Consider the following 72089-nt stretch of genomic DNA (forward strand, 5'->3'; position numbering starts at 1 on the left):
GAATGAAGTTACTGATCAAAATATTGAATATTAACGAGAACAAATTTGGAATATTAACAAGAATACGCAAATACGGATCAAAATAATGAATATTAGCGAGAACATGAAGTTACTGATCAAAATATTGAATATTAACGGGAACATGAAGTTACTGAATAAAATATTGAATATTAACGAAAACATGAATTACTGATCAAAATATTAAATAACAACTGAAACATGAAGTTACAAATCAAAATATTGAATATTAATGAAAACATGAAGTTACTGATCAAAATATTGTATATTAACCGGAACATTAAGATATTGATCAAACTGTTGAATATTAACGGGAACATGGAGTTAATAATTAAAATATTCAATATTAACGGGAACCAATGTTAGTAAGTTGAAAGTATATGTGAATAAGTTTATTGCATTGGACAATCAACATTGTGTTGTCTGTTCTTTATGCAGGTCGCATTTTGTTCTACTATTGGTAAAACATTAATAATTCAAGTCAAATAATTGATCTTTCCAATTTTTATTGCATACTAACAAAACAACATATAAACTTTATTTCTTAATTACTTTTTATTTTCAATATTCAATTTTTCTAATATTAGTATTTTTATAACCTTTTCAATTTTAACCCAAATTTAATCTTCTACTAATACCTTTTACTGATAATTTTTTTGCATATTAACGGGAACAAATTTGAAATATTAACGTGAACACGAACTTACTGATTAAAATAATGAATATTAACAGGAACATGAAGTTATTGATCAAAATATTAAATATTAACAGGAACAAATTCGGAATATTAACGGGAATAGAGAGTTACTGATCAAAATAATAAATATTATCGGAACATGAAGTTACTGATCAAAATATTGACTATTAACGGGAACATGAAGTTACTGGTCAAAATATTGACTATTAACGGGAACATGAAGTTACTGAATAAAATATTCAATATTAACGAGAACATGAGTTACTGATCGAAATATTAAATATTAACGGGAACATGAAGTTAGTGATCGAAATATTGAATATTAAAGGGAAAATAATGTTTATTAATCAATATATCTCAAACTTTGGCCCAACCTATTGAAAGAAATTTCTTTATTTTACACATTTGTTTTTAGGACATTTACTTCTACAATAATATCTATATGGAACAAAATAACATTTTCTCTATTATCTTTTATTTTCCTCAATCACAATGCGCGAAAACGACAGGTACCCGTGCGAACGCACGGGTAAGACACTAGTTGATTTTAAAAATGTATTATTTATTAAAATAAATTAAATTTGAATTGAGACATATTTAAATAGATTGGATTAAAATTAAAACCAGTTTAAAACCGGTTTGGAACCAATTGTATTTCTCAAAGTGGTTCTTGTAACAAATGGTTTGATTTATAAACCATAACCATAAAAGTGGATTGGTTCAATAATAAGTGGTAACCCTAGATATATAGTTGATTTGTTATCATAATATGCAAAAACAGACTAAGGAAAATTGATAAGGAAATCACGAAACAAATATTGAAACCATTGCAAATCATGTGAGAGAAACTAAAGCCCTTATACTCCTCTTTAATTGATGATCTAGATATAGTATGTTATTTCTTAGATTTCCTACATAGCAGATAAAAGCCTAGAATAACTTCGTAACTAGTAACAAATTTCCTTCTATCAGGATTTTTTGCCCAATCTGAATCAGCAAAGTCAAATAGTTTCAATTCACTAGAAGTTAAGAATAACATGTCTTTAGCGGGGATATATTTCAAATACTTGAGAATGTGCAGTAGTTTGATAATGAGGCAAAAATGGTTGAAATACATATTGACACAAGTGCTGAGATACATATTTTCCCTCAACTTTTGACAATTCTCTCCTCATCCCATTTATTATATAAAAAAAAAAAATTCAAAGTCTCAATTTCTCCTTATCCTCTATAATTTAAGTAAATAAAATCATAAATAGTTTTAAAAATAGTTCTAATAAAATAAAATCTTATTTTTTCTCCCAAAGTCTCAATTTCTCCTTATTCTTTATTAATTTACTTAAATAAAATCATAAATAATTCTAATAAAACTCAATAATCTCAAAAATTCTAATTAAATTAAATTAAGCACACTAAATTCAATTAAAAAGTCATGGTGTTACAATACACCCACTTCTGCATTCACCCAATCGTACTTGACTGCATCAGCTGGCTCCACTAACGTCACGCCTCTCCGGGACAGTTCATCAACTTTAAAACTTTTGTCGGGTTTGATCCAAGAAATTGCATATGGCCTACCATGACTTAATCTCTGTGTCGTTAGGTTCATAAGTATTGGTTCTCTGGTAAATCTATAAAAAATTTGCATATTCTCTCCTCGACTTGGCCGCCTATAAATAAGAATCAGGGGATACCCCATTCCTGCAGTAGGAGAAACATCACTCTCAGAATCACTCACTAGGTGTAGAGATGTCAATGTGGTGGGCAGGGGATACATTCTCATCATAATCTCCGTCCTCGAATATATTCTCCATCCCCGCTACGGGGGGATTTTGTCCCCCCATCCCCGTCCTCACAGGTTTCCACGGATCCCCAAGGTTCATGCAGAAATCCATAAACATGATTTTTATTTATTTATTATTTTAAACCAAATTAATAGTAAAAGCTTCAAAAACCTAACCACAAGAAATTTAAAAATTATTTCTTTATGGTAAATATATTATTTTAACAATGTTTAATCTATAATATTGAGTATCATGAACACCAAAATTTTAAACTAAAAAATTGAAATAATCATTTAGTTCTCAGTCTTTTACTAACAATACATATATATTTTAAATTTGTGTATAAGATTAATTATATGAACTGACAAATAAACTTACATAATAATTTAAAATTATATATAAATTAAAGACATTAAGCTATTTTAGGTGGGGCGAGGACTCCACGAGGCAGAGGATATTTACGACACCCTCGTCCTCGAAGTGCTTTCGGAGAGACTTTGTTTCCCATCCCTGTCCCCGCGGGGAGAAAATTTCCCGTCTTTGGGGTCCCAAACGGGGAATCTCTACGGGAATCTTTGCTAACGGAGGCAAGTTGACATCCCTAACTAGGTGAACAGTATTATCACTATTTATACCCAAAAATGGATAAGCCAGCCAGATCAAATGGAAAAGAGGAGTTACAAAATCAATAAATGGATCTCTCCTTGAAAATACAAGCAAACTCGAGTGCACTTAAGTACACTATAAGCAGTGTCATGCCCTAGCTAGTCACGCCAAGCTACATGTTAGAAGGAAGCAGTGAAATGTTTCAATAATGGAAATGCATTTAATGCGCTTGTTCACCACTACTTTTCTAACAAACTCTGAGCCTTTAAGTTCTAGTTCAAATCGGATGACGTCCTCGAAGGCCGACCACAATTGATGAAAGTTTCCTCGACTCCCTCAGTGTCAAGCAAAGCCTTGGGAGCAACTGTTCTGAGTCGGCCAAAGACCCAAAATGGCTAAGGCCCAAAGTCACTCTACTTGACCCAAGGTATAGAAGTCATCTCACACGAAATACAAGGTACATTCTCTGATCTCCACTTTTCACTACGCTCATCTTGAATCTTGAACTAACTTGAGTGTTGGAGAGGTAACCATGCAGATCCACCCCGGTGTCGGCTTATCATAGATCAACACTACATGTTCGAGACTCCACATCAACCAATTACATCTAATTCTAGTTCCAAAACAGAGCAATGGCACCGTTTGTAGGAATGACTTATCGTTCTCACGTTTTCCACGATTTAACGTTCGCTCTTTAGTTTACCAACTCAAAAAATTCAAGTCACTGAATCAAGAGAATTCATAGTCAAACACGAAGATTCTTCATGTTCGATCCGATCGAATATCAATTCAACTTCGATTTCCGCTAAAATTCCTGATCATTTTTAATCACTATTAAATTTAACCTATTTTAACTTCTTAATAATCTTAATAAACTCGTGTGCAAAACCCTCAATTTAATATCTTTAGTACAACAGAGTTGTTTAGTCAAAATTGTTTAATTTTTATAGATACAAACTTTAAATTTATTACTCAACAAAATTTAATATACTTACTACGATTTAATATACTTGCTAAATTAATCATCTGTAGGCAAACTGCGCTTCAGTTTTATCACTTACCCTTGAATATTTGCTTGCATTGCATTCATAAGCAAGTTGTTTAAACTTCTAACAGTTGTAATGTTGTATGTTTTTTTATAGTTGAACTTCTTTTTACTATTTTTGTAATTTCCTCTATTCTTGCTTGTTCTTTCACCATGATTCTTTGATCATTTATTGCCATTTTATGATTGATCTTGCATCTTCCATATTTCTCTACCTTTGTTCTTAGTTTTATCATTACTCATTTCCTTGCATTTGCACACACCAACTATCATAAATTTCTCCTTTAGATATTGAAATGTTTACATGGATTTGACCATTTGAGGTTGGCTTTTAGTTTGCCATGTTTCTTGATTGCATATTAGTAATTCAAACCATATTCTGCTATATCGGCTTGTTGGGAATGAAGGAGTGATGCTGGGAATTGAGATAATGAATAGAAAGCTCTGAGATAATGATATGATGAGAATCAAAATATTGTTGAATAATGAGTAGTATGCAATAATTGGATTAATTGATGACTTGTTGATCAAGCTTCTCAAGTAGTAACTACTAACAATCATGACCAATTTAATAAACTTTGAAACTAACATAACAACTTACTTGCACTGCAAGTAACAGACTAGACAACATTGAATTACACACAACTCTAACAACTTCTCATTTTAGGTGATAACCCTTTTGGAACAGAGAAAACACTACAGAAGTTAACCAACAGTTCTTGCAATTATGTTTTAGATTTCTATTAATTGTGTCAGTTATGTTGGTTGGGGGAGAGAACCGAGCTCTTGAAAACTTGGTGAAACCGTGCCTATATTTCCTGTGGAACTACTATTTTTTGTTCAAGTGTGTAATTGTTCGAATTATCTCTTATTTAAGAACTTTTCTTCAGAGATTATCTATAATATGCAGTGGTTACTCATCTATCTATTCAACTAGTACCAGTTTCTATCGTGACATCAACGAAGCTACCCCCAAAGAGACTTTCTTATACAAAGTGCTTTAATAGAAGGAACTGCAAACTATGACATCAACCCTAAACAAAATTTTGTGTCAATAAGAGTTAAAAGAGTTACCTCACAACCTTGTGTCAACTTCAAATCTTCTTCCAACCCTAAACCTTATTCGGTTGTCATCAAAAGTCCAATGGGTTCATAAAAGAGCACTTTGCAACACAGCTCAGGAAAATGACTCCCAAGAAAATACCTAAAACTTATCATTCTTGCATTGATTTCATGGTTGTAAGATTCTTAAAGACACAAGGTTGTGACTAAAGATGCACCCAAATTCTTGATATAACTACATAGAAGACTCAAACCCTTCCACCCTAGGTTCCATTGTTTCTCGTCACACTAGTACTCTCTGATCCATCGGTTAAACAGTTTTTAATCAAGTTTCTGAATGCTTATTCTCAGTTCTACACCCTATATATCTACTAACAAGATACATAGAAATGCTTAAAAAGCTAATTGTTTGTAGATAAATAAATCATATCACAAATCTATAATCTAATCTGACAAAGCAAAATGTCACTCATACATGCAAAGCAGTAGATAGATAGTATATACAAAAGGGTACAAACCATGCATTATATTGCAAAACCATATCAAAACTGTCGACGCAAGCTGCGAAATATATTAAAGTAATAATGACAATAATATAAACATAATTAATAAATATGAAACCAAACAGCCTAACGAACGGACAAAAAAAACGAAGCAAATTCACCAAACTCTAGCAGACCATTATACTGTACTATGTGCTACCATTTTTAAACCTGAATGTAAACACACTGCACATAAAACTGACCCTATGGTGCCAGTGCCCCGAACGCAGTTTTAGGGCATTTGATAACGGCATCACCTCTGACAATGGTAAATGCTGTTGTAGAAAATTAACACAAGCTCCAAATCCTCTCACTCACCCTTTAGAGAAATTTACCCTCTGGTCTTGGCCCTTTTCATGCCAAGGCTGTTGTTGAAAGGCGAAACAGAACCAGACATGGGAGAATCCTCCTCGCGAAGAGTGCCATTGATCATCGCAAGTTCACGAAGCTGCTGCTTCTTGTAGAAATCATGAGATTCTTCCTGAAAGATATCACAATACTTCCAACAATTAGATCAAAGTCAAACAATTTCAAAATCAAGTTGTCCAATCTCATATTGAATTCAGTACAACGTACCACAGGCCTAAGCAAATCTTCAAGTATTTCACGTGCCTGCATCAGACGAGCATCGATTATTTCAGCCGGTAATTCTGCCTCGACTAGAATATGGAGAGGTTCATTCAGATGCTCATATCCAGGCTTACCTCTCATCATTTCCTCCTATAAACACGATAAAAATTAGTTTACTATATTCTTCATGGTAATCTATACATTTAAAATAATCAAAAGTCATAGATCTCTTGGTGAAATAAATTAAAAATATTTACCAGATGATAGAGAGAACACATTAATTTAACATTATACGAGAAACACAAAATCAATATCTTCTCAACTTCATTAAAATTATCTTGGTACAAATGTTAAAATTCTTACCCTAGCCGTATCTTTAATGCTACCTCGGCCCCTGATCAAGACACGGCACTCAGTGTTTGCTTCCATGCGCTTCAGAGAGTTTCCTCTCGGGCCTAGGAGGCGACCAACAAAGTTAAACTGCAATTAACAAATATCTATTAGATTCTTTGATAAATAGAATAGTGTCTATCAGAGTAAAGAGATGTGATGCTTCATACATTAGGAAATGTCTCCACGGGTATATCCACTCTGATTGTCTTTTTAACAAGAAGACCAGACGAGCTACTTTGTGGACTCAGCCAGCTTGGTGTCGGTGAGGACTGTATCAGACTCGGCATCTGCATGTTTTCATTCTAATGTCAATTACAAAACCCGATAATATGGTCTATTTACCAGCATGCAGACGAACATAAATTTATTTTTGTATCAGAATTAAGAAAATTTGAAAACACGCAATTATAAATAGGCAAATGTGAAGAATAACTATCAACAGCTATGACAGGTAAAATGCACAGACATGTCCTAACTATGTCAATGAAAGGATCAGGATGTCAGCGAATGATGGGTTGATATCTGAATTACAGATGATTGATTTCAAACCATGACGTATAGGATGGTTAACAACCCATTTCGGAAATTTAGCATTTGCATTACCTGTCACAAAAATATAGAACTAGAACCACTCGAATAAGTTCACGAGTTGGCATAAGATGTATAATTATGTCAGAATAATTTCTAAAATAAAAGAATTAGATGGAAATGAAGTTATGTTAATGGTTAGTATCCGTACTTCTGATTGAAATCGTGATACCCATCCGTTCGGATCAGCACTTCCCTTGGAGAACATTCCGCCGGTAGCCAGGGGACTACCATGCTCAAGCCCACTTTGACCTAATACTGATGACGCATTCCCCAAGATTGTTGTTACACGCAGTATTTCTGCTCCAAAAATGTCAGCATTTTCTTAACAAGTTAGCAGTCACTACAAAATTGATAGAAAACTTGGATCTTTGCTGAGTCAGTAAAAAATTAATGCTGCTATATCTCTACAAGTTTAAGCTTGTTATGGTAGTACTCGATCGAGCTAGCAAGGAAAAACAAATGCAGTCAAGTGTCATCTTGTTAATATTTAAATACATTAATATAATATACATTATACATTAAATCAAAATAAAAGAAACTTCAAAAAAATCAGATCAGTGAACCATTGAATCGGCGTATTCTAAGATAACCCAAAAATTAGTTTTAAACTATATCTACAGAAATTAATGGCATTTAAGGACTTGCTTTTACACTAACATCTAAAATAGCTCAAACAATAGCGCGAGGCCATTACAGTAACATAATAAAACACAATCACATAAACCGCGGGAAAATTATCACATAAACCTCTGATTTTAAACTACAATTAAAAGAGTAACACGTGTAATAATCTAAACTACATGCCGCTCAATCTTACTTGGTCAATCAAAGAGTCATGTGCCGATCTTAACTTGATTGACCAGTGTTGTCAAATATCGGCCATGGCGTATTTTGGACAACTGATATGAACAATTTGTGAAGGACGGCGGGATCCTAGCGTTTTATGCCGGCTTCAAATGGAGTACTTTTGGCTTTCCGCCATCCGCAATCGTAACACTAATTGTCCATGATTAAATGAGGTATGGTCAGGAATTAATATATTAGGCCAGCAAATAAGCAGTTTTCGCATCAAATCGAACACGCTTCTTGCTACTGCTGTGCTCGTCCACCCTTCATCTTATTGTTCTGCACTCATCGTGGTAACGTGGTTCAATCTGTCAAGTTCAAGTTAGAGCTCTACTACACCGCCATCTTGCAGTAATTTTCAGCCCGCAAGGTGACATTGGTGCTCGACCACTATTCTAACTCTACTTTCTTTTTTCCAATGAAACCTAAGATCCCAAATGTTTTTCTTTTTTAATCACAGAAGATGGATTGTATCGGGTTCCGACAGAAACCTAATCTCGCTACTACGTCTTCGATTTTTATGATTTTTCCTTTTGTGTTCTAATTTCATAATTACTATTACGTAATAATAATAGAATAATACATTTTTAATATAGTTATTATCAATTATAAAATAGATTCTTTACTTAAAATTTAGTGATATACTTGCATGTATTAATTATTATGGAGAGTAGGCTTCACCATACATTTCGAGAAGGTAATCAGGTCACCGATTTATTGGCAAACAGGGCGCTCTAACTAGCTGGATTTCTCCTCCACCAGTGGTAGGTCATTTACTTCTTGCCGAAAATGTAGTTCATTGCGGGAATAGAATTCGATCTACTTTCCATTTTTTCTTTTCTTTTTGTATTGTCGTTTAGCATACAAATGACGTATATATGTTAATTGATTACATAATCAAGTTTTGAACTAAAATAGACTTTTATATTTAGTAGGGTCGTATGATCTGCGTCGTGACCTCACCATTAACAATCTTTCACTCCTCGCCCGATCCTAGGTATGGTCTCGATTTTATTTACCTTGATCAACAAAATTCAATTCCAATTTTTCGAGCATGAAATATATGCATGTCACCCTCCTCTATAATCTTCACAGTACTAAGTATATTTGACATATATAGATTTCGTAACTAAACTAACACAGGTTACTACTGCAAATCCACAATTGTGTAACAGGTACACGACAAAATAAAACAAAAACCCTTTAGCCGACACATCGTGAAATACTAAGCTCGTGTACAAACAATGCATAAACAAAACATCAAGTAGATTACAGCCGACAACAAGTTAAATCATCTAAAATAAAAAGAGATATATACAATAAAACATACAACATATACATTACATCATGAAAATACCAAAACAGATTTCATGTCACTCCATACGTAATCAATTGAAAACAAAATTCACACATTCTTGACTCGAGTTTTGAATGTTAAGTAGATATACAAAACAGATAAACCAGTGTTCACACTTCATAATTCCCTAGGTCGATATACAATCCTATAACATTTGAAAAACAAAATCTCGAATAGACTAATCAAAAAAAATAGTTTTAAATCAAACATCCTTGGATCAAATCAAACACAAATAATTTAATCAAAACAATTGATAACCGCTTCAAACCCTAGACAACTAGTGAAAAAGATGAAACAATATTTGATTTTATCATACCTTGGTTTAACAATCGATAGCAATGAGGAAGCACAGCCATGAACGGACTAATCTTCTGACGCTCTCCCAATAACTCACTTAAATATCTGAAAATAAAAAGAATAAAACATGCAATGAGTATATTATTACATTTCCGTCATTCGTCACAAAATCAAACATACATGTAGTAAACTCTCAACAATCCTCAATCATGAACGGAAACAATATCAAAGAAAATAAACTAACAATGAATCCAATTCATCGACAAAATCTCATTTCTCAACAAATAAACAAAAAACACTTCACTAACAAGATCAAGTACTTTCCCACCAAGATCAAGCAATTATACACACAAAAACACGATAATTAAGACAAGATAACACAAATCAAGTAAAAACAAATTCATCATCTATTAAATTTCTTAAACCCTGAAATCAGAATCATCAATAGCCAATCCAAGTCACCATTCACCAAAAACTCATCACAACAATTTTTTCCAATCAGATTTGCATCAACAAAACGGATCTGATAAAATCAGTAAACAATCAGATCATACATATCAAAATCAGCAATCAAGCAATCAATCATCAATCCAACTATAGCAAGCATCATAGCAAGCAACAGAAATGAAGATAGTATAGTATGACCAAATTGACCATAGAAAAAATCACAAAAAAATTAACAAAAAATAAATAAAAAATTAACAAAAAAATTCAACACAAATTATAGCAAAACTAGATCCTTCGAAAATGAAGAAAATTAAGGAAAAAAATATAAATATACTTGTCATGTTCAGCGATGGCAGATGAAGCAGGAGAACGGAGAGCGGAGAGATGAGGGAGGGAGTGTGACGGAGACGGCGGGAAAGCCATGTACCTACCGGTGCCGGAGGAAGACATCATCGATCAGTCACTCTCTCTCTCTAGGATGGTTTTTAGTGAGAGAGAGTGTATGTGGTTGGTATGTTGAGAGAGGGAGAGAGAGTTGTGAGTGAGGAGAAGTGAGGTTTTTGATGGTCTATAAATTGGATGCTTGGGTTTATTCCTTGTATGCATATAAATGTAAATATTTTAAGAGTTTAATAATTTTACACTGTCACTAAAAGATTTACGAGTTTAATGATAGTACACTATCAGAAAAAAATGTTATACAAATAAAGTATTACTTTCTGATTGATAAAATATATATTATCATTGATTTGACTGTGTAAAAATAATTTACATTTTAACGTATCATCTTTTTCTCCTATTTTTTTTTTGTTTGATCTTAATTGTAGTTAAATTAATTTAGATTCTGAGTTGGAATCTAACCAGACATATAAAAGTGTTAAATTTTTTAAATTAAGAACTTTGTTATCCTTTGTAGTCATATCTAGCTCGATGGATTAACTTTTACAATTGTGCGTAGATGATACCATATTTTTATCAAAAGAATTGTTGGTTCGTCTATATATTTAAAAACAAAATTTATTTTTATAAATATATTATTTTTGTTTTAAAATCAATTCAAAAATGAACTTAATCACAACTATTTATTTTATTTAAAATATTTGATTTTCATCTAAAATAATACATTTGAATGGTTATTATATATTGATGGTGAAAAATAATTTATGCTTGTCAATGTATAACAATTAAATTCTTAGAAAAGTTAGTCAGACAATAATTTTTAAAGAAAAAATTGCCAATAAATTTAGTGTTGGTTTGGTTTATAAATAAATTGACAAGACATTGTATGAATAGACTAAAAATAAAAGATGTGTATTTATTATGACAAAATAAATTTTTAATACTTATAAATATATTATTTTTAAATTTTTTTGATTTATGAGTATTGACAATTTTTTTACATTAAATATAAATGTAATAATTAAAGAATATCATAAGAGATTTAACCATAAATTAATTAGTAATTTATATATTTAATATTCATATTTAATTCAACTAACATATATCAGGTGTTGTCTTATGGTACTAACCCATCCCATATCATTTTTTGTTGTTTTTAATTTTTTAGACAAATATTATGTTTAATTTATATTAAAAGTGAAAAATAAAAATACTGACAAAAGATTATTTAAGGATCCTTGTTAAAAAAATTATTAGATGGATTAAAATAAAAAAATTACATATTCATAAGTCAAATCTTATAACTATATTTTCCTTTCATTTTTATATTATTTTTTAATTAATATCTAAATTATGGTTATTAATTTATATGTTACTTTTATTTTAGGTCACTATAAGGTGGTATTGGTGGATAATTGGTTCCTAAATGATGTGGTCATAGTTTTGATTTTTGAAATGTTAGTCTTTTAAATATATAATTGTATTCAAATTATTACTAGGGTCTAATTTGCGCCTTATAAACAAACACTTTTTTTCTTAATATTATTTTTAATATCTTCACATTAATATTTAATATTTCTCACCAAATCAATATTGACTATTTCTTTTTAGGTTGTCAAAAACACATTTCACCTTATACACAAATGCATTGCATTTAGTTCAAATACTAATAGATCAGTATAGTTTTAAATTAACAATGTTTTGAGGTAACATGATATAACAAAAATAAAATTTCTATTAAATTTTATTGTGGTTAATATATTTTTTATTAGATCGGACATTTAGTTGGGATATCTTAGATTGGACCTCATTGCATACACAAACAATTGTCTATGAGTTGAAATATCTTTGATTGAACCGCATTACATAAATATACACATATTTAGTGTGTTTGATTGTATTAATTTTGTGAAGAAGAAAGCGTGAACAAGTGATATAAAGGAGAAATAAATAATTTAACGTATTGGAGTTATTAATAAAAAGTGAAAAGCGAAATTAATGGTCCCATGCCTTTTTCATTTTTGGTATTTGCAAAGAAAAACGATGGAGAAATATGTCTTTTTCTTATTTGTCTATCATCTTATTTAGTTATGTATTAATTCAGATGCTATAACGCATTCTACCTTTTGAATAAGAATAGATAGAATTAGTATTTGATGCAATGATATTCGTTCTCGTATCTATAATTTTGAAAAATTACTTATATTCAGAATCATGTATAAGTAACTTTTGGATAGATAATTCCTCTTATTTGTATGTATTATTACTCACACTTTATATGATAAATAACTAATAATGATATATTTAACACTATCAACTTTTAGAAAAGCGTGTAAATACTTTTTTTAATGAAACACATATTTTTCGTGCTTTATTTTAGAGACTAATTTTTAAGTTAGAGAATACCATAATAAACCACAATAAAAAAGCAAAAATAAATTAATAAATAGAAAAAGTATTATATCAATATATTTAAGAAATAAATATGATAAATATATAAACATAATCAATATAAAAGGTAAAGAATTAGTTTCGTTAATTCAACTCAGTTGTTAGCAATAGAATTTGGTGTTTTAAAATCTGACCAAACTCGCTCGATCGAACTAGTATGATCATCAATCGGAGGGTAAGGCGGGCTAAAAATGTTAAAAGATGAAAAATTACAATTGACCTAATGTAAATCAGTGTGATTGGGTCGGTTCATCAGTCTGACCAATGAACCGATTTGTTTGATTGAACTGGTAGGTTGTAATATTTTCTAACACATTTTGTGGCTTGTGAAAAAAATACTTGAAATCCAAACATTATCTCCTCTCTCATGTTTCAACTCAAAATAAGACACTTTAAAAACCTTAAGAATCTCTCTCATCCCTCAGGGTTATTGTTATATTATTGTGGTCGTCTGTAAGGGTGTGTAAGACAAATTATTACAAAAGACCCAAAATTTATCACTTCCTCGAAGGGTCTTGACCGACTGTTCTCACGACACTTTATTGCCTCACGAAAGCACCCTAAATCTGAAGCCTCCTTAGAGACCATCATCCAAGGGAAAGATGAATCAGTCAAGGCCTATATTGAAAGGTTCAATAAAGAGGTCATGCAGGTGTCAACCACCACTAATATGAAGAAGTATTTGCTGGAGAGAGGACTCTGGCCTCGTTCCAATTTTGCTAAAGTTGTGGGCATAGAGACGCCTGCCACGCTTGACGCTTTCTTCCTCAAAGCTCAAGCTTATATTCAGTACGAAGAGATGGAAGTTGCTCACACTTCTCGAGACTCTAGGCATGAGGAGAGTGCCAATAACGCGAAGCAATAAGAGGGGTCCCGTCGAGGATCTGAGAAGAATGGGGAGGACAAAACCCGCGATGCTTGGGATTGCAAAGGTCCTCCAAGAAAGTTCATAGACTACACCCCGCTGAACGCCTCCTGCGAGCGTATTATGATAGTGTGTCAATTCACAATTTAAGACAGTTGGGATACGCTTCCCTAAACATCTGCCTGTTCGACCCAATGTGGACAAATCCAAGTTTTGTCGGTACCTATGATGGAAGCCTTCATTTCTTCTTGATTTCTCGAATTCTTCTTGGTCCAACGATCTTTATATTTCCCATCCTTGACTAACTCCTAACTTTTCTACAACTTACCTCTACCGTTGTGCCACTCTGATCTTCTTGATCACAAAGTTTCCCTTATACACATATTTTTCTTATATTAATGCTTAATATCTTCACATTAATATTTAATATTTTTTACTTAATCAATATTAACTTTTATTTTTAGGTTGGTGTAAAACTTATTTCACCTTATATACAAACACATGTTTAGTTCAAATAGTAGTAGATATGTGTTGGTTTAAATTAACAATTTTGCATATTTTGAGGTAACATGACATAAATAAAAATAAAAATGTCTATTAAATTTTACTATAGTTAATACATTTTTTAGCAATAAGAAATATGTATATTCATGGTATGATATATGTCATTTTATAAAATGAAACTAATTTAATTATTGTGTTTAATATAATCACTTAAATGGTGTTAGATTTGATGGTTGAGTTGAGATATCTTACATTTGACCTCATTGTATAAACAGACACATGTTTGTTGAGTTGAGGTGTCTTTAATTGGACCGCATTACATAAATATACATATGTTTAGTGTGTTTGGTTGCAATAATTTTATGAAGAAGAAAGTGTGAATAAGTGATATAAAGGAGAAATAAATAATTTGATACATTGAAGTTATTAATACAAAAGCAAAATAGAGAAATCAATGGACTTCATGTCTTTTTCACTTTTGGTATTTGCAAAGAAAAGCGGTGGGAAAATATGTCTTTTCTTATTTGTCAATAATTTAATTTAGTTAGGTCTTTACTTAGATAACTGATTCCAACTTTTGAATAGTGATTGATAGAATTTGTATTTGATACGATGATATTCACTGATATATATATATATATATATATATATATATATATATATATATATATATATATATATATATATATATATATATATATATATATATATATATATATATATATATATATATATATATATATATAAAAACCAAATTACTCGTATTCAAAATCATGTATAAGTAGAGGTTGGATATACAATTACATATATTTGTATGTATTATACTCACAATTTATGTATAATAAATAACTATTAACAATATATTTATCACTATCAAATTTTAGAAAACATGTGAATATTTTTTAATGAGTCACATCTTTTTTGTGAGCTATTCTAAAGAGTAGTTCTTTTAATCAGAGAAGAACATAATAAACCACAATAAAAAAGTAAAAACATAATTCATCAAGTTCTTCTTTCGTGGCATTCAACTAAACTTTCTTCTTGAGTGCTTCTTCTATACTCACAGATTCAGAGTCTACTAACATGGCACACTAAATGAGTTCGCCTTCAGAGTCTATTTCAGTATCGCGTAACATGTCGAGCTCTGCAAACCTTTTAGGTATTTGTCTTATTCTTTGTGGTCTCTGGACTTGTTTTGGATCTTCTACAAAACCAGGAACACCGTTAGCTTCTAGACCTCCTTCAGAATCACTTTCTTCAGAATTACCACATTTAGAATAATGACTACTTCCATAAACATGATTACCGCCAGAAATTTGACCCTCAGAGCCTTGGCCATCAGATTCTGAACCACCTTCAGAGTCTGGATCACTTCCAAAATCTCTATCAGAGTCACCTTCAGAATCGCCTTCAAACTCTAATTCACCTTCAGAATCAGACTCATCTTTTGATTCTGACTCATCTTCATAAACAACTTCCAAACTTCCTTTAGAAGCACCTCCAACATTAGAGGCAGGATTAGATGTGTTCCAATCCCAAATTTCTGACTCTTTTACTATGACATCTCTCCTAAATTCCGCCTTCTCGGAGATTAGGCAAAAAAGCTTATAAGCACATGTATTGTGGTACCCCACCAATAACATCACTTTACTTCTATCGTTCAACTTCTTTCTCTTAACATGTTTATAACATATAGAACCAAATACCCTAAGATGACTCACAATTTTCTTATCTCTAGTCCATTTCTCAAAAGGAACAACTTCCTTCAGCTTCATAGTTGGACATCGGTTGAGCACATATCTTACGACAACTTCTCCCTACAACAAGTGAGGTAGCTTCTTCTCCTTCAGCATGCTCCTTGTCACATCAAGCAAATTACGATTTCTTATTTCAACAAGACCATTGTGTTATGGAGTATATGGAGTAGTCACTTCATGCTTAACTCCATATTATTCACAGAACTGTCTGAACTCTGTAGAGTTATATTCACCTCCACCATCAATTCTGAAAATCTCTAGCTTCTGACCACTCAGTCTTTCTGCCTTCATCTTGAAATTCTTAAACTCAATAAACACCTTATGCTTAAACTTGATGAGTGCTACCATGTCATTCTTGTGAACACATCCACAAACGACATAAAATAATCGTTTCCTCCAAGTGAAGGTTTTGGAATGGCCCACACACATTAGAATACACAACTCCCAAGGCATGCTTTGCTCTTGGAATCAATTCTGATGCAAATGGAAATCTAGGTTGCTTACCTTTCATGAATACCTCACATGACTTCTTAGGCTTCACAATCTTGGGAATGTCATGTACCAGCCTCTTAGAACTCAGATGCCCCATGCTTCTGAAGTTCAGATGCCCAATCTCTTATGCCATAACTCACTGTCACCTTCAGCGCCTTCTGCACTAAGGCATCTAGTTTCAGCTGTCCTCATATTCATCTTGAATGTTTTGTTGCTTCCCTGCTCAGATTGCATAATCAGCTTATAATCATAATCATACAACTTAAAGAGATTGACATTCATAGTAACTAAGAAATTCTTGTCAATTAGCTGACCTTCACTTATTAGATTGCTCTTCATTCCAATAACATATCAAACTTCTTTGATTAGAACAATTTTACCATTCTTCACCTTGATTCTAGAATTTCCCATTCCTTTGGAATTAAGGTAAGGAACTTATCATCAGCACATCTAATATGTATCCTCTTTTTGGAGTCAAAGTCTATCAGTCATTGTTTGTTTCAAGTTATGTGATTTGAGCAGCCAATATCCATATACCACCATTCTGACAATTCACTATTATCAGAGTCATAAGCTATCAATATCAGAGGTTCATCATCAAACTCGCTATCTATATTTGCTTCTTCTAACTTATTTCTTTTATTTGACCAACACTCAGAAGCATGATGGCCAAAATTCTTACAACAGAAGCATTGAATTTTCTTCTTGTGAGGCTTCTCCCTTCCTTTATGATGTTTCTTTTTATCAGAGTTTGACACTTCTGACTTCTAAGAACCACCACGTCTCTTCTTGGCTTTTGACCAAGAAGGCTTCTGACTCTTCCTACCAAAAGACACCTTCAGAACCTGCTCTATCTATCTCTCAGTTAGACATAACTCATGAGCTTTTAGACTGCTTTGCAATTCTTCAATTCTCATGGTGCTCAGATCCTTGGAATGTTCAATAGCTACAACAGTGTAATCAAACTGAGAAGTAAGTGATCTCAGCACCTTCTCAATAATCACTTGAGACCTTGAGAGGAGAACACTCTCAAGACCCAAGCCTCAACCATTAGGCCAACCCATGAAATCAAGAAATGTGATTCTGATACGATTCCAATGTTCAATTCATTATGAATTGAATGAATCCGAAATCAAACCAATCACACACCTCACGTACACTCGTGTTTCCCTTCCTGTGGATCTGAATCAGAGCTCTAGATATCAATTGTTGGTGCATAGCGAAATAAGATGAACAAGATGAAGATGGAAGAAGAGAGAAAGTTGTAACTAACTCAATTAAAAAACAGTTACAGTAATGATTCTACAATGTTCTCACGCTACTAACAATTACAAAGCAAATGCAGTATATATATACAAACCCATATTGGACTAAACTAATTAAAACTCAACTCAAGGCCCAAAACAAACTGATCAGCTAACACACTCTGAATGTGCACTTACATTCAATAATATAGACCACTTTTTGCTGATTTTTTTAAAATTTTAGATTGTAATTTTAAATTCTTTCTTATTATTTTCAATATGTCTTGTGCTGGAATATATTGTCTTTTTATAAAAAAATGAAAAAATTCACTAACAATAGTTTCCGAAGTGTTTATAGTTATACAACCACACCTTTCAACACATTTCTACCCTTTTACATAATTCAATATGTCTTGTGCTGGAATATATTATCTCTTGTGTTTCTAGTTAAATCAAATCAACACATTTCTACCCTTTTACATAATTCAATAGTTACCCTTTTGTGTAAAATATAATAGTTACCCTTTTACATCTTCACAAGACATTTAAAAAAAAAAAAAATTATTATAATTGTGCTATTTGAGTTAAATCACTAGTCTAAAATGAAATAGTAATATAAATTTGTGATATCTTTATACATGACTTTTTTGAAATAAGGTTCATTAGGGGTTTCATCACAATTGAACCCAAATTGCACTTGAAAACACAAACTCTAATTATGATTCCTTAATCCATTTGCAAAGTTCTAAATTTTAATTATGTATTAACACAAACTAATTTATCTATATGTTACACTGTTTAAATTACATTTATGCTATAAGCTATATATTAAGAACTGGTTGTGAAACCAAGTCAGTTTCAACTTAATTCTCAAGAAAAGTTTTACTAAAACAGCTCAAACTCTTCACAATCATCTATATCCTCTAAATCATTTGCATTTTCCTTATGACCATCCATAGGCGAAGCACCGAAATCGTGAAAGTTCGGGAGCTCAGGTGGCGCGGCGCACCGTATTAGTGCCCAGTTGAGGCCGTCGAAGAAAGGATGCTGTTTTATCTCCGCAGCACCTTTTACGGAACCTAATCGATTTTCCGGATCCTTCATCAACAATCCTCTGATCAAGTCTCTTGCATGAAAACTGACTATAGGAGTACCTGGAAACGTAAGGTTCTGCGACACGATATTGGATAATGTATCGTCGTTTGATGGACCTTTGAAGGGAGTTTTTCCGTATAAAAGCTCGAACAAAAGTATACCGAAAGTCCACCAATCTACAGCATTTCCATGGCCCTCGCTTTTGATGATCTCCGGAGCAAGATACTCGTACGTTCCAACGAAGGAGTTGGACCGTGCACTTGTAGGCTCGACCACAAGTTGCGGCAGTGGACCGACTTGAGCTTGTATGTCAGCCTTCATCTTTCGAGATTTCGCTCCCGGAGACAAAAGATTAGGAGTAAAGCAGGAAACTTGCCAATCCGGTTGGAGACAGAAAGGGTGTATGCAGCTAGTTCCCGAACAAGAACCGGAGAACTTCTTTGCCGCATCTGCGTCGGGTGAAGATGATTTTACTATCATTGCATTGACAGAACATCTGAGCGACAAGTCGAAATCTGTCAGCATTATATGTCCATCTTCGCGTACTAGGATGTTTTCCGGCTTTAGATCTCGATAAACAACTCCCATCATGTGCAAATACTCGAGCGCAAGAAGAACTTCAGCAACATAAAACCTGCAAATGCAATGACATTACTATGTAGCATCGAAACTTCAGATCAAAGGTGTGTCTGGTGTCTGACACGTGCAAGTGTCTGAAACTGCATAACATCGACACATGTGATTTATATTTAGTCTTTAAGTGATGACCGATAAACACTAGAAAAGACGATAAACCTTACCTTGTTGCATGCTCCGAAAAGCTCTTGTACGTTTGCTTCTGTCGCAGCACGTGCAGATCACCGCCCGGACAATACTCCATGACCAAGCAAGAGAGCTTATATGTACTAATATGAGAATAAAGTGTCGGAAGAAACGGATGATCCAACATTTGAAGGATCTCTCTTTCGGTTTGAACCCTAAATGTTTTCTTCCTGCTTGCCAAAAATTCATTGTCCATAACTTTCAGTGCAAAAAGGCAACTAGTACCGATTAGTTCCGCAAGATAAACGGTTCCGATGTCTCCACTACCAAGCTTCCTTATCAGTCTGAAATGCTTTAAATTTAAATTACCATGCTGCTGTTGAACTGCGCGAATAGCCTCCCATCTCGAGTGTTTTGACATGTGCGGTCGTTGGCCGCTGCGACGCGAACTGCTAAGATTACTCTCCTCACTGATGCTTGTGCTACTTGTGCTATGCTCCCCAATGCTACTTTTTGAGCTATGAGAGAACTCGCCCTTTTCCTTCCATCTTGATTTCTCGTCAACTTTTGTAAGAAGAAACTTAGTTTTCTTATTGCAATTCAAACCGAAGCCGCGTTTGCTGTCTGAAAAATCTCTATTAACATTGACCGAGTTAACTTCAATGCTATGATTTGAACTGCATGGAGATAGTTTTTCATCGTTTTCCTTCACTTCACGGTTAAGATCAGAATTTCCATTCTTCTTGTCGAATCTACTAGTCGAGCAGCTTGATCCAGAACATAGATCTTTCTTTACCTTTTTCTTCAAGAAGTTCATGTTATTGAATTTCGACTTTGCCAAACATGTACTAATACTCGAGGGTTTGTCCACAGAACTTTCATTGCTAGAGCCGAGACGAAATTTACTCTCGGTAGCATGATTCGGTCTGACCTCTAGCACTTCCTCGGTTTGTATCGTCGGCTTGTCAGCTTCAACTTCAAGCGGAAGGGGAACAATCTGATCTCGAGACACAAACCTAGTTGTCATTTCTTTCGAGCTTGACACCTCTGGCACGAGGGAGATTTCAACCAACTTTTTCCCGGTGCCAACCTCAGATACTCTCGACGAGCCACATTGCTTCGATAGTCTCTTCAAAGCAGCCATTTCCGATGCTTGCGAGATACACAATCCTCTAAGCGCCTGCTTCAAACTAACACGCTCCGCGATGCCAATTCCCGACGCTTGAGTCGAACAAACTTTAATCGGTCGTTTAAGAGCACTCTTTTGCGACCGTGACATACTATGGCCTCTCGACAAACAACCTTTATTAATCTCAATCGCCTGGAAAAGACGATCGATATCATCCTCAATCGAGTACCGTTTTCCTAATCTATTCGAACAACTACTCTCGGGTTTTTCGTCGATTTCGAACTCGGGTAATATCTCTTCCCTTGATTCCACTATCTCACATGTATAACTAGATGTATTCATATCCAACAACTTAGCTTTATCTCAAAACTCCAAAGAACATTACAAAATGAAGCAATGAAGCATTCAAACCTGAAATTTCAATCCAAATGAAGATCCTAGAGTTATTAATATAACTTAATTCAGCAAAAAATAAAATAAAAACATAATCAAGAACTTTACAATTATCTTACAAATATATCAGAAAATAGAAAAATTAATGCAGAAAAAAACAAAAAAAGGGTTGAAGAAAAAGAAACATTCATTACCTGAAACAAAATCCAAAGGCACTGTGAGAGAGAGTAAGAAACTCAAAATATGGAAATGGAAAATTCAAAAGGGTATTCCTAGGGTTTGAAGTTAGAGAGAGAGAGGAGAGATAAAATCACGAGAAGGAGAGAGGAAGAGGTAAAAAACAGTTGCTATAAGGTTAGATTATAGTACACCTAACCTAGTAGTATTGTCTTTATTTTTCTTTATTGTTAAGTGAAGTGAAGTGTTGCAACAAAAACATTAAGGTAACACATGACACATGATGTTGTGTTGAAGAGGTACACATAAAACGACAGATAAAGACAGAAAGAGAAGCAGCTATGTGTATGTCAACATGTATATTAGTGTACCCACTTTTTTTTTTTTTTTTTTTCATTTTCTTTAAGATGGTTTTTTTCTTATAGATTTTATTAGTTTTGTTAAGACACTTCATTTTGTTTGTTAGGTAGTTATACAAGATATCTCATGATATTGAATTTAAATCTAAGATATCTTAGTTATTTGGTGATGTGTTTAATAATGTGGTCCTTGTGTTTGGTTGTACTTCATTGTGAAATTGAAATATTCAATTAATTTAATATAGTGTTTAAATCTAATAATAATATTAATTTCTTTAATAGTAAAGATGTGTGAGATAGATAATAACGACAATTAAATGAATGACTTCGGGTGTATTTGGATTGACGGTGAACAAAATTGATTTTAGCATAATTGAGTTTGGTAGAATTGATTTTCACATAATTGAGTTTTGCATAGTTAATTTATATTTGGATAGATTTATGTAAAAGTGAGCTGAACAATAAATTTTAATGTAAAAATCACCTAGAATCAATTTTGGAGGTAGAAGCTACAAATTATGGGTCCGTTTGTTTTGGTTTTTTTTAAAAATGATTTTTATAGTGTTACCAAATTTTGTGAAAAAAATTATTACAAAGAAACTTTTTATAAAAGCTTCAAATGAAAATTTTGTTTGAATAGTTATTCTTAAAATGTGATTTTAGGTATTTCATCTATTTATGGCAAAAAAAATTGGATATCAAAATTTCAAAAAATCAATTAATTTTGAAGCTATTTCAAATAGATTTTCATAAAAATCATTTTTGAAATACAACTTTTTGAAAAATTTATGATTTTGACTAAGTTTTGGTTTTCAATTATGTATGTTTATGTTATAAGATGTCAAATTAAGTGTTTCATTTTAGAAAAAACGAATATAAAAAAACTTGTAATATTTTAAAAAACGACTTTCAAAAATCTATTTTCAAAAATACAAAGAAAAAATTCATTTTTTTAAAGCTGAAACAAACTGGCCCAATATCTTCAAGTAGAATCAATTCTAGAGGCATAATCAACTCTACTTTTGATAAAATAAACACCTCAAAATCACCCATAATCAATTATACACCTCTAGAATTGATTTTGGGTCTTTCAAAAGTCAATCCAAACATGTTATAAAATAACTTACAATCTGTGTAAGCAAATCTACAATATACATAAGTAAGATAAAAACGAGAACATAAAGAATTTGTTTTTATAGTTTGATCAAACTGGTCTACTATAAAAGAGAGAACAACTCTTTGATTCACTGTACTTGCAAGAAGTATTATAAAAGATTACAAAAGAGTTACAAGAAAATAATCACCTGAATTCAAAGTATTTAGAAATGTTGGTCAATCCTCTTAGATATTTCCAAAGGTTTTCCAAATTCCAAGATTACAATCATATGGATTTCCTATCATTTGTCTTTCTAACTAGGATTACCACTTTCTCCATATTTCTTCAAAGCTTAGTCATAAAAGTGATTGAGATACATATTTATAATTGTTGAAATTCATTAGATCCGTAATGAGTCTAAAATATGACTCATTAAGGAACAAATTCGCTAACCGAAATGACTAAGCATGATTCTTGTAAACCACCCAAAATCCGACGCCTTACCACCGTGCTTGTCGTATGTACAGTTCCTGCACCGATGTGCATCACCCTAACTCCGCTAACTCCATTCAACCGACTCCCTTCCTCATACCTCTAGCAGAGTCGATCGCTTTGTCAAGCCACTGTAAAGTTGCATTGCCCCTGCCTCTTGAGTTTATGTTTTGGTTGCTAATCTTTTAAATTTTTTTGGTTTCCTTTATATCGTTATTGAGTCTCATATCGATTGTGCACCTTATGATTGAGTTTTAAATTCGTTTTTATACATGCATAAATCAAACTATTTAGTTTTTTTATCAATAACTATATTTGAGAATGGTTTAACTCATGACAATGTTAGAATCTCAAAAACACTTCATATTTTGCAAAAATTGAGATTCTATAAGTGTGATTCGAATCACACACTTCCATGACTCGTATCAAAGTCACAAGGAGTCTAAATTTTTTTTCATATAGCTATGATTCAAATCAAAGTATCCATGATTCGAATCATAAGTGCTTGATTCAAATCACAAATTGTTTGATTTGAATCAAACTCATACTATTTTCCTTGGATTTGGTTCTGTGAGCTTGATTCGAATCACATGTTTTCATGGCTCGAATCACTCAATGAGTTTCTCATATGTTCTTGACTCTTAATTCAAATCACTTGACCTTTTGACTCAAATCATACTCATTTCTTATGACTTGGATCAAAAATTATTTTTCACTCATTTTTGTGCTAGATCTCCAGCACATATAAAAACTTTCTCACTTAAAACCTTTCACAATGTTGAAAAACATACAGTTCTACTATTGATTTGAAATTTCACAACACAATTGTTCTTTCATTTTCAAAAGAGTTTTGATTCTGTTTTGAGTGTTTTGCAAAGGAATTCTTTCATTTTCTACCTCATTATTTTTCCATTTTCATGTGGATCTAAATCTCATCTTTTGATGTGTGTGATTTGTAAGGAGATTATGTTATTATGATTAATGTTTCTTTGAATATTTCTCGAGTTTTTAGAGGTTTGAAAAGTGCATGTGGTTGTGATTGGTTTTTTCAAGTCTAGTGGAAAAGAAGGAGGTTATTCTCTGAGAGAGTAACTTTGGTATTATTGTGAGGAAACCTACGAACAAAGTGGGAGTTCTTCTCAATCTTTAGACAGGCCATGGAAAAATCACTATATAACAAAGACTTTGGAGCAACATTCTTGGTGATGGAGATTCAAGACAATTTCGAGTAAAGATTTCGAAAGGATTCATTTTGGATAATTTGTACAAGCCAACGCGGATTCACATAGGAGATTTTATATTTTCAATATTATTCGGGATATAAATTGTACTAAACATCTTGTAGTTTGTCACAAAATGTAATAGAACGCCAAAACTATTAGGAAACAATTGGATAATGGAGTAGGCTTATGGAGGACGATAACTCAACCACTATCTATCAAGCGTACTCTCTTCTTTCTATTTTAATTTCTTAGAATTGCATGTTTAGGTTGTTTTTATTGCTTTCATAGAATCGTATGTTGTTAGATTTATGGCCTTAGTAGCCATTTACCGTTTAAATGTAGGTTTAATTAGATTGGCATTGCGAGTTCTCTTATTTTTGATTAAGAATAGAAACTGTGGTCTTTGAATTCTAAATTATATTGAATAAAAATATATCAGAGGTCCCTTAAGTTATTTTATTGTAACAAGGTGGTTCTTTAAGTTTCCTACAACTTGGTCCTTTAGAGTGATTCTATCTCCTTTTTGCACTTTTCGAACATTTAAAAATGTTGATTCTTGTATTTCTGATTGCACTTCATCATTTTCAAACCACTCAAAATAATTGCATCCACAATTAACACATTTTCTCTGTTAAAAAAGGGTAACATTGTACACGTTAGTTAACTTAAAGGATCAACGTGTAGAAAAAATACTTAAAGGAGCACTTTATTACAATAAAGTAACTTAAAGGATCCTAATATATTTTTGCCATTATATTGATTTTGTATATTTACACTTCTCATGTAAATTTATCATTATTCAATACACAACATTGATTAATTTGATTAGTTGTTTAATCCATTTTTTTGTATTTGTATACCAATTAAGGTGTTTGTGTTTATAACGTTCAATAAACATAATGAATTTTATACGCACATTGCTTCCATCATGCAAAACTATTTTTAAACTCTGATAATCTTCTCAAACTAAATGAATTTTCAAATCAATCAAATTATTTACGGGAGGTCTATTCACCCCCTAGACCGTTGCATTTTCGTATTCTCACCCAACATACCGCTCTGGCGTCTTTCGTCAACTTCTTGATTTATTTTCTGATGTTTTGCTTTTTAACAATCTTGAAACATATTTTCCTTATCTTAATCACTTGAGATTTTAGGGCATACTTCTATAATTCTCCACCTTGAATTTCAACTGATTATGATGCCCATTTATTCCTCAACCACTCTATGATATAAATCTTCATTCAATAACCTTGATCAAATTCAAGGAACACTTAAACCTTGATCTTTCCACTTGCATCAAATTACATTTTTCTTGCTTAGGTAGTCTAGCAAGCCCACAAGTATGACTACTTTGCTTTCTAATTCCTCCTTGAAGGTCACTGTAAATGTTCTCCCACTACTACTATTATCTATAGTACGGACCTTCACCTTAAACTAATTCTTATCTAATATAATTTATAATATCTTCATCTCCAAATCTTCACTATTCTCCCCCTTACGGTACTCAGTGGATGTAATACATAAGCTTATGATGAACTTTGATTCTCCAAGTTTCACTTTCCACAATCCATAACTCTTTTCATCTCTTGGATAATCATTAAAGACATAACTCGTAACCTTACTGTCAAGTTGGAATATCTTAATTTACGCAAATAGTAAAGTTTTAATGACCTTTAAAATAGAGTAGTCTATAAGTTTTCTACTCGAATCCTTTAAAATAGGAAAGTCGCTTTTGCATCACCCTTAATCCATAAACTTTGGGGAAACTCAACTCCTAGAACCTTTATAGAAGCATTCAAATGCACATTTATCACGTGTTTCATGCAAAATTCATTAAGGTGTCCTAAAACTACATCTAGGCATCTAGCATGTCTTAACCTAAAATCTCATAGTTTCCTTGCCATTAAAGTCTCTAAAAGCTAATGATGAATCACAAATAACATTAGAACCATCTAAAATATATAACTCGTGTATTTTAGACCTTTTAGCTACGATCACTCCACTGTGAGAAATCTTCGACACGTCATGTTCAACTTTCGTGCAATAGGCTAGATCATCAAACATGTTTATGGATAATAAATTTTTCTTAAGATTTGAACATACCTCATATTGTGTTGAAGAAAATCATGATCACCAAACATTTTAAGTCTAACATTATACATACCATGAACTTTGCAAGTCTTATAGTCACCAAGACGAACTACTCCGCCTTCTTCCATCTTCAAAGTCTCGAAGTATTATTTTTTTAAGTACATGTGATAAGAGTATCCTGAATCCATGATCTAACTATCTTAAATATCCAAAGTCAATACCAGTAGTAGACCAACACCATCATAACTATTTGTATCTGAGACAACAACGATCTAAACAAAATCTCTATTGTCCTTCCTCTTGGTACAATCCTTCATGAAGGACCAATATTTTGACAAATAAAATATTTTGACCTTGATTTTCCTAACCTTCTAAAAAAGAGTTACAAGAATTGTTATAAGAGATTACAAAAGATTTACAAGAAAATAGTCACTCAAATTCCCAAAAATAAACTTTTTGTTTTACTCAAGGATTTCACAATCTCTCAAACTCTCTATATATGAACCCCACAAACCCAAGACGTTTAAAACCATTTTCAAATCCCCTTATATAAAAGTGTTTCACAATCTCAACTAAGATTACCACATATTCTCTTTTTCCAAATCTTAACCCAAAAAGTGATATATATATATATATATATATATATATATATATATATATATATATACACGAGGAGGGATATATTTATTTCAAGAGTAAGTGTAGAAGACTTACTCCAAATCTTAACCATTGATTTTCATTAATCTAACGGTTTTAATTGATCATTTAATCAAATTATTTTTTGGAAATATATTTCGATATAAAAAATTTATTAAAGTCGTTAGACTAATGATAATCAATGGTTGAGATTTGGAGTAAGTCTTCAACACTTACTCTTGGAGTAAATATATCCCTCTCTCTCTCTCTATATATATATATATAACAAACTCAAAACGCGACATATTAACGAAGGTATCCATAACAGAAACGATCAAACCTAATATCTGTGAATCATCCAAACCAAACCCTGCTCGACTACTACTGAGTGGACTCGATGCCGCAATGCTCGTAGGAGATTTCCAAATCCAAAATATTTTAAGAAGTTATATATATATATATATATATATATATATATATATATATATATATATATATATATATATATATATATATAGGGGACGACTCAGGTGAGAACACTTGGTTATTATGAGAAATGAGAACAATGAATCACGACCATTCAATTTTGATTTTGTTGATTTTAATGGACTGGATTGATTTCTCTTTCTAGGATCCTTAATATTTATTTTAAATCAACATAGAAAGAGAAATCAATACAGTCCAATAAAATCAATAAAATCAAAATTTAATGGTCGTGATTCATTGTTCTCATTTCTCATAATAACCAAGTGTTCTCACTTGAGTCGTCCCCTATATATATATATATATATATATATATATATATATATATATATATATATATATATATAGGGGACGACTCAGGTGAGAACATTTGGTTATTATGAGAAATGAGAACAATGAATCACGACCATTAAATTTTGATTTTGTTGATTTTAATGGATTGGATTGGTTTCTTTTTCTATGATCCTCAATATTTATTTTAAATCAGAATAGAAATAAAAACCAATCTAATCCATTAAAATCAACAAAATCAAAATTTAATGGTCGTGATTCATTGTTCTCATTTCTCATAATAACCAAGTGTTCTCACTTGAGTCGTCCCCTATATATATATATATATATATATATATATATATATATATATATATATATATATATATATATATATATATATATATATATATATATATATATATATATATATATATATATATATATATGGCATATCATATGAGAATATGAGAATGAATCTGAGCCATTGGATTTTAAAATAAATGGTGGAGATTATGAGTAAATCTTTTTTTCTCTCTCCTACATCATTTATTTCAAAATATAGGAGAGAGAAAAAAAAGATTCACCCATAATCTCCACCATTTATTTTAAAATCCAATGGTTCAGATTCATTCTCACATTCTCATATAAAGATAACATCCTCATGTGATATGCCTTATATATATATATATATATATATATATATATATATATATATATATATATATATATATATATATATATATATATATATATATATATATATATATATATATATATATTGGTGTATTTTTAAATGAGAGATGAGAGGAAGAAATATCAACTATTGGATTCATCAAGAGAGAGAAATTAATAGTCTCATTAATGTGTTAACATTCTCTCTCTTGATGAATCCAATGGTTGATATTTCTTTCTCTCGTCTCTCATTTAAAAATGCCCTCACTTGATATGCTCTATATATATATATATATATATATATATATATATATATATATATATATATATATATATATATATATATATATATATGATGGTGACATTTTTTATGATTTTGGTGAACCAATAAAAGTCTATATAAGTAGATGAATAAATCTTATAAGGAGGTGCTTATTCAACAATTTACAATTAACACCAATAAATGTTGGTACTTATAGTTGATAAGAATATGAATCTTATTTTCTACTAACTTATATCTTTAATCCGGACAAAACTATAATTCAAACTAGTGCTTCTACAATTTGGATCAAAATTTTAATAGATGTCCATCTCAAATATGGTGATTACATTCAATGGAATTAAAATCACAATAATGATCTTGTTTCATGCACTAAATTATTCACATGGTTTGCCATTGACAACACAACTACCAAATTCATGAGTCCCACAAAGAAAGGGAAGCAATTTTAATTAGACTCTTTGAAAGTTTATAAATGAAAAAGGCATAGGACATGTGATATAAAGGTTCAAACTCACGAGAAATAAGTTAAATTTGTAATCCTTGTTTGGCACTTGTTGAAATTTGAAGGCTTGAAATTGATGTCATGATGCTAAATGCTTTTACTTGTGTGTGTAATAATGATGCATTTCAAGTAAATAAGACTAATGAAGCAAACCAAGCCTAAGAATACAAAGAACCTTTGCTTTTCTTCTTTTATATAATATTTTTCAAAAAGGACAAACATACAATGAAAGTGCTAAGAAGAAGTTGCCATCATTTTTGAACATATATTATGTATTATGTTATGATGATCATTACCTCATTTTAATATACAGTGGATTGTTGTATTCTTTTCCTATTTCATCCTCATTTTAATCATTATTTATCTTTTATTTTCAAATATATTTGGGAATATATTTTTTTTAATGGAAAAATTTGGGAATATCTGACTCCCTTTGTTCGATCAATTTTCTATTTTTTTTGTTGTTGCTTATATTGATTTATTTTGTGAATAACATAATAAAGATGATATATTATTTTCATTGATATTTTAATTGATCAAAATCTTTACTAATAAATGAAATTATTTAAATTTTTTCTCTCTTTCAGACAAAAACTTCATTTTTTAAAAACTAAAACACAAAAATCTTTACTAAGAAAATAAAATCACGTTTGAATAACTTATAAAAAAAATACATTAAGAATATAATTAAAATAAAATAAAATGTAAAGTATTTTTAGTGTTATGGTGAGAGTTAACTTCATAGCAAATTCTATTTGGACATGTAGTGGAGAGAGTAGATCTTTCTAACACCTAATACATGTCGATCAACAATTGACAGAATACTATCTGTCACTATTGATACAAAATAAAATTCCTAGGCACTAGAACATGGTGAAGTTCTACATCTGCATAGGAGAAAAATGAATATTTGTTATGAGAAAAATAATATGTATCCAAAGAAACAAATTATATAAAAAGAGTTTGTTACCAACCTACCCCACCAAATCAAAAAAAAAAAAAACTCTCGGGTCTCGGAACCAATCCTCCCTCGAACCATTATAATAAGTCTTAAAAAATACTCTCATCTAATCCCAAGACAATGATTTCAATAATAATAAGCCATCAAAGGAGTCTAACACTAAGCCATTAAAAATAACACCATTCCTACATTTCCAAATAATAAATCAAAGAACCATCTCAACTCTACACCATACTCCTCTTCAAGGTGTTTCTCCAACCAACAAAAGCCGGTTAAAATCGAATCGGCCAAAGAGTCGTCGCGTAAATTTAACTAAAGAAGCAATTTATTCCACCATAAATTTGAGAAAGAACAACCAAAGAAGAGATGATTTAAATCTTCCTCATAATCTTAACAAAGAGGGCATATCAGGCACTTGCATTATTCAAAATCCCTCGTTTTGCTAACTCTACTTTTGTTGGAAGCCTATTCCATATCAATCTCCAACCACAAATTAAAATTCTATTAGGCACTTTTGTCTTCCAAAGACAAGAAAAAGCCTCTCTTAAATTCGAATCCGACAGAAGCAACGGAGGCACATAAAAAAATAGAATCATAACATTAATTATAATTGCTAACTTAATTAGATATAAAAACTTGTATTTATTTATTCAGAGGATTATGCAAAAATTGATATTATTAGAAAGAATGGACTTAAAAAAAAAAAGATTGGACATCAAAACTAAGGTTCAAACTCTGACTTTAGGCAGGGACGGAGCTACACATTGTCATATGTGGATCAGTGCCCCCACTAAAAAAATCCTAATGTTATGGTATATGGTAAAATGCTAACATCTATTTTCAACATGTAATCTTTTTACACATATAATGGTAAAACGGATCCGGCCTGCGGAGAAAGTCCGTTTTATCCGTATTTTTGTTAGGACAGGACAATATTTTAGGTTCTCTCTTTAATGTGTCTGCTCTGTTCCGCCCTATTTTCTTGCGGGCTTTTGTGGGCATGAACTTTTTCATACGATTTTAGTATTTTTAGGTTAAAAAAGTTCAGTGTCTGCGGGTTTTTCCTGCCCCGCCTTCGCTTTTTTGCAAAACGGGACAAAGTTTTAGACCTGCACTCTCAAATATGTCCGTCCTGTCTCATTTTTTTGCAGACTTTTGCAGGGTGGACAAGCCCGTTTGCCATCGCTATATCAAAATATGAGTAGCATTTAATTAACTAACCATCTATGTTAAACTTTTATATTATTCTAAATTATTATAATTTAACATAGTATTTTTTGTTTTTTTTTTTTACATAAACTATATATACCACAAGAACTCATAAACAAAAGTTCTTTTCAGTTTGATAATTCATTTTTTTAAAATCACGAAAACTACTCAAATTCTAAATAACATACTACCAACTAAGTTTAAAAATAATATCCGACTATGTTCCTATTTATAAGACTCTCAAATAAATATAATTTTTCGTAAATAACTATTAACAAGTTATTATTTACTTTGATTTATAGATATATTTATTTTGATTTTTTTATTGATATATTTATAGATATATTTACTTTGATTTTTTAGTTTTCAAAATAAAGTAATAAATTTTAATAAAAAATATACTTTTAAAAATAAGAACTAACATATCTAAAAAATTGTAAAAAAAAATATCATATTAAAACACAAAAATGCAAAAGAGTTATATTTTTTATACTATAAATTTATATAAAAAATTTGCCTCCTTAAATTAAACTTTCTGGCTCTGTCCTTGCTCTTAGGATTGTGTATGGGGTTGGAATATGCCATATCAACTAATAGATGTATAAGGCGTAGTCTATATAAGTCCATGTCAAATTATATATTTTTAATTAACTATATCAAAATATGAGTAGCATTTAATTAACTAACCACCACTATGCTTTCCTGCAAAAAAGAGTTTCGTCTGCAAGCTGCAAGGTGTGAATTTCATTGTTATTAATCTAAAATTAGATGATAATGTTTTAAATGATTACATCTTCGAGTATTCTGAAACTGTTTGAACCAAATAGACCGTTAATGTAACAAAAACTCATATGTTCGTTTTTATTGACACTTCTCATCAGAATTTCCAATAGCACGTAGACATTCTCTTCAAAGGTTTCTTGAGAAACGGCAAGACATGTATTTAATCAGTTTAGAGTTTCAAATTTTTTGTATGATTGTTCTTTCTTGCAAATGCTTGATTTTGTGTCCTTTTTTTGATTCATTTTGTTTTCGCAAAAGAACAAACGTTCTTGATATATCTGGAGACAAGAATGCATCATTTGTTCATGTAGTATGACAATATGTGAGGCAACATTCATCAAGTAGTTGTTTGTTTCCTATTTTTTAAGTTGACTCTGCTAGAATGATAGAATGTAGCATCAACTGTTTTGTCTTCTTTTTCATATTTTGAATTTGAATTCTTTTTCTATGAAGCTCAACAAGATTACAATATTTGAGTGCTAGTCTTGAGTTATTTTGCATCCATTCAAAGAAAACCTTGAAATTGTTGAAACAATATTTGAATACTTTGATGATCGAGAAAATAGGTGATGCACTGACAGTGTAAAAAAGTTTTACACTGTCAACCAATCACAACCATGTATCAGGATAAATTAGACTTTAATTTTTAAAAAATTTATATGACATGGGAAAACGATTTGTTTCTATTGGATGACAGTGTAAAACTTTTTTACACTGTCAGTGCACTACCTTTAACCTCTTGATGATCTCTACATTTTGCTCCATTTTTCTACAAGAAAATAAAACAAATAAAATTGATTAGGCAAAGAATTTTTATAGTAAAATTGACTAATTATTATTTTAATATCTATTTAAAAGATACTTGAATAAGTACTAAAATATTTTTAAAAATATAGTAATTTAAATAAAGCTTCCCGATTTTTTTATACAATCTTATTTTTCTTTTAAATACAACAAAAACATTTTCAAATGTACAATTACATTTAACAAAATATAAATTGTTAAAAAATATAACCATTAAGATTTAATAAAATATTTCACTATCTAATAAATGATTGAACAAACCTCTAATTTTTTTTCAAAAAATTTATGCAATCTATTGTTTCTTCCAAGTTCAACTCTCCAATAACTTTGATAATATCTTATATAAAATATGTGAATATCAAATAAAATTATCATAATATAATATTAGAGCAATATGAATCATTAAGCCTAATTGATACATTATTTTTGAAATTCATAATAGATATAACTACCTTTAAACTTATAAATTATTCAAATCAAACATATAATGGGAAATAAAAAACGCACCTACAATAATGATCTCAACCTTTGCCGAGGGTGAATTTTGAAGCAAAAAGTCTACAGCTCTGTCAAATTCAGATACATCGGAAAGGCGATATGTTTCTATTTTGAGTGACTTTAAGTTTAAAAGGAAAGGTGGCTCAAGCTTGAATAAATGAAAACGGGAAAGAACCTAATCAAAGAAAGTATTAGGGTAACTTGCAATTATATGTTTGATAAAATTAATAAATACACAATAAAAAGTAGATTGACTATATGGTATAAAGTACCTTGAGAGTATATGTATCAAGAGTCAATGATTCAATATTAGAAATTTCATCCAACCAATTGCATATAATTGGTGAGTACCCCACATACATATCAAAACACCTGACATTAATAATTAACTGTTTGATAGAGGAGAAAATACTCTTGCTACCAACAAGTTTTGAAATATGATTACCAATAAAAGAGAAGGTATGAAGATTTGGAGCACATAACTCGATTTTGAATAAAGTTCCAGGATAATTATCGCGATACATAGTTATAGATAAATTTTCAAGTTTGGTATTTGATATGCAAAGGTTTTTTTCATTCAAGACTACACATTGGTTGATGATCAACGTAGTCAACATATTAAAAGTGGAAAATGGTTCAGCACAACCATCATGATTGGAAGTAAAAGTAAAGTAGCTTAAAGATAGGGTGGTTAATGCTGGAAAATGAAGAGAATTTGGAAATTCAGTATTGACACCAAAAACAAAATCACCACATGTAAGTTTGAGGGACTTTAGAGTAGAACTTGAAAAAGAAAAAGAATTAGGCTTAAGGGTTTCAAAGTCAAGTAGTAAGGATCGGACATTGTGTGAAAAAGCATATTTCAGTATCCTAGACACTAATGAGATGCTTCGCTTTTCCATAAAAGCAGGATGAAGTTGAAGAGTGTGAATATCGGTAGAATGATCACGTAGTGACAAAATCTGATATACAAATTGTTCATATTTTGGGTCATCGAAATTGGGAAAATCTAATATGACAATAGTGGGAAGTGTCTTCCAAAGATTGATCCATCTTTTGGACAAAATGCAGGTTCGAACGGCATCTCTTGCATCCAAAAAAGACAGTATGTGAATAAGAAGACAATCAGACAAATCACTGATCAAGTCTACAAAACAAAATAATCCAATCATCATCACAAGTAAATTGAAAAGAGTAACACATATGATTCAGTAACCTAATCCAAAAAAATCCAATCATCATCACAAGTAAATTGAAAAGAAACCTGGTGCGAGTTGTTGTTGCTTTCTGCTAGGCTTCTTTGCTGGTGCAAGTTGTTGTTGGTTTCTGTGAGACTTGGCCTTCCTAGGTTTGGGGGAATAAGCCATCTGAGTGAATTTCTAAGAACAACTATTGAATTGGGTGTGATTGAATTCTACTTATAAATTATTATTAGCTATAAATTATGCAATAAATTTTAACCCTAAATACTCTTAAATTATTTGGATTATTTCCAAAAATAAAAAACAAAAATTTTAGTATGAAATACCGTGAGTTTTTAAGCAATATTTTAAATTTAAAATTGTTAGTTCTAAAGATTCACAAATCATTATTGAGTGCTGCTATTCTTTTTTTTTATAAGGAATGGAATTTTATTAAAACTTTAACAGAGTACAAGGGGTATTCGCCCGATTACAGCATTTTCATCCTAACAACGATTTTAACATTGGAAATGATACATCCTATGCGTACACGGTTACACCATCACAAATACAAAAGTGTGGGTGTGTTTATGTATTTAAAAAAGTGAAAAAAAATTATTAAATATATTTAAAAAGCTAAAACCGTATTAAAGTACGGTGTTTGTAGGTATAGGTGTAATGTGCAATGGTGTGTTTATTTAAACTCAACATGGCAAAATCATGTGCAATGGGTGTTTAGAGTAGTGTTGAGTGTGTGTTGGAGGAGAGAGATGTTGAGAAAACTCAACACAATGTACCCTGACGCAGGGGAGCATGTGGCAGATTGTGATTGGCTGGTCAGATTTTTATCCATTTAATACTTTGAACTCAATTATTTCGTTGCAAATTATTTTTTTTATTTATTTATTTTTTACCAAAATTCATGATTTTTTTTTCTCTATAAGTAGAGACTTGATTCATTTGATTTGGACACAGAAAAAAAACCAAGTTTTTCACTATCTTAATCTTATTATTTATTTTGAAGTTAAGTGTTTTTTTTTAGTGAAATTTTGTTTTTATTATAAAAAATTAAAAAATAAATTTTTAAGTATTTATTATTTTAATTTAATTTTAATCGATAATTGTAATTTTATGTAATTATAAAAATAAAAATAAAATTTAAATAAGAATATGAAAATAAAAAGTAGTGGGGTAAAGTGTTGAGTGAAAAACCATTGGAGAAGGTAAAAGTTGAATGAGTGTTGAGTTATTAGGTGGAAGAGAGAGAAAATGATGTGGAGTGTTGGGAATTGAAAAAGTGGGTGTTGAGTGTTGAAACCATTATAAATGGTCTAATTGTCTCTTTAGATGTATCAATACCAGTTCGGTAATTATAACAAGTTTCACTTTGGAAAATGCAGAGTTAAATCGTAGAGAGGTGTGATTATTGTCATGATAATGTCATTTGAGTGTGAAGTAGGTTCCCTTGGGGAACAATTGTATTATTTTAAAAAATAATGTTATAAATCAACTATCTACCCATTACTAAGATGTTGCCCAAACAGACTAAAATACCCTTTCTCCCAAAAATAATTACACTACCAAAAGGATAGATAAGTAATTAACAAATTAAAAAACCAAGTTTGCCATTTGTGTGATTCTTATTGGACAACCTAGAAATATTTTGTACTACCAGCTTTTTCGTTTCACTTTTGTACTTCCATTCAAGGTAATACGTTTCCCTCCCTACAATATACCCACTCCATTCTCTGCATAACTTACATTCAACTTTGGTAACCACACAACACAGAAGAACTTTAGGCGTTCAAAGCTTAGTCTCTCTTCCTCCTTTCCCTGTTCAACGTTTGTTAACCGGCAGGTATGAATAGCACCCACTAATCTGATTTTTTTTGCCATTTTCCTTTCGATTTTTCATGGACAACCCGTTTTGTTTTTTTTTTCTTTTTGATTTGTTGTTGTTGTTCCACTTAACACGACACGAGTTTTTGTTTCACTGCTGATTCGTAAGGCCGTTTAAGAGTGGAAAGAAAAGCATTGGTATAGAAGCAAGAACAAAACGTGAGCACCATGGGCGTTTTTTATTTTATTTGTTGTCTCTTACAACTTTACCGATTTTTTTCTGTTTAAGATAATTTTTTCACATCTATACTTGTTTTTCTTTTCTATAGATTTCTTTTCATGTGATGAGCAAACGTAACCACCCATAAAAGTTGTGTTGTTTTCTTCAGACTTTGCATTTGTTAATATATTATTTCCATCTTATGTAGATAACATGTCAAGAGCTCCCATTTTCATTAAAGATCTTCTTAAGGGAAACCAGGTATGGAAAATGCACATTCGAGTTGTTGATATGTGGGTTGTTATTGAGAAAAATGGAGCAAAACACCTTGAAGTCGTTATTCAGGATGCAAAGGTTAAGTTTTTCCTATTTTTTTGTCCTTTGGTGAACATTTACTTTGCATTTGGCCATTTCTGTACATTGAGATTGATATGCGCTTATATAGTATGATGTTTTAATCTTCATTTCGCAGGGTGATAGGATTCACGTCGTCACATGGGGAAAAGACTTACAAGATTGGGTTGAGGTTTTGAAGGAGCATGAGACTTACTACCTTTACAATGGAGAGCCAATCGAGAACGATGGGCCTTTCAAGGTGTGTTCTAATCCACTCAAACTCATTTTCGGTGGAGGGACTACAATGACGAAGGTGGCAATACCTGAAATTTCTACTCACGGCTACAGTTTTATGCCTATTGGGAGCTTTCTCAATGGAGACTTCAAACATGACCACTTATATGGTACGATCTCACTTTCACCGCATTAAGTTTCACCATAATTAAGTTTCATACATGGATCTTTCTATACTGTACCCTGCAAATGTTATTGGCGTATTACAAGATGTTTTGAAGACCCAAACTGGAGGTGGTGGTAGGAAATCTTGTGTCAATGTATCCATACGTGATGTCGAAGGCAACGTCATTGAGCTGGTGTTATGGGAAGATTACGGCAAACAGTTCATCAACTACACTACCCCTAACAACTTTGCTGGTCCTACTATAATTGTATTGACACATGCATGGTGCAAGCCAAACACAGGTTTTCCTACTATAATTTCATTTTCTTATTATGCTATATATGTTGTTGAAATTTTGCTGGGTCTGTTATTTGTCATGTTAACCATATGTTCACATATATACATTTCTGATAATTTGAACACCAAATAGCATATTCCAAAAAATATTCAAATCATTGGACAAACTCAAAATTATCAATGTATCATTATGCTATGTCTGTTGGTTCATTATGATGCATCTATTTTTTGGTATGTTAATATTTACTTGATACACTATACATTTCAGTGTCGGGACTACCGTGTCTTTCCAACGCATGGAGCGGGTCTAAACTTTACATCAACATGGAACATCCACAAGTGGAAGAATTCAAAGCTAGGTAACAACATATCAACCTTAAACTAATAAAAAAATCGTACTCTTTGTATTATGAATATATGTTTCACTAATGTGATGTATAAATCTCAATTTTGGTGCCAACTTACCTGCCCCTTCCCAATCATTGACTGCTGATTCATCTGTTCAATCTGCTAACAATTTCTGGACGAAATTGTCCGAGGTGAAGAGTATCCGTGCGATATCTGAATTCGGAAGGGTATGCATATTTTTATATTATTGTATATTCATTCTATTTGGAATATAATCTAATTACAATGCAAACTCTAATTTCCTAAATCAACTGTGCTTTGTATACACTTTCACCCAATAGGACTGTTTTGCAACAACCATAGGGACTACCACTGGATTTAATCCCTCCAGGTTTGTATATAAATGAGTTATCTGAAGGTGCGAGAAACATAAGAAATGGGGGGGGGGGGGTGAATTGGGTTGCACCAAATATAATCTTTTTGAAACTCAAGGCACAAGGTTAACAAGTGAATACAAATAGATGAACACAAATATTTTTATCTTGGTTCACTATTAACGAAGTTACTCCAATTCACCCGCCAATGTGATTTCACCTTCTCAATAAGGACTTAATCCACTATAACCAAACTGATTACAGACAACCACACTGATCACAACCAATGCCTTCTTGAGACTCATGGCTAGCACCTAGTCTTATCAAGGAAACAACCATAATAAATTTATGATCAACCTTGCTGACAACCCCAACAAGTTCAGTTGATCCTTATTGTAAAACCACTATAACTGTAGCCACAATATTCTCGAGGCTTCTGACTAGCACCTAGTCCCCCAAGGAAACAATCAACTAAGTTGAAACAAATGTGTATTACAAGATGCTTCTAATAAGAAGATTACACAATGTTTAAGTACAGCAACACAAAAGTGTTAGTAAGAAAGATACGAACAAAATCTCCTTGCTTAAAATACAAAATTATACAAAGATTTATCTAATAGAGTTTGTGCATCACTTTGGTGTAGTTTTGTAGAACTGATTCTTTGATTTCAAATTCTTCCAATGGCTTCCTTTATAGAGAAGGATATATTCGTTGGAGGGTAGAATAAGAAATGCAAAGTATAGTTGTAAAGTCCCCAACGGTCATGGTGGGAATGGTAGATAACAAGTACATGTTGGACTGTCCTTACGCCACCCTATAAGAGTAGAGGTCACAGTTTATATTAGTACTTTTATTCTCACAATCACATGCAAGCTGCTCTTGATCTTATAAGTCTTTAGAGGTTTCTGATTGTATGTTTATTGAAGCATGTTGTAGATGATTAGAATTTGAATCTTTAGTCCCTAAGTCTTCTTCAGAGCTTGTTCAGCAAATCCTTGTCTCCAGAGTCTTCAGCATTTGGTATTCAGAAGCGATGTCTTCAGATCTTTAGAACTTGTTTAACAGAACCTCGTCTTCAACATCTTCAGAACATGAGGCACAAAAGTAAAGCTTTAGAAGGCCTTCAAAGCTTCCTTACAAAATCATGATCAGAAGCTCTTGTACTAATGTTCCTTGGAACTTTTGCATAAGTAGCATTCCAGAATCTTGACTTCCATTGTAACATAACATTAGTATTCTTCCACAGTGTTGAGTTTAGAACATGATGACGTCACACTTCTTCTTACCAGAGTCAAAACCTGCAAGGCAAAAGCTACACACTAGAAAAAAAACTGTTACTGTATATAATTGTTCCTTGAGATAACAAGTAAAGTTATCAAAACCTTGTTCTTACAATCTCCCCCCTTTTTGATGATGACAAAACTATGTATTTTGATAGAACAATTTATACTGGAGAATCACCATAAAACTCGAATTCAGAAAAGCTAACCAGCTCCCCCTGAATTTGTTAATACTAAAATTCATTTAATCTTATTCACCCTCGAAACCAAGATCACAAAATAAATTTTAAAGTGAATAATAAACTATAGAGAAGGAATAGTTCTCCATTGCCGTCTCATCAGAGTCTAACTAGAGCTTCCTAGTCTTCATCTCAGAATCTTGCGTACTACTATAACACTATGAGTATCATAACCTAGTTTAATTATTGTCTTAATGCCAAGCATCAAACATCAAAACTTATAAGGTTGGTTATCCACAAGCTTATTCCTATACCATAAGGTACACAATATCATATCATTAGAAGGTTCGACACCTGAACCAATTCCTGACATACCATGTCTTCTGACCGTATCTTGGACCATGTCGTAGAACATGTCTTCTGACTATATCTTAGACATTATCTTAGAATATGTCTTTTGACCATGTCTTTTGATCATGTCTTATAACACGTCTTTAGACCACGTGTTTTAAAACATGTATTCTTACCATGTCTTCAGAAGGTTCACAATCTTTGAATTAATACTATAACAAGAGTAGACTTACTATACTTCTAGAAACTTCGCAACTTTTGAAGTATCAGAGTCTGGTTTTTTAGAACATTGGTTACAACAACTTTCAGATAGTCCACGACTTCTAAACAACTTTATAAAATAACCAAATATTTCCAGACCACACGCTTAACATTCTTTTAGATAATTCACAACTTCTAAACAAAATGCTTAATCAGAGATTATCCTTGACTTGTTTTCAGACAGTTTTCCAACTTCTGAAACATCAAAGTCAAAATACTATACTTTTAAAAAGTTCACAACTTATGAACAATAGGTGTTATCAACACATGATCCCCTTACTTTTAAATAGTCCACGGCTTATGATCAGTGAAGGTATCTGAGCTTGATTTAACCATATTTTTAGAAAGTTCGCAACTTCTGAAACATACATTTTCAAATTTGAGTAAGTTTTTGTCAATTATTTTTTCTATTTGCATGTGTATAATAACTTGTTTAGGATCATTTAAAGTTAGTTGGTTGAGTTGTAAATTGTAAAATGGTTGAAGGTTCATAAATGGTTGTCGTAAGGGGTTTTGGAAGTGCAACACCGAAAACACCTCTGAGGGGTTTCGGAGATGGATATCCTAAATTATGCCTGAGTTGTTTTTTTTAACATTTTATTTGTCATTATTATTAGTTTCATTTGAGTCTGATTATTTTTTCTCAAGAGCATGGCTGACAACCGAGCAAAGTTAGACTTGGCAGGCCAACCCAAACCGCTTCCGCTCGGTGTAGAGAGATGAGCATGTTGCGATGGGTCGAGAATACGGCCGAGTACCGCGGGAGGAAGTGGAGGGACCAACCACTTCTGCTCCCAGGATTCGTCTATCCCTTGCGTCATCATCTAGTGATTATGAGGAGGCCCCGGAGGAGGTTCTTGTTCCTGCACCCGAGGAGGTTCTTGTTCCTGCACCCGAGATGGTTCGTGAGGAGATGGCACAAGGAGCCATCATCTTTCCACTTTCCGGTTGGAGAGACTACGGTCACTTTGGATGATGTCGCCTGCCTACTACACATTCCTATCCGAGAGGGCTCCTTAACCACTTCCACATCACTCGTGATGTTGCCATTGTATGGATGATTAACTATTTGGGTGCTCAATCAAAAATGGCAGCTGAGCAGTGTTCCTCGAGTAATGGGGCACATGCAAAGTTCTCGTTCTTGAAGGATCTTTATAACGACCATCTCATTGCGGCAGCTGATTCTAAGAATGAGGGCGATGCCTTCTTTGTTGAGTATCACCATCAATGTGCTTTGAGGTGTTACTTCATACTTGGTTGGCACGTCCCTTTTATGACAAAAGTGTTAACTACGTGAATATAACATACCTCTGGTACTTCATGGATTTGGATGCACTGAGTGAGTGGAAATGCGGGGCGGATGTTGGTATACTTATACCAAAAGCTGAATGAAGCCTCTAACTAGAAGACGAGACAACTTAGAGGCTCTTGGACACCGTTGATGGTACTTTTCATTCTCACTATTAAATTAATTTTACTATTAATAATTTTTGCTTACATGTCAATTATTCGTTTTTAAGGGATGAATCATTACTCACTTCCACCACATTCATGTATATGCTCTTGATCTTCACTATACGGAGGAGATACCGAGGACTGCCATGTATCTCTCCCCACAGAGAGAATCGGTTTGTGTCGTCGTTCCGAGTGTATCTCGATCGAGCTGTTCACGATGACATCCTATGGACGCCATTCGAGGATCACAAAGAGATTATCCCATTTGACTTCATGTGCTTGTACTCCGTGTGGCTAGCATGTGGGACTGACACTATGGTCATGTATCTGCCAAAGCGATGCATGTGAAAGTTTGACTATGTGAAGATCATACCCAAATCTTCATCTCAGGCCGCTCCCGACACCATTGTTCGTCAGGATCTCGATGACATCTTTGATGATTGAGAGCATCATATGGTGTCACAGAACTATCGATTGATATCGATATTATGTAGAGGGATACATGACATGGTTCTACACAATGTCACACCCTATCAAGACACCATATGCTCCTAGACGTCCACCTAAGCCAACTAATGAGGAGATTTTTGAGAACCAACAAGCTAAGGATGACCATGTCACTGATGTCTTGCCAATCTGCAGTGGATACATGGAATTGAGCTGGAGGCTTTGGGCTTAGGGATCATTGAGATTCGCGGACCTTAGACGGTGGCTATAATGGAGAAGGTGGTTAGCGAGGTACGACTGCGGTGGAATACAAGAGGCATAAGAGGGACAGGGGGTGAGGATTAGACATACAAAATATGTTATATATATTTTTTATTCGAGAAGAATTTATGTATTATATTTTACTATTTTCAGAATAATATTTTGTGTTTATTATCGTTTGATATTTCTAATAACTTTTCGTTCGTGATTTAATCACCATTTTCATCTAATTTTGTATTAACATTTTAATGAATTTTTTAATAAAAAAAATCACTGTCAAGAATGATCTCGGAAATTCTTATCCGAAAACACTTATTTTGTGGTGGGTGAAGTAAATTAAGAGGTTTTTAAGGGTTCTTTCCACCCCTACCCTACAAGCTTGGAAAAATGAATTCTCTTAAACGAAAGCAAAAAGGACCATGTTTGTGGTCCGTTCCATCCCTTACATCAGTACCCGGACAAACGGCTGAGAATTATGGTGTTGGACGACGACGATGATGGCTCAGGGGACGGGAAATTGCCGGCGGTAGAGGTCGATGATGGATAGCAGGAAGCTGAAGCTACACACAACTTCATCTCACAGGGGTTGGTGAGTGAGCTTGGATGGAAGGTAGAAGATACTTCGGATTTCACTATAAAATTTGGTGACAGGTATCAAGCCACAACACGAGGAAAGTGCACAGGCCTGGAGTTAGAAGTGGCGGAGGAAAGTGCACAGGCTTGGAGTTAGAAATGGAGGGAGAACTGTTCAGTCTAGAAGCTCAGGCTTGGAGTGTTATAGGGTTTTAAACAAGGTAACGGCTCACGAGAAATTACTGATCCCAGTCATTGATGAATTATTATATGTGTTGGAACTTGGAATGATGATAACTTGGAGGAAGAGTTGGAAAGATTTATTGACATTAAATGAGCAATAAATGAACACAAGTAAGAGCTAATATGGAGATGAATTTGAAAAGGTTCATTTAAGTCCCACATTGGAGGGAACACAAATATTAGTAGTGTATATATATTCCAACTTGAACAATTGTTGTTGGGCCCAAGGGCACCTACAATTTTATAAAGGAGTGAGGACACACCAATATGCCAAGAAGACACACACGCGCGCGCCGCCGTCCGTCCGTCCGGTTCGGTCTACATGAATTAATTTTTTGGAACCCGAATTAATGGAAATTAATTCGGTAATAAGAAATTAATTAATATTTAATATTAATTAATACGAATTGGTGGAATTGGTGACGTGTCCTTAGACCAAGTCTTAACCTAGATTTTGACTAGGTTTACTTGTCCTCCAAGTCTGACCAAGTGAGTAACGGTTACTTTGACTGGGCCGGTTCAACTCTCCCACTATTTTCCCCCACGATTTGGTCCATTCGGGTGGATCCTTTTGCCTATAAATACATTTCCCTCAGTCACTTGTTCTGCACTCCAGAATTCAATTCCGAATTCTTTCCTCTCTCTCTTACTCTGCTTCATCTCAAATTGTTCTTTTCTTTTTTCGACTGGAATTAATCCAGATACTGAGACTGGTTTTTAACCATCAGAAAGGTGTATCATTTAGAACGATTCATCACACGTGCAAGTGTGAATCGTATTGAAACGAGCTGTTTTATCCTGGAGGCGTCGTGGGTATTTACGAGCTGCTTTGCATAAATCTGGCAGTACCGCGAAACGTCTTAAAGAAAGCGTACCGATCCGCGACTCAGCCGATAATTTCCTCTGTGGCATTATTTTATTAAACCGAAAAACAACAATATGTGTTGCATTGATTTTTTTTTTTTCCCCTCTAAAATGGATTTAAAATCGGGGTATCATCAAGTGTGGTTTAAACCAGAGGATGTTCACAAGACCGCCTTTAGGACGCGCGAAGGGCAATATGAGTTCCCGGTAATGCCGCTTGGAGTCATGAATGCGGCTTCCACTTTTCTAGCGTTTATGAATGAGGTGTTTAGGTCAATGTTAAGAAAAATTGTGTTGGTTTTTTGGATGACGGATTGGTTTATAGCAGAGATTGGGCCTCACATTTGAATGTTGTGTTGGAAATATTACGGATAACAGACTGGTGGCAAATCGAAAGAAGTGCAGCTTTGCACAGTCAAGGGCGGAGTACTTGGGGCATATAATTTCTAGAGAAGAAGTGTCTGGATCCCTGTAAGGTTAGTAGTGTATTGCAATGGACTGTCCAGGGGTTCAGGGGATTCTTGGGTCTGACCGGGTACTATCGCAAGTTTATCTAAGATTACAGCAAGTTTGCAAAGCCGCTTACAGTGCTGATGCTGATAAAAAGGGGGGTTCCATTGGGGACCTGAGGCCCAATGCACGTTTGATACGCTCAAGGTCACCACTGCACCTGTTCTTGCGTTACCCAATTTTGAGAAGGATTTCCTCATTGAGTGCGATTCATCCGGTGTAGGTGTGGGGGCAAGCTGAGGGGAGAAGAGTTTGAACTGGCAGTGTCATTTCTGGTATGGGCAGAATATGATCAAGTTAAAGCTGAAGTTCACAATGACAAAGTGCTCAAAAGAATCATTGCAGACGTGCAAGTTGATACAAAGAAGAGGCATTGGTTTGAGTACCGAAATGATGTACTTATTTATGAGGGGTGGTTGGTGATTTCTGCACAAACTGAACCGGTGCCTAAATTACTCAATTAAATCCATAGTACACCTCATGGAGGACAGTGGCAACCAGACACCAACACCTGTATGTAGCATAGTGGGTCTGGGAGGGATTGAGGAATATTTTGAACTTAAAGCATGGGTTTATGTTTCTGAATATTTTGATGCTGTTGGATTCACCAAAGCAATTCTCAAGTCAATTATTCTCCAGCAGATGATGAATCTATTCTCAGTTTACTTCAACAGACAGAGACTTCAACACATACTCATAGGCAAAAAATACTTGCTTGTTTTATATGATATCTGGAACGGGAATGCAGATTTTTGGGATCTCATGGAAGTAAGATTATAGTAACAACTCGTGACAAGGAGGTAGCAAATGTTTTGAAATCCACCAAGTTATTTGATTTAAAAAAATTGAAGAAAAGCTATTGTTGGAGTTTATTTATGACACATGCATTTCATGGCAAAAATGTGTGTGAAAATTCAAACCTTGAATCAATTGGCAGAAGAATTATGGAAAAGTGTGGAGGATTGCCTTTAGCTGTAAAAACAATAGGCCAACTGCTGCGGAAAAAATTCTCTCAACATGAATGGATGAAGATATTGGAGACTGATATGTGGTGTTTATCCAATGGGGACAACAACATTAATCCAGTGCTGAGATTGAGTTACCATAATCTACCTTCCAATCTTAAACGTTGTTTTGCTTATTGTTCTATATTTCCTAAATGTTATTGGTTTAGAAAAGGTGATTTAATCAGGATTTGGATGGCAGAAGGTTTGCTTAAGTGTTGCAGAATAGAAAAAAAGTGCAGAAGAGTTGGGTAATGAAATTTTTGGTGAGAATTTTGTATGCCAATGGACGCATCTAATGCGGAAGGTATCCCTGAAAGATGCCCAAAACGCAGCTTGCTTTGAATGTGTTGTATTCACAAGTGGCTGGTACATTCCATTTTCTATTATCTAGTCTCTAATAAGTTTCTAGCTATGTTATATATTTTCTATTCGTCTGAATGCGATATATGTTTTGCCAACTGTGTTTACTCTGTATGATGCGATATATGTTTTGCCAACTGCATTTACTCTTTATATTGCGATATATGTTCTTCCAATTGTGTTTACTCTTTATATTATCCGATTGACACTATTTTGTCACTGAACCTATCCATTGAACCAACCTATTCATGGAACCAATATCCCATATCTTTTGTGCTTGAGGTAGAATATTACAGTTGAAACTATTTCTATTGTTTAGTATTTCAATTTTTGATATATAACAAAAGACTACAAAAAGTTATAGTCTTGCAACCAAGTAACAGCAGAGTATTTGTTTTAAGCAATGATGGTTATCTTGCAATTATGTTGCTTGGATTAGGATGTTAAATATCGGGTCAAATGTTTGTTGGTACCACCAATTGCAATTTGGAAATTGTTAGGTTATACCGTAAATTCTTATTGTGGTTGTTGGTTCTATCGTAGAAATATAAATTTTGGCAATTGGTAGGTTATTTGCAAGTTCCATTCTGAATTTCTAGATTTCTTTAGTCTAATAGAAATGATTCAATTTATGCTCTGTGACACGATAATAACATGGATTTTAAATTGTAACTTACATTGTTTTGATAATATTCTTCTACTACATGATGATGTTATGTATTAGTACTTGAAACTACTTAAGTTATTCAAAAGTCATTCTTAGCACTAGATATTGATTCTATACGCTACGCATGCAGAAAAAACTTTAAACTGTGAATACATAGAAATTTATCTCTAACACAATTTGTGAATACATAAAAATTCATCTCTAACACTATTTGTGAATACATAAAAATTCATCTCTAACACTATTTGTGTAACAATTTTGCTATCCTAGTGTGGATGATATGGAAAAGACGTAAACTAGAAGATTTGAGAAAGTACTGAGACCAATCAAACTATCAATTTGCATTGCTCAGGGAGATGTGCTACACATAAGGCAACAGTGAAAGGTTCACTTTAATAGATTCAAAATGGTTTAGCTTTTGGGAGGTAGCAGTGAAAGGTTCACTGCAATAGATTCAAAATGCTTTAGATCTTGTAGCCACATATCTTTTGGCGATTGATTCTTCAAAATCTCAATGTCCTTTTCCATATTTTGCAGTTCAGCTTTCATCCTCGGCAAACTATCATCGCAGAAGGTGCTAAAAGGCATGGATATAACAAAATCGTATGCATCGTGATTATGTTCTTCCGGGTAATTATGCTCTCCCAACTCTTTCTTTTCTAATAAAATTTTCTTGAACATAGAAATTAACTCCTTTTTCTTCATACCAGCAGCGGTCAATGTAGACTTTTCTTTGGTAACCAATTCTATAAATAAGATTTTATAGTATAGAGTCTTCATATCAAGCTCAAGTTCATCCACCTTATGTTTCTGCATTTACAAATTTCATTTCAATTATTAGGTAAGCCGAATTTAAGAACCACTTCTATTTAAACTATTTTGTAAACTAACCTTTTTTTTCTCATAACAAGACAGCCGATATTCCATAAATTCTGTAAGAACTGCGTAATGAAATAATTCAAACATGGTTATACACTGCATAAAAAAAAAGTATATGGAAAAGAAAAGACAGTTACATACTTTCTTCAGGACTGTCATATTTAGTTATTTTCATATTTTTATCCAAAAGGATCATGTTTTTTGTTGAAATGGAACCACGAAGATGGAATTCTTTCATCAAATCTTCGATCTCCAGCTGCTTCTCTCTTGGGATCAAGTGGACTTTGAATTTTGTAGTTTTTCCAGTTTTGATTTCTTCAAAAGACTGTTGAGCAAAATATTCTCATGAAACCAAAACAAAAAGTGGTATATATTCTATGCATAAATATTTATTTAGATCATTTACCTCAATGCTGGGTTTTTTTCCACGACGTATCTTAGTTAGAGATGTAAGAAACTCTTTGTAACTTTTTGTAGACCACCGAGTGAAAGGAATCTCTTCTATTTCAATTAATTTGTTACTCTTTATTAGCACTTTGCCATTCACCACGAAAGATCCATTTACTTCGCCTTTTTCAATGGTTCCTCTAAATCCTCTGTACCATGGAGTCATTGGAGTCATTGCTGTTATGGTCTTACTCTCCAGCCAACTTTCAATATTTTTAATAATTTTCCGTGGATTATACTTGGGAATATAAGATCTCCAACCTATAGCAACTACATCGCAACCATTCACCAAAATCATTGGTATTATGGGCATGTAGCTGTACCACAAACACATAATTGGAATAAGATGCAGTGTTCCTACTTTATATTATAACTGCCGTTATACTAATAAAAATAAAGAGACAAGAAAAATACCAGTAAGGTTCAATTGACTCTCCATCCACATTTAAATAATCAAGCAACATATCATCATCTTTACGGAAGATGCACCTAGTAATACTACTAAGTTTAACCTGGGCGTATCTATGAGCGGCATAATCTCTACCACACTGAAAAAAGAAAATTATAGTTAGTACTAAGATTAGAAAACAAAACAAGAGGTTAAGTTGCAACGTAATTAAATAAGGTAGACAAACATGTTCATCTCACCAGGTTAGAACTACCAAAGTGACTCAATGGTAAGAGAAGGTTGATGTTATTACTATTCGCATAATCTCGCCCCATTTTAATAACAGTGTTAGCCATTGAAACTTCATTATGATGGTAACAGGTGCGCTCAGATGCGTAACCAATTAAGTTGGTGATATATTTTGATTTCATTGGTTTCATTTCTTCACTTAGTAACAATGAAAAAACAATCTTTCTCTCAACTGTTTTAAGGCCATCAACTAACGATGGAATTGTCCTCCCAACATTAGCTATGGCATACAATATTAATTCTGAGTGTATGAAGTTTGCGTAAGTGGTAGTTCTCGCTTTTAGGTATGTCTCAGAGTCCTCGTGCTAAAACAAAACAAAAGAGAATAAATTAATATCTTTAAATACATAAATAAGATTTTTAAAAGACATATCACATTAATAAACATCACACCTTAAAACTTTCAATCCACTTTTTTCTATCCACAGTATTTTTATAATCAAATGCTAGATCAATAGCCTCATCATCTCCACTTTCCCAAACAAAATCTTTTTTATGATCTTCTATGTTTTGAAAGTACTCAAAAGCTTCTTCGGGAGTGTTTGAACCCAATCCCTACAAAGAAAAGAAAAAAAAAACATTAAAGAACAATTTGTTAATATAAATCTAATTTTTTTAATTGAAGTAACAAACCTTATAATATCTTGTCTCCCAACTAGATAAATCATCACGCTCTTTTTTCCACTTTTCATATTGCTCATGGGAATAAAATAATTGTTTTTCTTCAAATTTAAAAACCTGCGTAAAAAAGTATAGTATATATTATTTCCATAGGGAAAAATTAAATTCATAAAAGTAAAATACGATAACAAAATAAACTAACCTTGATTAATGGTGTGAAAAAATGAGATAAAAAACCTTGAGTTCTCAAGAGTGAAGGCCATAACATATATATTAAATTTATGAGGAGACCTTTGAAGTGTGAGCCATCGAGATCCTTTATTATTAAAGACATGAACATTTTTAATTGAGTTAGAAATTTAAAAAAAAAAATAGAAATAACAAATAAAGTTGAGAAAAAATATTACTGGATCGCTCATTATCATGACATGACCGTATCTCAAATTCTTCGAGCTTGTTTTAAGTCCTAAAATAGTAATCAATGATTGAATCTCGTCGTTGTTTATTATGTCATTAACTTTGGATTTGGATATGTTTGGAATTTTTCCTTTAAGTGGAAATACGCCATATAAATTTTTACTATTCTCTATTACCGAAAGTCCACTCATCTGCAATAAAAAAAACACTAGAGTAAAAAAAAAATATTATATTTATAACCTGAATTGAAATAATCATAAAAATAAACATTAACTTACGACAAAAGCTTTTGCGGAATCTCCCTCGGTCAATATCAGAGTACACTTTTGAGAATCTCTTTTTCCAGCAGATTTAGCATCGTCAAGTTTGTCTATTGACTTCAGTGATTTTGATACTGGAAATGTAAAAAATTGTTTCTCTAGTGGAATTTTCTCCTCCTCAACCAATTTCTTCTGGATCATCTTAATAGTGTCGTTACTTTGTACCTTCATTTTAATAGTTCTTCTGTTGTTGTTGCTTTTGCTCCAGGTCTTGACAAAAATCTCCATGTTGCCTTTGTTTTGTTGCTATTCTTATTTTCTAGTCAAGTATATGTTTAATGAAGTTTAGCTACTTAATTTATAGGTTGAAGAATAAATCTCGACATCAATATTTAGTTTCTCTAAATTAATATATCTATATACGATATCCAAAATAGAACTTCATTAATATATCTATATAGGATATCCAAAATAGAACTTTATTAATATATCTATATACGATATCATTTAGATATTATTTAGATCCTCTAGAGATTTGAATATTTATTAATCTAGAATATCTTTTATTTATACAAATTTTTACCTTACGCCTAATTGAATCGATATTATTTAGATCCTCTCGATTTGAATATTTGTTAATCTAGGATATCTTTTATTTATACAAATTTTTCCCTTATGCCTAATTGAATCATTGATTTGATTTAGATTCTTACAAAATAAAAAATTAACATTTAAAAAAAATCCAATTTTAAGACAATATTTTATATCAATTTTAAAAAATAATAATCCAATTGGTTATGACAATTTAACAACAAATTATATTAGTACTTAATGTAAAATTATAATAGTAATATTCAATTACAAATACTATTAATTTATAACACTAAAAAAAGTGTACCCTCCATCAACAATATATACACATAATAAAAAATATTTTAAATGCACCATCCTTAAATTTAGAAATGAAAGATTAGATAATGTTAAGGCTTTTGTATGAAATAATTTTAACACAATTTAAGAGTTCTAAGTTTATTCATTCGAATTGTGTCAAAAAAAAAGTTTATTCATTCGAATAATTTGTATTTTACAAGAATTCCAAATTTATGGTCAACGTCTTTGTTGCTTCTATCGATTATACTTATGAAGCACGTAACTAATGACTATATCATTTAATTTTTTTTAATTAAACGTAAGTGTCCGATTCTAATATACGAAACATATTTTTCTAAAATATCGGTGTCACATATACATTAATAAGGAAGAAAAATCACCCCTTTTCTACTAGGAACAAGGAAGGTGTATTCTTTTTGTTTGGTTATTCATTGATATCGCTTAAGGGTGACGACCGAATATAATAAGACAAAATCGATCTTAAAAAATCAATTTAATTCATCCACCACATTAAAAAATAAATTAATGAATTGAATTAAATTTATCCAAAACATTTTTATGATTAAATGGATTATTTTTATTTTATATTTTGAATTTATTAAGTTATTTAAAAAAAAGAAAAAAATTGAGTTTTTCTAAAATACAAGAAATCGAGTTTTCGGAAATATGAAAAATCGAGTTTTTCGAAAATTTGTAAAATAAAAAAATCAAGTTTTTTCGAAAACAAAAAAAATCGAGTTTTCAGAAATACAAAATATCGAGTTTTTTCGAAAATGAAAAATTGAGTTTTCGAAAACACAAAAAAATATGAGTTTTTAAGCTCAAACAGAATGCTGATGGCTCTATTAATAAACACAAAGTCAGGCTTGTTGCCAAAGGCTATCATCAAAAGGATGGTTTTGATTTTACATAAACCTTTTCACCTGTTGTTACGCCAACAACTATCAGAGTCAATTTAACTCTTGCTCTCACTCATCAATGGGATATTCAACAAGTTTATGTTAATAATGCTTTTCTAAATGGCATTTTTCAAAAAGAAATCTACATGACTCAACCTCCTGGCTTTGTTACTAGTGATAAGTCCCTAGTGTGTAAGCTTCATAAAGCTATCTATGGGCTTAAACAAGCCCCTAGGGCCTGATATGAAAAGCTCACACAAGCACTTATGCAGTTTGGATTCAGTGCTTCCAAGTGTGACACTTCTCTGTTTGTATATTCCAAATAAGGCATATCTCTCCATGCTTTAGTTTATGTAGATGATATTCTGATCATTGGCTCTAGCTCTGCTCACATTCATGAGCTCATCATCAAACTTCACCATAAGTTCGCCTTGAAGAAACTAGGTAGACCAAGTTACTTTCTGGGGATTGAAGTTAAGTTTCAGTCTAATGGATCCTTGTTACTTACTCAGACGAAATATATCAAATACCTTCTCTCTAGAGCCAAGATGGATGGTGCAAATGGTGTTCCTACCCCTATGCTGGGCACGTGTAGATTGAGTAAACATGGCACCAATTATTTTGCTGATCCTCAACTGTATAGGTCTATTGTTGGAGCTCTCCAATATGTTACCCTAACAAGACCTGATATTTCCTTCAGTGTTAACAAAGCCTGCCAGTTCATGGCAAGCCCTTTGGACACTCATTGGGCTGCTGTTAGGAGAATTTTAAGATACTTAATTTGCATTGTTGATTGTGGGTTGTTATTATCTCATTCTGTTGCAGGTTCTAAGTTCTTTGTCCGTGCCTACAGTGACTCTAACTGGGCAAGCGATCCTGATTAGGGGTGATCGTATCCGAACCAATCCAAACCGAAAACCGCAAAAACCGTGTTTGGTTTGGATGGTTTTGGATGATTTTTGGGCCGAACCGCACGGTTCGGTTCGGTTTACGGTTTTCATTTCACAAAACCGAACCAAACCGAACCGCATATTTAACTAAACTTTTGAATTTCTATAATTAATTTATTATGTTTCCAATCCAATTGCAATACTGTACACTCACGTCACGTGACTCACTATTCCTTCATTTTTCCTTCCTATTCAACATTTCAACTTCATTCTCTGATTTCTCTCTCACTCATTCTAGAGAAGCATTTGGTGTATATGTAGTACTGATAATATTTAGTCTTGAAGTTGTAATGTTGTATTAATATTTAGAATTAAAGTTATCTAATACTTGTATATGTAGTATGTAGTTTGTGAATACAAGATTACACTCAAAGATGTTTTTGATTTATGGCAAACTCAAATGAGCATCCAAACAACAAGGAGGAATCAGAAAAGCAAAGCACCTGATCACTCATGAAAGCACAAGATGATCCACTATGCATATAAGTCGACTCAACACAAGCTGGACATGAAAAATGCAGAAAATCAGCAGTTAGGTCGACCTACTGTCAACCCAGGTCGACCTAAAATGAAGGAAAATTCATATACTTCTGCTAGGTCGACTCACAGACCATTTAGGTCGACTCAAAATGAAGAAATCTTCATATCAGTCTGTTAGGTCGACCTACATAGCAACTAGGTCGACCTAATCTGAGAAAATGTTCCCAGAACGCACCAGAAGAGGATTCTGGTCGACCTACTCCTTCAACAGGTCGACCTAACTGGGAGCAAAATTCAGCAAGCACTGCTAGGTCGACCTAACCTCTACAAGAGGTCGACCTAATTGATCAAGAAAGTCCAAAATTCAGTTATTCTTGGTTCCAACTGTTATGCAATCATATATATTGTGCAAGGGTTAATTATTCAGCAACACCAACGACTGAAAGATACATAAACGCTTCTCATCTTCGTTCTTCGTCATCTCCAACACAATTACACATAATCATTCTTGCGTTGTGGGTTAGTGATGAGTTCGATAACGTCCATGGAACGGAATTGAAGATTCCTAGTGGGTGAAGGTTTGTGGGGTTTGTTGGTGAATAAAATCTGCGGGTTTTGTCCTCCACGACGGGTGGTTCTTGGGGGTTTTTATCAAGAGGCGTTCATTGAGGATTCGGCTGAGTGTAACGATTGAGGAACGGGGAGTTCAAGGAATCAAGACACTGCAGAAGGGAATCGAAGTGACGCTCTTGGATAACCTTGATCTTGCTCAAGATTAAGGGGGAAGAAGATTCAAAGGATCGACATAATTGGTTTATCGTTTATCGCTTTGTTATCTTCTTTGTATAAACTGCTTTCAACATTAATGAAAGTTTTCCCAATTTCATTTGAAATTGGGGGTAGACGTAGTCGTAGCGAGGACGGTCGACGAACTGCCTAAACAAATATCGTGTTCTTATCGCCTTTATCTTTTCCTTTTTCATTCTGTTCATAATTGGTATAATTGCTAAATTGATCAATGATTCAAGTGTTAAAATTGTGAATTAAAAGTTCTGCATAAATATCACAATTCACCACATCTTGAATAAGCATCAATTTGAATATTGTCACCAAGTGTTTGTCTATTTGTTTAATCCACCTTACTGCATTGCAAATCAAAGTTTGTCAATCTAGAACGTAATCGATATTCAATTGTGACGCGTATTGACTCGAGAGCATATCTCTTTATCTGTGATTTCAAATATTTTGTGGTTTTATAACACATATAACCCTTTGCAATAGCGGTCCGGAATAGACGCAAGTCGATTCAGAACCGCTTTCGCTATAAGCTGTAAAAATCCCGGAAAAACTGTGTAGGATCTATTCACCCCCCCTCTAGATCCTTAGGCCAGCGTCTAACAAGTGGTATCAGAGCTTGGTTAATTCCTTGCTACGTGAAACACTTATTGGAAAGATGGCTTCCGGACCTAAAGGGGCTCATAATAGAGCTCCAGTTTTCAACGGCGAAAACTACAGCTATTGGAAGGATTGTATGTGTGTCCATATCAATGCAATTGATAGGAACATCTGGACAGCTATTGTCAATGGTCCATTTCAGATCACTTTGACAAATGAAGATGGTACAGTTGTTCCAAAACCAGAAAATACTTGGAATGCTGAAGATGAAAAGAAATATGCATACGATTGGAAAGCGAGAAACATTCTAATCTCAGCTCTAGGAGTTGATGAATACTATCGCGTTTCCCATTGTAGATCCGCTAAAGCTATGTGGGACACATTGCAAGTTGCCCACGAGGGAACCGATGACGTCAAACTAGCTAGGGTCAATACTCTAACGCAAGAGTTCGAGCTTTTCCACATGCAAGATGGTGAAACCATCGAAAGCATACAGAAAAGATTCGTTCACCTGAAAAATCGATTAAATTCTCTTGATAGACCTGTTTCCAATGCAGTTGCTACTAACAAAATCTTAAGGTGTTTGAACAGGGAATGGCAACCCAAAGTGACAGCAATTAAGGAAGCAAATGATCTCAACACTCTAGACATTACCACTCTTTTTGGTAAACTAGAGGAACATGAACAGCATCTTAAATGTCTTGACATGCATGAGAAAAGGTCAAAGAAAGAAAAGAACATGGAAAAGGAGGTAGAGAAGAAGTCAATAGCTCTAAAAGCTTCGAGCTCCAAGACCTCAAAACGAGAGCCAAAGGATAGTGAGACTAGTGATGACGAAGACTCCGATGATGAAGAAATGGGAATGTTTGTGCGAAGATACAACAAGTATATAAAGAAAAATGGAGCAAAACATTCTGACAAAGGATTGATCAACTACAGAAAGCAATCAAAAAGGTTCAACCAAGATGACTCTAACAATGGAAAAATCAAAGGGCTTTGCTACAATTGTGGAAAATCAGGTCATTACAAACCAGAATGTCCATACATTAAGAAAGATAAAGACAAGAATCAAAGCAAAGGTCATAACAAATCTAAAAAGGCTTACATAGCATGGGAAAGTGACTCATCCAGTGCAAGCTCATCAAGCGATGAAGGGGAATTGGCAAATCTATGCTTCATGGCTTATAAACAAAAGAAAAAGAAAGCTGTAAGTCATCTTAAACCTGAACTTGTAGATAAGGTATCTCATGATCAATTAAAATTAGCTTTTGAAGAACTACATAGAGATGCAATTGAAGCTTTCAAACTTTTGGCCTCAAATAAGAAAATCTTTTCATACCTTGAATCAAAAGTTGAGAAGACCGAAAAGGATATGGAAGCTTTAAAACAATCTATGTTAGACATTCAAAAGGATAAAGTTGATATCGATCCTACGTCATGGTTTGGTTGTGAGACATGTCATATTTGGCAAAAAGAAGTAAGAGATCTAAAAGTCAAGTTAGATAAAGCTCTACAACCAAAAATAACTTTTGCAGTTGATCCAAATAAGTTCAAAAGATCATATACTCCGTTATATAGCAAATACACTTTTGTACCTAAAGTATCAACTAGCAAGACAGCTCATTCTCATCATATTACCTGTCATTATTGTTGCAAAAAGGGTCATACCATTGAAAAATGCAAATTTAGGAGAATCTTAGTTCCTAAAGGAGTGTTTCAATGGTTGCCTAAGTGCAACACATTATGTACTCACCAATTAGGACCCAATGAAGATTGGGGACCTTCCACTCTAAATTAATTTTGCAGGAAAAGTGTCTTGACATCATTGATAGGTGATGATTCCATTGATAAAGGATGTTCAAGACACATAAAAGAAGGCATATCTCTCTTGATATGTCATCTATGAAGACTGAAAACCAAAAGATCTACACTTAACAAGAGGGTGTCACACAATGAAGACAGAACACCTACATATTGAGAAAGCGGTAACATGCACATTGTTCACTTCCAAAAATTTCATTGATTCTATAATATGCTATCAATTAACATGCTTATAGTGACTTCATGTATGTTTACTCACATATCTCGATTTAATATATGCTTTCATCATTCTCATTCATAACATATCATGACTTGGGCATACAAGCAAAGAACAAAGCAAAAATACATCATATAGAAACATCTCTAAGGCCTTTTTCATCATCTAAGGGAACTTAGGTCGACCTACTCTGTTCTTGAGTCGACCTACAGAAGAATTTTCTTTTCAGAAACTAAAAAGGCCCAGTTGCGTCGACCTACTCATAATTTAGGTCGACCTAAATTGGTCAGTTTTCATGTTACTTCTGTTAGGTCGACCCAGCCACACTTTAGGTCGACCTACTGCGTTAAGTTTTCCAAATTTGGGTCTGTTAGGTCGACCCGACCCACTCTCATTCATTCAAAACATTCCATCTTTGCATTCCCTCTCATTCTCATCACATTTGGTACGGCTAACCCTAATTCCTCAAACTCAAATTGTCCAAAAATCATCCCTCTCACACAAAATCATCAACAATCATGCCTCCAAAGTCAAGAAAGGGAAAGGAAGTTGCGTCTGGATCATCCTCACAACCGGTAAGTGCTGTAGCTCTTGTTCATCCTGATTGTAGAGATAATTTTGAAAAATGGCAAATGAAAAGGAAGGTAGTGAAGCAGTATATCTTCAATCAACATGTTGCTAAAAATATGCATATTCCTGAAGTTGTGAGTCTTATTGAGCATCAAAATGTTCACCCCCTTTTGGAATGTGCCACACCATACTGTGAGAACACTGTTAGGGCATTCTATGCAGGGTTCACAAGAGAGGCAGGCTGTAATTTTAGGTTTAAGATGGGGTCAAGATCTCATATCGTTGACAAACGTGCTTGGATCAGTATCTTTGGTCTCAACATTGTAGGCGATGAATTACGTATAGAAGACGGGGACGTACCGGGAGTCTATGATCATGTGGCCTACATGAAATCTATCCTCAAATATCCTTCCGTCTTTGACAAACCAAATGAAACAATAACAGCCGGTCACCTGAAGAGAGATCCTAGGCTTCTAAATTGGGTCATCTCAAGAGTCATTCGACCACGAGCAGGCGGATTTTCCAGAATTGAAAGGAATGAGATTATGTTGATGTACTTGATTCAAAACAGAACACGTGTGCACTGGCCACACTTTCTAACTGCCAAGTTTGAGGAAGTAAAGCAGAAGACTACTGCTCTTTGTTATGGCTCGATCATACAAACAATTGTGAACCATTTCGGCATGAAGCTCGATGGATTATCATACATTAGCATGAAACAGAACCAGGACTTTTCCCAAACAACCTTAACTCTCATGGGATATCATTGGGATCCAAATAGGGGAACCTATTATCTCATTCAAAAGGGGACCGGAAAAATCATCTACAACTATGATGATCCTACAGAGTTTGGTCACACTGCAGAAAATGAAGAAGAAGGAAATGATCAAGAAATAGCAAATGATGAGGATCATACCATGGAAGATGCAGCTCATGACACGAATGCAAATTGGAGATATGTTCCGCCACAACAAGAGGATATCCCTTGGGGATACACAGCTCCACCTCCTCCTGATCAATCCAACATAATATCTATGCTTGAAGCTATGCAACTTCAACAACAGCAGAACTTTGAAACTCAACAGCTTCAATTTCAAACAATGCAGCAGCTTCAACAAGAGAGATATGAGGAACAACAACGTCAATATCAATCGTTGTATGGCTTGGTTCAGGAACAAAAGAACGATTTTGAGACGTTTGCATCCAACTCTGTATTGAGGCAGAATCAGTTTGAGGAAACGGCATTGCATCGCCATGCTAACATAAGCCAAAGCTTCAACACTCTTAACATGTCTGTGCTGGAGTTGTTGGAACAGGTTGAGGAAGATCGACCTCATACATTTCAAAGAGGAAGAGGAAGAAGGGGCAGGCGTTAGGACGCATTGTTTATCATATCATCATTTCATTGCATTTCATGTCATTAAGTTTTTTTTTGTTGTTAAAACATTATATGATGTAGTACTCTTTGTTGTCTTTTATTAATCTCTTGGACTACTATGTATGTTGTTGGTTCTCTTTAAAACATGTTTAGTTCTTATAATTTCACCATTTACATGTTATCTATCTCTATGACTACCGGTATTCTTTATTTCTCTTGTTACTCTCCTACTCTGTTTTCTTGTTTCTCTTTTTGATGTTGTCAAAGGGGGAGATAAATACAATAGATGCTAAGTGTACGGGGGAGCTTGGTGAAGAGACTTCTTGGTTGAGAGATAGATGTTGGATGTACGGGGGAGCCTTGTTGAGTCTTCATCACTTACTACCAAAGCTTTTGACTATTGGTTTGCCATCATCAAAAAGGGGGAGTATGTGAATACAAGATTACACTCAAAGATGTTTTTGATTTATGGCAAACTCAAATGAGCATCCAAACAACAAGGAGGAATCAGAAAAGCAAAGCACCTGATCACTCATGAAAGCACAAGATGATCCACTATGCATATAAGTCGACTCAACACAAGCTGGACATGAAAAATGCAGAAAATCAGCAGTTAGGTCGACCTACTGTCAACCCAGGTCGACCTAAAATGAAGGAAAATTCATATACTTCTGCTAGGTCGACTCACAGACCATTTAGGTCGACTCAAAATGAAGAAATCTTCATATCAGTCTGTTAGGTCGACCTACATAGCAACTAGGTCGACCTAATCTGAGAAAATGTTCCCAGAACGCACCAGAAGAGGATTCTGGTCGACCTACTCCTTCAACAGGTCGACCTAACTGGGAGCAAAATTCAGCAAGCACTGCTAGGTCGACCTAACCTCTACAAGAGGTCGACCTAATTGATCAAGAAAGTCCAAAATTCAGTTATTCTTGGTTCCAACTGTTATGCAATCATATATATTGTGCAAGGGTTAATTATTCAGCAACACCAACGACTGAAAGATACATAAACGCTTCTCATCTTCGTTCTTCGTCATCTCCAACACAATTACACATAATCATTCTTGCGTTGTGGGTTAGTGATGAGTTCGATAACGTCCATGGAACGGAATTGAAGATTCCTAGTGGGTGAAGGTTTGTGGGGTTTGTTGGTGAATAAAATCTGCGGGTTTTGTCCTCCACGACGGGTGGTTCTTGGGGGTTTTTATCAAGAGGCGTTCATTGAGGATTCGGCTGAGTGTAACGATTGAGGAACGGGGAGTTCAAGGAATCAAGACACTGCAGAAGGGAATCGAAGTGACGCTCTTGGATAACCTTGATCTTGCTCAAGATTAAGGGGGAAGAAGATTGAAAGGATCGACATAATTGGTTTATCGTTTATCGCTTTGTTATCTTCTTTGTATAAACTGCTTTCAACATTAATGAAAGTTTTCCCAATTTCATTTGAAATTGGGGGCAGACGTAGTCGTAGCGAGGACGGTCGACGAACTGCCTAAACAAATATCGTGTTCTTATCGCCTTTATCTTTTCCTTTTTCATTCTGTTCATAATTGGTATAATTGCTAAATTGATCAATGATTCAAGTGTTAAAATTGTGAATTAAAAGTTCTGCATAAATATCACAATTCACCACATCTTGAATAAGCATCAATTTGAATATTGTCACCAAGTGTTTGTCTATTTGTTTAATCCACCTTACTGCATTGCAAATCAAAGTTTGTCAATCTAGAACGTAATCGATATTCAATTGTGACGCGTATTGACTCGAGAGCATATCTCTTTATCTGTGATTTCAAATATTTTGTGGTTTTATAACACATATAACCCTTTGCAATAGCGGTCCGGAATATACGCAAGTCGATTCAGAACCGCTTTCGCTATAAGCTGTAAAAATCCCGGAAAAACTGTGTAGGATCTATTCACCCCCCCTCTAGATCCTTAGGCCAGCGTCTAACATAGTTTATTAGTTAGTATGTAGTTTATTAGTATGAAAAACTGTATATAGTACGTAGTATGAATAACAGAAGTTATATTAGTAATTTAGTATGTAGTATATGTAAAATACATAGTATGGTACTGTAAAATACATGATACATTTATATGGTAGTAATTTTGGTGTAAAATACATGTATGGAGGAATGAATTATTTTGGTGTAATTAGTATAAAAAACTTCTTTTTAATGGTACAGTAATATATGTATGGAAGAATGAATTATTTTCCTTTTTTTTCAGTACATTTTTATTTTATGGTGTAAACCGCAGCCCACCGAACCGATCCTAACCGCATTGGTTTGGTTTGGTTTGGATGACTTTTTAAAAATTAACTGAACCAAACTGAACCACATGCATTTTTATCTCGCGGTTAGGATGACTTTTATGCTCAAAACCGAACCAAACCGCACCGCGAACACCCCTAATCCTGATGACAGAAGATTGACTTTCGGATCATGTTTATTTTTTGGCCCTAACCTGGTTACCTGGAGTTCTAAAAAGCAGTCCTTAGTCGCCCGTTCAAGCACAAAGGCTGAATATCGGGCGTTCGCTCATACCACTTCGGAATTGTTGTGGTTAGAATCGTTACTTACTGAACTCCACATTCCCTTTCACACACCAGTGCTGCTATGTGATAATCTTAGTGCAGTTCTACTTTCACATAATCCTATGTTGCATGCCCGTACGAAACATATTGAGTTAGATATCCACTTTGTTCGTGAAAGGGTTGTCTCAAAGCATATGCACATACAACATGTTCTAGCCGCGACACATATTGCTGATACATTAACCAAACCTCTTGGTATTGCTCTATTTGAACTTCTACGCCACAAACTCAAGGTCCTCTGCCTAGCATAGTCCTCTTCAGTTTGAGGGGGGGTGTTAGATATATTGCTAGGCTGAATAGTTATATTCTATGTGAATTGCTCTTTCTTTGTATAGGTGGATAATAACTATTTCTGTCAGAAGTTTGTTACTATGTGGTAACGGTTTGCTAAAAGCAGTTACAACTTGCTGAATGTGTATTTAGGTTGTATAAAACCTGCACACGTGTAAAAACTTATCTAATACAATCTTATCCCTTTCTTCCTTGGCTTCTTGTTTGTTCTCGTTTCTCTTTCTGAAGATGAAAGATACCTTCATCTTCAACAGTATGCATGAAAACAAGAAGATGTCTCCACAATTGTCTTCATTGTTGTTGTTGGTGGTGGTGAAACAGTTGTGATTTAGAATAATGTTGTAAATTTGAAGGGTGCAACAAAGTGTTTGAATAAATGCCTCTTAGAATATTTTTTGGGATTGTTAGAAGAGGTTTGTTGCAATCTATGATAGTTTTAAAATTTTGACAGTTGTCTTTGCCACCTCAGCTTCGATTAATAAAAATTGACGGCAAATACCAAAATTATAGATGGAAAACTTTATGAATCGTTGAAGATTCCTTATTTCCTTCGAAGATCTTGCAAACAGAAAATCACCCAACTAACTTTTACCCCGAAATCAACTACATATCTTCATCGTCTTCTTCAACTAACCAAAAAATCTTTGAAAATTTCCTAACATCCTAATAGCAATCTAGAAACTCGCCAATTCATTTTTTTTTACCCAGCATCAGAAATTTTTAGTTTCAAATAACAAATATGAAATAACATACATTAAAATAGCAAATTTAAAAATAACTAATAAAAAAAAATCTAAAAAATAACAAACCTAAAAAAAATCTAAAAAATTATATATATATATATATATATATATATATATAATAACATATCTGAAATAAAATTATTAACTATAATTCATAACTTATATTTTTGCCAAAGCCAATGTAAAACCTCTGCAACTTGAGAAAACAAAAAGAAAAAGGAAAATATTAAAAAGCTGTAAAACATTGATGATAATAAAATGATTAGATAAAGAAAATTTCTTTAGCCACCTCCCTATAGGGGGTCACCCCCAGCAAAAATCCCAAAATACCCCAGCTTCGGAAATGAACTTCCGAAGCGCTTTTTTTTTTTTAAAAAAATTTCCACAATTCGGAAGTTCATCTCCGAAAACACCTCACGGGGGGTGTCTTCGGAGATGAACTTCCGAAAACACCTCATGAGGGGTGAATTCGGAAATGAACTTCCGAATTTGTGCAGAAACTGTGTTTTTTTTTTTTATGTTTTTTCTTAAACAGTCTCGCATTTTAATTAAACGCAAACGCCAAATAAAATAAGCGACATATAAATAGAAAATACTAATGCGATAAATAAAATCCAAATAATATATACAAGCCGAACCAAATAGTAATAGTGTGCGCAATATACAATCCGAAAACAAAAAATAAATAAACTCGACTACTACTGGGTGTGCCTAACCCTCTCACCCTGAGCCCTCCTCTGCCGCCTGTACCCCGCCGCACGGCCCGCATCAGTGACGATCGTCTCCATCACGACGTCTGCATCTGGACCGCCCTGAAGAACGACACCCCGATCCAAGGCGTCCCGCCCAAGCATCGATATCCGCTGGCAGATCGGCAGGAGATCAATGGCGTGGTCATCCTCGGCCTGCTGGTTCTCCAGGATCTCCTCATGTGCTGGCCTAGGAGCGCCGGGAACGTCGGGTCTCATCAGAGGATGGGACACCCGGTAGAACCATGTGACGTACCCCTCCTCACTGTGTCAGTCCTGTGTGACCCGAGTGAGACGGTACTCCTGCGGTACCACATGTTGCTGCCACTCCGTCCATATGGAAGTGAGCTGCACTCGGGTCACTGTGTCGGGAGCAGCCTCAAAGGGTGACCTGGGTATCCGCTGCACGAATCCACACAACTGCTGGTTTAAACAGACCGAAAATCTTGCGGGCGTGGTTGACCATTTTCAGCGGCTCTCTCTCCTGTTACAAAAAAAAACAAATAAGCGACATATATTAAATAAGCGGACATATATTAAATAAGCGAAAAATAAACGGTTAGATTATAAAAAATGGTGACAAATAAACGGTTAAATTAAAAAAAATACCTCTCCCTCCCAGATCCGCTGAGCGACGTGATCGTGGTAATGAATCAGCATGGAAGTGTTAAAGGGCCCTCCCGGATAGCCATCCTCCTGCTCATCCTCCTCCCCGGCTGGAGGGTCAACATCCGGTACACCCTCCGGCTCGTGGTATGGCACTGGCACCTCCTCCTCCTCCTCCTCCTCTCGCTGGCGGGAAGAAGATACCCGAGCCAGCCGACTCCTAGATCCTGAAGCAGATGTACCCTCTCCCACGTCCACGGGAACTCGCACACGGCGTCCCCGGCCCTGCCCCCGTCCCTGGGTCGACGCCAGCTGCGCCGCCGCCTGCTCGCGTCTAGCCGACGCAGTCTGTGACTCTCTCCCCTGTCTGATGCGTGCTGGTTGGTTGTCTGACATGTTCCTGTAAACAATCGAAATCGATTAATATGCGAGACAAATGAAAAAACAAAAAAAAATGAACTTCTGGTACAGTCCGGAAGTTCATTTCCGAAAACTGGGATGGAGGTGTTTTCGGAAATGAACTTCCGAAACACCCCCGCGCTGACCTTCAATACAGGCTCCAATGGCAGACCCAAAAAACCTTAACCAAAACTACTTTTGCAATTTCTAAACACCCTAAATATCAGTAACAACCTACCCCAATGTGGTTTTTGCAATTTCTAAACACCCTAATAGAGATTTTATTAATAGATCTAAAAATTGAAAAAATTCAAAAACTTACCAATTGAAGAGATTAGGATGACTTAGGTTGAGTTTGGGAAGCTTTTGGAATGCACACTTGCTTTTGCACACTTGCTTTTGCAGAAATTTTTGAAGAGATGGAGTTTGAAGAAGTTTAGGGTAAATGATTTGGGGGAGGGGGCTGTTTTGCTTAATCTGAAAAACGCAGAATATTTCGGAAATGAACTTCCGAAATGTTGTTTTCGGAAGTTCATTTCCGAAAAAAGTCAAATTTTTTTTAAAAAAAAGGCGCTTTCGGAGATGCATCTCCGAAAACACCTTTTCCTTGCATTTCGGAAGTTCATTTCCGAAGTCAGGGGTATTCTGGGTTTTTCATCAGAGGTGAGTTAGAAGGTTGGGAAGTGGCCAAAGAAATTCTCTTAGATAAAAATGAACGAGAGCATGAGAGAATACGAAGAAGGAGAAAAATAGAGGGAGGATGTGGGATGCTGCATGCAAAGAAAGAAAAGGAAAAAGAAAAATGATAGGAAAAAAAGAGAGAAAACGTGAGAGAGAGTGTGTGTAAAAATATTGATTTAGTTTCTAGGGTTAATACCTATTTTGCCCCCTGTCATATAGGCGACATTTGAAAAACCCCCTGCAAAAAAAAAAGTTGCAAGAATTCCCCTAACATTTGAAGATTCTCTCATTTTAAACCTTCGTCACATCCAGTCAGCAAAAAAGCTGACGTGGCATATATATTTTTTATTTTTTATTTTTTTCTAATGATTTGGATGGCCCATGTGGCTTTTATTTTTATTTTATTATTATTTATAATGCCATGTTGGCAATTTATATTATATTAATTTTTGGATGATATGTTAAAACATTTTAAATGGCAAAAATTTGTTGGAAGTGGGAGTTGAACCCACTCCCTTCCATTTGAAGCCCAAGCGCCTAACCACTAAGCTAGGTGGTTTGTTATGTTCAACAGTTACTTTGAATGGTATTAATAGCATACTGCAATTTTATTTACAATTCCAATAGTATATATATATATATATATATATATATATATATATATATATATATATATATTTTCATTAAAAGCATTGTTATATTTTAACTTAATATATTTAATTTAAAGATTTTATATAATTTAATATAAATTGTTTAACGTTAAAAAATAGTAAAATATTAAAATATTATTTTACTATTTTATAAATTTTATAAATTAGTAAACTTAATAGTAAATTAAATTAAATTAGTAAATTAATAACGTTAAACAATATTAATTAATAAAGCTAATAGTAAGTTAAATTAAATATAAATATTAATATAAATTGTTTAAAATAATATTATTTTAATATTATTTTACTATTATCATTATAAACTAAATTAATTTGTTTTAATTTAAATAGGTTTTACTATTTTTAATTTAACTATATTAATTAAACTAATTTTAAATTAATTAATATGTATTAATATAATTACTTTAGTTTATTTTAAATTTATTTAAATAGCTACAGTATTGGTTTTGTAATTTAACTAAATATTAATTAATAATGTTAACTATTAACTGATAATTATTAATTTAAATATTAACTATTAACTAATATATTACTTTATATGTATATTATTTTTAAATAGTAATTTAAATATTAATATTTTAAATATAAATGATATTTAACATAATTATTTTAGTTTATACTAACTGAACCAATTTATATATATATATATATATATATATATATATATATATATATATATATATATATATATATATATATATATATATATATATATATATATATATATATATATATAGTATATATATTATTATTATTATTTAACGTAAATATATTATTATTATATATAAAACGTAAATATTTAACAACTATAGTATATATATTATATATAACGTAAGTATAGTATATATATATTATATATATATATATATATATATATATATATATATATATATATATATATATATATATATATATATATATATATATATATATATATATATATATATATATATATATAAAACGTAAGTATAGTGTATATATATAATTAGTAATTAAATGCAAATATTTAGTTCATACTATAACAACAGTTAAAAGCAAATATATTGCAACTTGAACATCTAGCCTAGTGGTTAGGCGCTGCACACCTTAAGTTGAAGGGTGTGGGTTCAACTCCCACCTCCAACAGGTTTTTAACATGTTTTCTTAAATTTTTTTTGCAGGGGGTTTTTCAAATGTCGCCTATATGGCAGGGGGCAAAATAGGTATTAACCCTAGTTTCTATATAAAGTAGAGAGAACAACATTTATGTTAAATGGAAACGAATAGTTGCATTGGTAATTAAAACAAATTTAAAAACTGTGTATAAGAAGTAGAACATGGAGTGGTATTTGTTCCAAAGTAATTATGCATTGATTATTTTATTTGAAAATTTAATTAATTAGAATAATATACCAAATCCTTTAATTTAATTTTAGGTTTCACTTTAATCCCTTATTTAATAAAGGTTACATATTAGTCCTTTAAAAACGGTTCTGTTAGTGGAATTGGTCCTTACCGTTAATTTTTTTGAAGAAACGTTAATTGCGCCTATGTGGCATGACAACTATACATTTCTTATTATGCTGAGTCAACATATGTATTAAAAAATATAATATTTTATTTAAACCGCGGGGGTTTTGTTTCAGAGGTTAAAAACCCCCGTAAATCGTTACAAATTTGTAAAAAAAAATATAATTCTTCATATGTATAAACTTGATAGAATGTAACATCTTATTCATAAGAGCAATGTCCTGTTTTTTTTTCTTCTTACATTTTCTGCAGAAAATTTAATAAATAGATAGCACTCTTAAAATACATGATATCATACACATCAATTTAAATATCAGAGACACATACAAGCATACAGTTATTACCTCCCAGTATTATATTAATAAGCATACAACACATACAACACATACAAATCCATTTTCTGCAGTTGCAAAAGCCAAGCATCAAAACTAGAAAATTGGAACTACACATTAATTGCAATTTTAGTATTCAGAATTAAAAGCTGCAATATTAGTATGCAGATGCAATTTTAAATATTCACTAAATTGGAACTACACATTAATGTTAGATAACTAAAAGAAATTTTACCACTATCATTAACAAATCTAAACTCCATTATCATTACAAGCCATATAGAACAAATTTGGAAGCAGGAAAAGCCAAACCTGTAAAACAAATAAGGCAAACATTTTTCATTCATATACTAAGACAACAAACTAAGTTGATACTCATAACACAGATGATTTATTTAAGTAAGGAAAACCATTGAATCCACATTCTTTTTACCTCTTTTAACTGTCAAATACCTTTGTTGATGATTTGTCCATTTGTAATCATAAAAAAGAAGATTAGTTGGTTTTTATCAATGGTTAATGAAGAGAGATTGAAAAAGGATTATGTTAAAGTACCTAGAATGACACTGAAGTGTATCAATATGTGAGATAATTTTGGCTCTTCTTCTTCTCTCTGCATCATTGTGATTCTTCAAAGCTTCAATAGTTTTCTTAGTAGACACATCCTTTTGTTCCAAGCGATAAACAAACTGAACAAAAATGAAATTAGGAATCAAATCTGTCATCAAAAGTAGTAAAGTAATATCGTATATTAAATTCATTGTAAAATAACTATATTAAAACTAACAATAGAAGATTAAAACATATATCTAAAAATGACTTTGTCCTCTTCAACCACATGAGAATCATCATACAACGATATAAGGCAATTTCTGAAACTCATCCATCCAAAACCTAAACGTTCTTCTTCGCGAGACATACAACTGAAACACCATTAGGAGCCTTAACACACTGAAATTTCTCAGAATCTTACGGAATTAGGGTTTTCTCAAACAAATCAAGGAAACCTAGATCAAATTTGATAACAATCCAAAACGTAACATTTTTCTGTGTGAGACGAACAACAAAAACACCATTAGAAGCCTTAACAAACATTGAGAGTTGGATACCTGCACATGAATCAGAGAACAGAGAGGGTTAGTCTGAGAAGATTTCGCTAGTCGACAGAGGTTTTCACGGTGAGGAAACCGGTGAAGGAACAGAGGAGGAAGTGTGAGAGGTGGCGGCTAGGGTTGGAAGAAAAGAAAAGAAGTCACAACTACGTTTCAGAACTTTCATTGTTTTTAATTTTAAAGTTTTAAGTTAACATGTAATATAATAATTCCATGTCAACTAATAAACATCCAGCTGGAGTGCCACGCATGCACAAATTAACGGAAGTGGACAAAATTTAACGGATAGGACCAATGTAACTAACGAAATCACATTTGAGGGACTTAAAACTAACGTTTATTAAATAAAGGACTAAAGTGAAACTTTAAATTAAGTTAAGGGATCAAATGATGTATTAGCCAATAATATATTAGTGGACATGATTTACCCTTAGAATTAAGTGATTGACCAATCAGAACAAAGAGATTTTTAACTTAACCAAACCATATTGTTTTCATATAGGGTAGATAAAAATAATAGCATAATTTATTTATAAGATTTTGATTAATTCCTATAGAAATAAGATATCAAACAATAGATGTGAAAATTAGAATATCAAAATTACTAGTCCCTAAATAAATAACTGTAAAAATTAAATTAACAGAATTAATTTGATGTCAATTTAAATTTAAAATTATGGTATTATCCATTAACTTGTGCTATTGGGGCACAAGTTAGCATTACCGATATATATACTAGTGTCTTATCCGTACGTTCGCACGGGTACCCGTCGTGTTCGCGCATTGTGGTTGAGAAAAATTAAAGACGATAGGAAAAATTAAACTTTGAGGGGATAGGTTAATATAATAATAAAATATATTTGTAAAAGAAAATTATTTTTTGAACAGTTTGGGCCAAGGTTAGGTTAAAATAAATAAGTTAATAAGATGATATAATCTTTTGGGCCTTAGATGGTAAGCTCCGTGTCAAAAAGAGAGTCGGTAACCTAATTTTGTTCCTTCAGTTAATAGAGTAGGATTAATAGACTCAAAAGATATTAGTAAAAGACTAAATTTTGCTTAAAATGAGTAAAATTATAAAAATACTAATATTAAAAAATTGAATATTGAAAATAAAAATTAATTAAGAAAATAAAGTAAATATTGTTTTAGATTGAAAATACAATTACGGATGCATTTAAGAAATGTTGAGGTTCAATTGAAAAATAATTGGTTTTAAACAAAAGAATAATAAAATTGTTATTTTAATATTCAAAATTTTGATCACTAATTTCGTGCTCCAGTTAATATTCAATATTTTTATCAGTAATTTTCTATTCCCCTTAATATTCAATACTTTGTGGGTGTTGTTATTATTTCCTTTAAAATTAAATATTTTGATCATTTTCATGTTTCCGTTAATACTCAATCATTTAATCAGTTACATCATGTTCCCTTATATATATATATATATATATATATATATATATATATATATATATATATATATATATATATATATATATATATATATATATATATATACATTATTTTAGTTTTAAAATTATTAAAATATTTAAATCAATAATAAAGTTATTATATTATTATTCAATTATTTAATCAGCAACTTCATGTTCCCGTTAATATTCAATAGTTTAATCAATAACTTCATGTTCCCGTTAATATTTAATATTTTAATTACTAACTTCGTGTTCCTGTTAATATTCAATTTCTGATCGATAACTTTGTGTTTCCGTTAATATTCAATATTTTGATCAACAACTTTTAATATTCATTATTTTGATCGATAATTTCTTGTTCCCGTTAATATTCATCAATTTGATTAGTAACTTCGTGTTGCCGTTAATATTCAAAATTTTGATCAATAACTCCGTTTTCTCGTTGAATTTTAATATTTTTATCATTAATTTACTATTTTCGTTAATATTCATTATTTTGATCAGTAACTTCGTATTTCCGTTAATATTCAAAATTGTAATCATTAACTTCATGTTTTTCGTTAATATATAATCATTTGATCAATAACATCATGTTCCCGTTACTTTTTAAAAATAAATTTAAAAAAAACTTATATTAAAAATATTAAAAGAAAATAAAACAAATAGGTATGTTGATAAGAGTCAATTTGTTGAATATTTTACATTATTATTGTATGTAAAGTTCTATTCAAAATCTCATTTTCTCAGCATGACCCAAAACATACATTTTATGTCGCTAAAATAGATTGAATTATTCATTAGGATCTTGATACTAGACTTAAATGGTGAATCTCAAAAGCATGCTATGGATCAATTAGATATATGTGTAGATGTAGAGCAATTTCCTTCAAATAGAAAATTGAACTAATTATATGAAAATGTTTTTTTATATTCGATCTCTGTTTATAATTGAACTAATTAGTCTGAAATAATTATTAAATATATTTTATTCTTTTAATGAAAAACTATTGATACTCTATAATACTTCAACTTAAGTTTTTGTGAATTTCTTAAATAATAATTTATAAATTGCTAAAATGATTAGTCTCTTACGGTTCATGATAAGATTTTTATAATAAAATAAAATTTAAATTCGTATTAGTTAAGTTTTTCTAATAAAACTAATTAACTACTATATTAAGAATTCTAATGCCTCATTTATTTACATTTAAATCCTAATTTAATCCATAGATTAATGGTATTTTAAGGTTAAAATATTCATTACGGGTTAATTACCTTTTAATTAATTATTTTACGTTATTATTAATACTAATCCAATCATCACATAGCCTTTTTCAATACCCAACCTTCTTTCAGATATCCCATGCGCGTATTTTCCTTCTTTCCACCTCCCAAAATTAATTTTTTGCAGCTTCCAATGAATCGTGCTAGTCGTCGCCCCTTCGTTTTCTTATTCTTCCTCTATATTAATTCTGCCATCTACAGACAATTGCATGTTCCATCTTCATTCGTAAACCCCATCCCTAGACCATTGCATCTTCCGTCTTCATCCCCAAAGTGAAAAGAGGAGTGGTGTTTGACGATGATGGACGCCGATCTGGTAACAGTGGAGTCGTGGTTACTCCGGAAAGGAAGGTCATTTTCCAACGATGTTGGATCTGGTATCATCGGTGATTATCAAAGGCC

At 32.8% G+C, this 72089-nt stretch overlaps 5 protein-coding genes and 2 long non-coding RNA genes across 9 annotated transcripts; 2 read left to right on the plus strand and 5 right to left on the minus strand.

The window, feature by feature from the left end:
• Window positions 1-5785: 5785 nt before the first annotated feature.
• LOC131593498 (KH domain-containing protein At5g56140-like) lies at window positions 5786-10830 on the minus strand. Its single transcript, XM_058866001.1, has 7 exons — window positions 10590-10830; window positions 9828-9913; window positions 7457-7605; window positions 6885-7004; window positions 6688-6804; window positions 6331-6474; window positions 5786-6235 (listed from the first exon to the last, which is right to left on the minus strand). Exons 1-7 carry the CDS (start codon window positions 10706-10708, stop codon window positions 6086-6088), a joined length of 885 nt encoding a protein of 294 aa, XP_058721984.1. The 5' UTR covers window positions 10709-10830; the 3' UTR covers window positions 5786-6085.
• A 7683-nt stretch (window positions 10831-18513) lies between these two features.
• LOC131593499 (serine/threonine-protein kinase D6PKL1-like) lies at window positions 18514-21768 on the minus strand. The gene is made up of 3 exons (XM_058866002.1): window positions 21541-21768; window positions 19863-21364; window positions 18514-19696 (listed from the first exon to the last, which is right to left on the minus strand). The coding sequence occupies exons 2-3, from the start codon at window positions 21293-21295 to the stop codon at window positions 18853-18855; spliced, it is 2277 nt and encodes a 758-aa protein (XP_058721985.1). The 5' UTR covers window positions 21296-21364; window positions 21541-21768; the 3' UTR covers window positions 18514-18852.
• An 11544-nt stretch (window positions 21769-33312) lies between these two features.
• On the minus strand, window positions 33313-35078 carry LOC131657335 (F-box/LRR-repeat protein At3g26922-like). Its single transcript, XM_058926740.1, has 3 exons — window positions 34164-35078; window positions 33901-34066; window positions 33313-33358 (listed from the first exon to the last, which is right to left on the minus strand). Exons 1-3 carry the CDS (start codon window positions 35064-35066, stop codon window positions 33339-33341), a joined length of 1089 nt encoding a protein of 362 aa, XP_058782723.1. The 5' UTR covers window positions 35067-35078; the 3' UTR covers window positions 33313-33338.
• Window positions 35079-45694: 10616 nt separating this feature from the next.
• LOC131657337 (uncharacterized) lies at window positions 45695-48372 on the plus strand. Its single transcript, XR_009300626.1, has 3 exons — window positions 45695-46684; window positions 47616-47730; window positions 47883-48372. It is a non-coding gene; the product is annotated as an uncharacterized LOC131657337 (long non-coding RNA).
• Window positions 47471-51099, minus strand: LOC131657336 (DNA topoisomerase 2-like). The gene is made up of 11 exons (XM_058926741.1): window positions 50685-51099; window positions 50397-50597; window positions 50192-50305; window positions 50002-50106; window positions 49762-49923; window positions 49320-49673; window positions 49086-49219; window positions 48631-48988; window positions 48366-48549; window positions 48237-48286; window positions 47471-48155 (listed from the first exon to the last, which is right to left on the minus strand). The coding sequence occupies exons 1-11, from the start codon at window positions 50952-50954 to the stop codon at window positions 47757-47759; spliced, it is 2331 nt and encodes a 776-aa protein (XP_058782724.1). The 5' UTR covers window positions 50955-51099; the 3' UTR covers window positions 47471-47756.
• Window positions 51100-52602: 1503 nt separating this feature from the next.
• LOC131659899 (uncharacterized mitochondrial protein AtMg00810-like) lies at window positions 52603-53340 on the plus strand. Its single transcript, XM_058929019.1, has 2 exons — window positions 52603-52648; window positions 52784-53340. Exons 1-2 carry the CDS (start codon window positions 52603-52605, stop codon window positions 53338-53340), a joined length of 603 nt encoding a protein of 200 aa, XP_058785002.1.
• Window positions 53341-67096: 13756 nt separating this feature from the next.
• Window positions 67097-69154, minus strand: LOC131657338 (uncharacterized). 3 transcript variants are annotated; one of them, XR_009300629.1, is made up of 5 exons: window positions 68962-69153; window positions 68408-68541; window positions 68286-68305; window positions 68088-68164; window positions 67097-67920 (listed from the first exon to the last, which is right to left on the minus strand). It is a non-coding gene; the product is annotated as an uncharacterized LOC131657338 (long non-coding RNA). The 3 variants fall into 3 exon arrangements; XR_009300627.1 differs by having other exon boundaries at window positions 67097-68164; window positions 68962-69152; XR_009300628.1 differs by having other exon boundaries at window positions 68088-68541; window positions 68962-69154.
• Between the last annotated feature and the right edge of the window lie 2935 nt (window positions 69155-72089).

Source organism: Vicia villosa, linkage group LG3 (genome assembly GCF_029867415.1).
Source record: "Vicia villosa cultivar HV-30 ecotype Madison, WI linkage group LG3, Vvil1.0, whole genome shotgun sequence".
NCBI classification, from domain to species: Eukaryota; Viridiplantae; Streptophyta; class Magnoliopsida; order Fabales; family Fabaceae; genus Vicia; species Vicia villosa.

Coding starts and splice junctions, on each gene's coding strand:
- LOC131593498 (XM_058866001.1), bottom strand. CDS start 10,708: ATGATGTCTTCCTCCGGCACCGGTAGGTACATGGCTTTCCCGCCGTCT. Junction 9,914..10,589: donor GCCATCGCTGAACATGACAA/GTATATTTATAT, acceptor TTTTATTTTCAG/ATATTTAAGTGAGTTATTGG. Junction 7,606..9,827: donor CTATCGATTGTTAAACCAAG/GTATGATAAAAT, acceptor TTTTTGGAGCAG/AAATACTGCGTGTAACAACA.
- LOC131593499 (XM_058866002.1), bottom strand. CDS start 21,295: ATGAATACATCTAGTTATACATGTGAGATAGTGGAATCAAGGGAAGAG. Junction 19,697..19,862: donor TTTTCGGAGCATGCAACAAG/GTAAGGTTTATC, acceptor TTGCATTTGCAG/GTTTTATGTTGCTGAAGTTC.
- LOC131657335 (XM_058926740.1), bottom strand. CDS start 35,066: ATGATGATTGGATTATTTTGTTTTGTAGACTTGATCAGTGATTTGTCT. Junction 34,067..34,163: donor TTGATACATATACTCTCAAG/GTACTTTATACC, acceptor TTCTTTGATTAG/GTTCTTTCCCGTTTTCATTT. Junction 33,359..33,900: donor GGTTGAGATCATTATTGTAG/GTGCGTTTTTTA, acceptor ATTTTCTTGTAG/AAAAATGGAGCAAAATGTAG.
- LOC131657336 (XM_058926741.1), bottom strand. CDS start 50,954: ATGGAGATTTTTGTCAAGACCTGGAGCAAAAGCAACAACAACAGAAGA. Junction 49,674..49,761: donor AGTGGATTGAAAGTTTTAAG/GTGTGATGTTTA, acceptor GTTTTGTTTTAG/CACGAGGACTCTGAGACATA. Junction 48,989..49,085: donor GAGTCAATTGAACCTTACTG/GTATTTTTCTTG, acceptor TTTGTGGTACAG/CTACATGCCCATAATACCAA.
- LOC131659899 (XM_058929019.1), top strand. CDS start 52,603: ATGACTCAACCTCCTGGCTTTGTTACTAGTGATAAGTCCCTAGTGT. Junction 52,649..52,783: donor TAGTGATAAGTCCCTAGTGT/GTAAGCTTCATA, acceptor ATTCCAAATAAG/GCATATCTCTCCATGCTTTA.